At 36.3% G+C, this 59,705-nt stretch overlaps 4 protein-coding genes across 4 annotated transcripts; 2 read left to right on the forward strand and 2 right to left on the reverse strand.

Annotated features, from left to right (window-relative positions):
• Positions 1-382: 382 nt before the first annotated feature.
• LOC106066353 (5-hydroxytryptamine receptor 2A-like) lies at positions 383-3,339 on the reverse strand. The gene has a single exon (XM_013225344.2). It carries the CDS (start codon positions 3,133-3,135, stop codon positions 1,252-1,254), a length of 1,884 nt encoding a protein of 627 aa, XP_013080798.2. The 5' UTR covers positions 3,136-3,339; the 3' UTR covers positions 383-1,251.
• A 5,845-nt stretch (positions 3,340-9,184) lies between these two features.
• LOC106066354 (uncharacterized) lies at positions 9,185-25,521 on the forward strand. Its single transcript, XM_056004280.1, has 9 exons — positions 9,185-9,332; positions 15,622-15,743; positions 16,275-16,334; positions 17,013-17,083; positions 18,350-18,419; positions 19,487-19,553; positions 24,525-24,622; positions 25,260-25,337; positions 25,489-25,521. The coding sequence occupies exons 2-9, from the start codon at positions 15,630-15,632 to the stop codon at positions 25,519-25,521; spliced, it is 591 nt and encodes a 196-aa protein (XP_055860255.1). The 5' UTR covers positions 9,185-9,332; positions 15,622-15,629.
• Positions 25,522-28,815: 3,294 nt separating this feature from the next.
• On the forward strand, positions 28,816-32,848 carry LOC129921768 (1-aminocyclopropane-1-carboxylate synthase-like protein 1). The gene is made up of 3 exons (XM_056004513.1): positions 28,816-28,985; positions 31,032-31,185; positions 31,469-32,848. The coding sequence occupies exons 1-3, from the start codon at positions 28,836-28,838 to the stop codon at positions 31,516-31,518; spliced, it is 354 nt and encodes a 117-aa protein (XP_055860488.1). The 5' UTR covers positions 28,816-28,835; the 3' UTR covers positions 31,519-32,848.
• On the reverse strand, positions 32,239-50,606 carry LOC106066352 (uncharacterized). The gene is made up of 7 exons (XM_056004512.1): positions 50,502-50,606; positions 44,516-44,635; positions 42,434-42,697; positions 38,866-39,023; positions 37,200-37,310; positions 36,777-36,853; positions 32,239-34,259 (listed from the first exon to the last, which is right to left on the reverse strand). Exons 2-7 carry the CDS (start codon positions 44,631-44,633, stop codon positions 34,007-34,009), a joined length of 981 nt encoding a protein of 326 aa, XP_055860487.1. The 5' UTR covers positions 44,634-44,635; positions 50,502-50,606; the 3' UTR covers positions 32,239-34,006.
• Between the last annotated feature and the right edge of the window lie 9,099 nt (positions 50,607-59,705).

Raw genomic sequence — 59,705 nt, forward strand, 5'->3', positions numbered from 1 at the left:
GTAACATGACCATGTACTTGACATTCACGTATAAGGCTGGTTCATATTCCCAATCAACGAACTATTCGCTGCCACATTGTTTATGACTGTGACTACCGCCCACCGAACATACGCCCAAATGTCCGCCCCTGTACTGTATTAAACCTTCTGTACCTAGTTAAATTAATATTAATAATTCTTGTCTATGGAAAGCTGCCACATTCCTGTTGGCTTATCTCTAACTAGACAAAAAACTATATGTTCATGTCGCTAACAGTCGACGTGTCTATCAAATAGGATTGTAATAAATAAAATTCGTTTTATTTTCAAATCCATAATTCAAATTTTAGTTTAAATACATTCCATTTTTAATGTTAATGTAGTTTAATTTTAGAAAGAAGGCCAACAATTAAAACTTTTATTTTAATTTCCTATGTTTGAAGTTTTTCCATGTTCAGCTTTATGTCTGTTCACAGAATGTTATGTGTAAATGACTGACGCTCTATTATAAAAACCATCTACCTTGTGCATTCATAGTAAACGAAGTCTGAACTTGTTGATAAAGATACGGTGATGAATAATGTCTATGTAATAGATCCATTCCGTACAGCTAGATGTAGCCTTCTTGACCTTTACTTTAGTGTTACTAATAGTGCTGTTTGAAGAACTAGGGCAGATAGTCTAAAGGTCATCTGTTTCCGTGTCCTACGTTTAACGAGAGTACCATGTGGCCAGTACAACGTCCAACAGCATTTACTTTTCCCCAACTAATGTCAGGCCCTTATTAGAGCTTAGAACTGCGTGGACTCAAGAGGCGACATAAAGATCCGGAAATTAAAAAATTCTAGTCTTCACCACATTTTGAACTCGGGCCCATTTGGCTAGGAATCCAAGTGCTTAATCTCTCAGCCACACCACCTTCATGGCGTTATGTTCTACTTTCTTAAAAGTCAGATGCAAGTTTGTTTTGCCTGTTTTCACCGTTCCTTCTCATTTGAAGATTATAACATCCTAGCCTAATCCTCCCACAGGATGACTGGTGACGGCGATGGGCAAGGTTCGAACCCGGGAACATCGAGAAGACAGCCAAGAGCTAATACCACACAACCAGGAAGCCATCTCTTGCCAAAGACAGGCGCAGAAGACGAAAACAAAATTTAAAAAACACTTCCGGTGGACAACGCATTTGTCTGTTTCAAATGTGGCAAAATATTTAGGTTGCAAATGCATTTGTAGTTAACCTTCGGAATCGAAAAATCATAGCATTATCCTTTACGAATGTCGACTTGTTAGTCTACCAGGCGTTTTCATCATGCACAAAGATGTCAGGAGTTTTCTGTAAGCTCTTCGAAACGCTACATGGCACAAGGCGTATACCAGAGGGTTGGTGGCAGACTTTGTGAACGCTACAATGATCACAGCGTTCAGGAAGTAGGCCAAATCACAGTCTCCGCAGAAGTTATTCATCAGTACCACAACAAAGAATGGACACCAGGCCACGATAAAAGAAGCACACACCAGCGCCACCATGTTGGCGACGCGTCTGCTGACACTGCTTCCTGTTGATATTTCCCGCCCTAACCCAGAGTCTCTTTTGCGAGATCCTTGGTTAAAACTGGGCATAATATCATCCGATCTACTTTGATAAATCTGTGTGGATTTTACGGCCATGCCTTTATCGTCACGACTATTATTCCCTCTTGGAGTGGAACAGAATTTTCCAAAATTGTTATCAGAATTATTTAATATCTGAGGGTCGAAACTCAGTCTTCGAGATCTACGCCTATCTCTAAAAGTGTCGACTGGTTCACAATTAATGTTGTTATTTGTCACATAATGTGTCATATTGCTTTCAGAATCCGATGAAAGATGTTTTTTCGTTAAAAATCTATTTTTGCGCTTTTTAAGATCAATATTGTCTTTAAGGTTTGTGTCCTTAGGAATTTGGCAAGAAATTTCTTTTTGTGTTGTTGTGAACTCAAGGCCCATGTTGTTTCTGTTTTCATTATCCGTATTATCATCTTTGGCTTCATGTGTTTTATAGGGTCTGTCCCCTTTGTGGGCTGCTGTGACACATATATTCAAATCCACTTTCTCCTGACTTATGTGTACAAGATCTGAACTACTATCCAAGCGCAGCGTCAATGGGGTTGTATTGTCTATGTACGCGTTGGCTCTGGTCTCTACAAAAAATATTTCCTGCCCTCGCCTAAACAGATCACGTGATAAGCGTTGGTCGGAGCTGGACACACAGTACGTATTTTTTCTGCGTTTTATTTTATTGTACTTGAAAAACGATCTCACGAACTGTCGTAACAGAGGGTCTTTATTTTCAAGCTTTTGAGATGAACTGGTATTTCTTGGACCGCGATCTTCAGTTTCGAAGATAGTTGTAGAGCCTATGGAATCGTTCTCTTTCCGGGAATCCAAAGATTCATCCAATTTTGAGCTGATGAAAGAGGAAGTGGAGAACGCTCTTGTTCGGTTAGAAGCGCCACTCAGAAGAGACTGTCTGCGTTTGTCGTGGGCCTTCACCGCGCAAACCACTTTAATGTTGAGGGATATGATCACAACGAACGGGCAGATAACTCCGAAGATGGATGCGATGAAAAGGAACGTCTTGTCAAAAACGCCGTAGTAGCTGCAAGCTACGGCCTTGGTGTTAAACGCCAGGAAGGACAGCGCTGTGGTCAGGAAGCTGACCACCCAGGTAGATGTGACGGCGGCTGTGTGAAGACGATTGTGGTGGATAAGCGTATTGCGGTGGAGGAACGGGTGGCAGACGGCGAAGTACTGCTCCACCGACATAATGAGCAGGCTTATTTGAGACGCGGTGACCACTAGGAGGCAGCTGAGAAGGACCAGGCCACACATGAACATGGACGAGTCGAATATGCCTGGACTGGTCATCCACAGGATGTACAAGGGCACGGTGACCGTGCCGACCAAAAAGTCTGCGAACGCAAGAGATCCTAACATGACGTTGGTGGCGCGTCTTAAAGACCGGAACTTCAGAATGGCAACAAAGACCAGCATATTCCCTGAAACAGCTCCAACGGATACAATGATTAAATAGACTAGACGAATTATTGTCTCCTTGCTATGGAGGAGATCTAAGTAATAGTCATCCTTTGAATAGGATGAGTTTCTATCCATTTTTTTGTTCACAAATACCAATAAAGTAGCCAAACGAAATATAGTTTAATTTATGTGATTGTTGGCTATGAAGTGAAAACAATAATTAAGTCTTCTGTTCTTCTGTTTGTGAATTGTCCAAATATAGTCCACTTAAGAAGTAAAATCTTGTTTGGTATTCATGCAGCGAAAACTTCAACTCGGTAATGCGTCAAAGTCAACAGTCAAAGTAGAAAAAATCTTAAATTCCTAGTCTTCCTACGTACCAATATTTGATGATATTGATATAATCTGAAACAAAAGCAAAATAAACAACAGATTACTAATTAATAATTATTCATTTTCACTACAGTATATATTACAATATTTGCCAATTACATCTGTCATTAGAGTCTATAAACTTTAGACACAATTTAATTTAATGTATCTGAAAAAGAGAGCAATAGTAATATGTCATAAATGTAGCAGTTCAGTGACTTGAAATATCAAAACTAAGTTTCTCCATGCGAGCAAAAGCCATTGGATTAAAGATCGATATCTAATTTAAATAAGGACATTACTTCTCAGTTGGGCATAAACTAGACTTTAGCTTTTACCACCGACTATACCTTTTGACATATTGCCTGAGTTATCAGAGTATACTTTTGACGGGAAATTCCAAGATGTCCCAAATCATTTTTTTTAATTATTATTTCTTTTTTTTTATTGCTTTAATATATAGTAGCTTTCATGCTGTTAGCGTGCTAAGTACGCTTGTTCCTATCTCTTTTGTTGGTGTGCTGTTGGTGCGATCTCATTTGTGGAGTGCGGTTGGTGCGATCTCTTTTGTTGAGTGCTGTTGCTACGATCTCATTTGTGGAGTGCTGTTGGTGCGATCTCATTAGTGGAGTGCTGTTGCTACGATCTCATTTGTGGAGTGCTGTTGGTGCGATCTATTTTGGTGGAATGCTGTTGGTACGACCTTCTTTGTAGAGTGCTGTTGGTGTGATCTCTTTTGGTGGAGTGCTGTTGCTGCGATCTCTTTTGATGGAGTGCTGTTGGTGCGATCTCTTTTGATGGAGTGCTGTTGGTGCGATCTTATTTGTAGAGTGCTGTTGCTACGATCTATTTTGGTGGAGTGCTGTTGGTACGATCTTCTTTGTAGAGTGCTGTTGGTGTGATCTCTTTTGGTGGAGTGCTGTTGCTACGATCTCTTTTGGTGGAGTGCTGTTGGTGCGATCTTATTTGTAGAGTGTTGTTGCTGCGGTCTCTTTTGGTGGAGTGCTGTTGGTGCGATCTTATTTGTAGAGTGCTGTTGCTACGATCTCTTTTGGTGGAGTGCTGTTGGTGCGATCTTCTTTGTAGAGTGCTGTTGCTACGATCTCTTTTGGTGGAGTGCTGTTGGTGCAATCTCTTTTGGTGGAGTGCTGTTGGTTCGATCTCTTTTGGTGGAGTGCTGTTGGTGCGATCTTATTTGTAGAGTGCTGTTGCTGCGGTCTCTTTTGGTGGAGTGCTGTTGGTGCGATCTTATTTGTAGAGTGCTGTTGCTACGATCTCTTTTGGTGGAGTGCTGTTGGTGCGATCTTCTTTGTAGAGTGCTGTTGCTACGATCTCTTTTGGTGGAGTGCTGTTGGTGCAATCTCTTTTGGTGGAGTGCTGTTGGTGCGATCTCTTTTGGTGGAGTGCTGTTGGTGCAATCTCTTTTGTGGAGTGCTGTTGCTGCGATTTCTTTTGGTGGAGTGCTGTTGCTTGCGATCTCTTTTGGTGGAGTGCTGTTGCTACGATCTCTTTTGGTGGAGTGCTGTTGCTACGATCTCTTTTGGTGGAGTGCTGTTGCTACGATCTCTTTTTGTGGAGTGCTGTTGCTACGATCTCTTTTGGTGGAGTGCTGTTGCTACGATCTCTTTTGGTGGAGTGCTGTTGCTACGATCTCTTTTGGTGAAGTGCTGTTGCTACGATCTCATTTGTGGAGTGCTGTTGCTACGATCTCATTTGTAGTGTGCTGTTGGTGCGATCTCCTTTGGTGGAGTGCTGTTGGTGCGATCTCTTTTGGTGGAGTGCTGTTGGTGCGATCTCATTTGTGGAGTGCTGTTGCTGCGATCTCTTTTGGTGGATTGCTGTTGGTGCGATCTCTTTTGGTGGAGTGCTGTTGCTACGATCTCTTTTGGTGGAGTGCTGTTGCTACGATCTCTTTTGGTGGAGTGCTGTTGCTACGATCTCTTTTGGTGGAGTGCTGTTGCTACGATCTCTTTTGGTGGAGTGCTGTTGCTACGATCTCTTTTGGCGGAGTGCTGTTGCTACGATCTCTTTTGTTGAAGTGCTGTTGCTACGATCTCATTTGTGGAGTGCTGTTGCTACGATCTCATTTGTAGAGTGCTGTTGGTGCAATCTCTTTTGTGGAGTGCTATTGCTACGATTTCTTTTGGTGGAGTGCTGTTGCTACGATCTCTTTTGGTGGAGTGCTGTTGCTACGATCTCTTTTGGTGAAGTGCTGTTGCTACGATCTCATTTGTGGAGTGCTGTTGCTACGATCTCATTTGTAGAGTGCTGTTGGTGCGATCTCCTTTGATGGATAGTTGGAGGATGGGGTATTTGATAGAAGATTTTAGCCATCACAGCTTTATTATAGTACTGTGTGTTTTTAAAGTGTCACACTCACCACAGTGCTAGACATTACAGCCGTTATTCGAATTAAAATAAAGGTTAAGTGTCAAAAACCAAATTATATTCATTTTTTAAATAGAAATACATTTTTCTTAACAAAATTTTCACCTTTTAAGACCATGTGCATTGTCAATAGTATCACCCTATTAGTGTAGTACTTGAGTTGTTATATATAAAAAAAAAGTATAAAAAGAATATAAAAAAGACTTGCTACGTTTATATGTAATTCATTCAATTATTTATATTGCCTATACAATGTTTAAATGAAGCGTTAATGTGACTCCTGTTAAATGCAATATGTGGAAACCTACATCTGCTTGTGTTAAAAAAAAGATGCTCAATGATTCCTAAAACTTCATTATTTTACCTTTAAAAAAATTCTATGAAAAATGAAACTTAAATTTAAGTGGTAAAATATGTTTCAGATGTCCTTAGTTTCAAACCTAGCCTGTTTTGCATAGATTTCACACGTACACATTGTAAAACTTAGGATGGTAAAAAAATATTTTCTTTTCTGAAACAACTATTTCTACTTGTTCTGCATATGAGCTTTATATCATCTGCTTTGAAATATAAGATTATATCGCGAAGTCTTAATGAGGTATTTTTACTTTTGATCTTTATAGAGTTATTATGCAATCACAATACTCAAATATAATTTATATTTTTTATCACTAAAATTGTCATCAATAAAAAAAAATAGACACTGTAAAAAACACTCACCATAAATATGAAACTCAGTTAAGTACTAGCGAGATTGTTTTTATAAATAAATCTTCACCAAATTGAAACAAGAAATCAAGTTCTAATTGACTCACAAAGTTACTTTGTCTGGCGATTGTAGCAGACAACATTCGATGACAGGTCAACTCTATGACCAACAAATGAAGTCATCAGTTTCCAGACTTACCCCCCGGAATGCTCGCGACACTGTCAAGTGTCAAAGCTCGGCTTCCGAAAAAAAAAGATGAGCTCGCGCTGAGTAGAGGAAGTGATACGAACGTGCTGACCCCTGGCGGCCGTTTCTCTCTCTTTTATTTTCAACTTACGTAAACCACGAAATCTCAGCTTGTATAACTGTAAGTCTCCAGGGATAGGCAGATGACGAGAGAGGTGAAGGTCGGGAGTGCCAGACGCGAAAACTAATCGATACTAACATAGACGTAAGACTGATTGATAGGCTTATTTCAGTAAAATGGACTACGTCTAATAAAGCGTAACCTATATCATAAACTGTAAATGGGAAGAGATCTTATTATAATTTATGGCTAATTAAACTTAACAGAGTAGAGTAGAATATATATTTAAAGTGATGTCATTGACCATGTCATAAAGATGAAGTGGCCATAAGAATTATTATACTACTGATCAAAAAAGAAAAAAAAATGTATGTTTATTATAATTAATTTATTATGGTTATAAGTTTTTCTAGCGTGTAGATTGTAGAAGAATTCATAGTTAAAGATTTGTCTTTTTGCCAGGCTAGTTTCAGAAACACGTAAAGGCTGAGTTGTAAAGCTCTTTGCCTCTGAACTGAGGGGTCTCTGGAACGAATCCTAGTGAAGATAAGAATTTGGAATTTCAGGATTGCTATGAAAACCCTTGAATTGTATTAGTTAAAGGAACCCTTGAGTCCAGCCTACTTGACATTAGTCTAATATGCAAATGTAATTGGCCTTGTGCTGTCCATATGCCACCTTACTAAACCATCCGCCATAGAAAGAAATAGCGAGGTCTTTAAGGGTACTTTACATACTTTTTCTAAAACCTACAAGAACTAATTAGGGTTCTTAAATCTTAACTTGTTATAATTTCAATGACCACAATCCAAGAATGACAAAACTAATATTTAAAACGAAATTTGATAATTGCCCAGGAGAAGATAATCAGGATGACTACGTCATTTGATGAAAGAATTAAGTTCCTTGAGTTAGATTTTTTTTCTACTAGTAGGTCAAGACACACATTGAGTTTATTTGTGTTTAATGCTTTAATTAAACCCATATTTGCCTAATTCCAGTATCCGTGATGGGAAATAAAAAATTCGCCCGAACTATGATGTAATCAGTGCTAAATTTACCGACAGAGACTAAACCTCCCTCTCTCTTCATCCAAGATTGTTTTGAAGAAAAGGCAAAGAAATAGATTGCCTATGTTTATTACGAGGGGTCCATATCTCAAATATTTTAGGGCTTTATCTAGTCTAATCCGGTCCTGGATGTAATACATTGTGCCATTCGACTTAACCAGCAGACGGCGATCAGCAAAATCTAAAAAAATTATGCAAGTACCAAACAAAAGTTGTTGTTTATAAGACAATCCTTCTATTATAAGGCAGATTACCTTTAATATGAGCAAAATGTTCTCTCTTAATAACAAATAAATGATAGAGAATTTTTTAAAAAAATATAAAACATTTACCCCACCCCACCCAGTAAGTTGATCTTATTGTTGCCTTCTTATTTGTTTTGAGTTGATGTTTTTTTATTGTTGTCTTTTTTCATTGTTACAACTTTCCTCTCTGCCCCACTGCCTAAGACAACAACACTGAAAGGCCCACGCCATGGGAAACTGTTTCTTATCTAAATAGAGCTGGAATACAAACTCATATCAACGCCAAGTTAAATTCTTTCAAATCGCATGATATACCAGTAATAAAGGATAGTTTTTAAAAATTCAACAAATAGCTTTTAGCCAATACTCAAAAGCTATGGTCTCGGGCTTTTTCTGTGCCATTGCTGGCTTGAGGTTAAAAGGTTATCTCTCTACTACTATCATGGCTGCCTGGTCGTGCGGTTTGCGCTCTGAACTGTCGTTTGGATTTATCGATGGTCCCGGGTTCAAACATTTTACAACAAACAACATTATCACCTAACATAAACTTTCTAGTAAGTAAGACTCTATATTCGGAACAATGAAATAATATCTAAAAAAAACAATAAACCAGCAAACAAATGGGACTAAATGAACTAGCCTCAATTAACATTCGAAACCTAATATTTTAATTCCAAAGATATTGTACATACATGTGCAAAGAGAAACGTGAAAATGTGTTTTAATTGTATGTCTTCAAGCTTATTTTTCTTTTTCATTACATGTTTAAATCCCTTCTAGACCCAATACTGGAAACTGAAGCGCTCTCCCGTATCCCCACAGGGCTAAAGGTAGAACAAACGAATTATTTTTTGTTAAGGGGCGCCTCTATAAAAAGTGTAAGAATCACTCTATATGGAGATCGGTGAGGTGGGAACCTCCATGGAGTTTTTATGTTCCGGCCCCTTCGGTACTGATTAGGGCCTTGTTTAGTCTCAGGAATTCAGTTGTCGCTCTGCTTTCTTTGCAATGACGTGTGTTTTATTGTATGATAATGTCTTCATAAACATGATCATCTTTTTTTTTTTACTTCGCGGGTTGAGAAATAACGTCATTGAAGTAGGCCATGTTATAAGGTCAACAACTGTGTTTGAATATTTAGTTCCTAAAGGTCAGGAAGTCAATACATTGTATTGTAAACACAAGACAACACACTCACTTTTGGTTTGTTTTAAAGGATCTGACTTGAATTTCCAGCTAAGGTAAAAACATACAAAATATTAATAATATATATCATTGATAGGCATCTAGATATAAACTTAGACCTAGATCTCTGTACTTATTGTTATATTGCTTGCTTACTAGTTTGTATCATACTTAGCAAGTCTATTTATAAGATTTGGATTTTCTGTAACAAAAAAAGTAAATTAAAACACTAGCCCAGGGGATCAGTGCGCTGTTTACTATTATTAATTACACTAGAGTTCCTTTTTCAGACCTTACGATCTATAGGGAGGAGGATGTAAACGCCAGCTGTTTCTGTGGTGTACGGTTAACGAGGGTGTCATGTGGCCAGCACAACGACATACCTCCTTTACTTTTCCCAACTAATGTCAGGTACCCACTAGAGCTGGCTGGACTGAGGCGCCTTACAGATCACGAATCAACAATTTAAATTTGTCACCATTGAAAATGAAGAGAAAGCGTATCGACAAGCAAAATAATAATTTTAAAAAAATCCTTACATAATCTTACATAAGGGAGAGCACTCCACAAATCAAACTATATTTCTCCATCATGTAGAAGTTATTTCTCTTATTCGATATCAAACATCCTTTATTAAAAATCAATAACTAATTGACTAATTGGTTAATTTTTAAAATATATTCGTGTCTTGTTGACTAATAGTCTAATTTTTAAATTAATTGGTGTGTTGTTAGGTACAGTTTACAGTTTACTAGTTTAGTTTACTTTACAATTTGTTTACAGTTTTAACTTGAACCGAGACTGGGTGCTGGAGATATAACGTGTGGTATTATTGAAATAGACTTACTATATCAAACCATATCTGTAAACACGGAATTAATTCATTCTCCGGTTGGTATCAAATGAAATAATAAATAACCAGCAATTAATTGAATAATAGTTTAATTAATTTTTTTTTTATTATGGATTGTCTACAGTCAACGCCAATGAATGAGTGTGCATATTTTTAACTCGATCTGAGAACGGGTGTGGGAGAAATAACACGTTTTTGTAAGAGAAAGCTGCAGACATATCTTTGATTCGCTATTAACTCTTTCGCTCCTATCTGACAATACCAACGTTAATCTGGCCACATTAAATTAAATACATTCTTTGATTTTATAAACTTTAATTTGTGTTATATAACAAAAAGCATGCATTCTTCTATCAAATATACCTAATACAACATTTTCCAGATTAAATACAAAAAAAAGTTATTGAAGTTTAATCACAACAGGGTAGTGAAACACAGAATGAGTGAAATGAATTATTCCATCGGTAAGTGGAAAATAATGACGGTGATGAAAGAGTTAAATGGTTCACAATATCTTGAAGTATGACCCACGTCCATCTTTTTAAAAATAACTGCTCGACACAATTGAGTTTCCGGTCCTCGCCCGTAACATTAGAACATTGAAAATGAGACACACGAACAAGAGAAAACAAAACAAAAAACTTGAATAAAAATAAAACGCATTAGATTCTCAAAGTGAGAATTAGCCAAGTTTCCATTTCCCCTGGGACCTTCAGCCGCAGGGTTGAGAATGGCTGGCGTAGAGCACAAACCATCAGGACAATTAAAAAGTCAATTATAGTCCCAAAGCAGATGTGGAGCACAAAGGTTTACAACGAACTAGAGAGTGAATTAGAGTCCATCAAGGTGAGGGGAGTATTCCACTCATTTACCTTTTGTATTGATCCCAGCCAGCGATGAAACGAAGTCACGTGATTTCCTGCCACACTCCTACAGCTTTTATTTCTACTAAGCTTATATCAAGTCGCTCTGTCTGTCTGTCCAGTAAAAAGTTTGTACACGTTATTTCTTCTGCAACGTCACAGGTCGTGAAGCCCGACGCGTGACGTAGCAGCGAGCTATTGGTCTAAACCAAGGTCTCGGTCTAGGGTGATGTCTTCCCAATGGTCTTATATACTTTCATAATAATTTAGCTATGTATTTGTCGTGTTATATCAAGTTTTTTTTCTTATTGCCTAATTCTAATAAGTGCTTTAGTAATCAGATTTAAAAATTGAACTGCTAGTATTAACAGTATAATTTAAATGATTTTTATTTGGTACATCCACGAATTAAAAAATATCGATAATCATTTCTGTTTACAAAATGTAAACATGTGCTAGTCTCAGAAATCTAATATTGTCCATACGTAACATGTAAACAGTTGTTTCAAATATCTATAATTAGAACAAAAAATCTAGTTTCTAACAGTTGTAGATTGGAATTGTCTGAAGTAAGTGCTAAAGTCTAGACCACAATATGGCTTGCGCTCTGGGCTGTAGTTTCGATTGTTCCAGTTTTAATACCTGCCTTCCTGTGGGTGGGTGAGTCTGGCTAGAATGTGATAATATTTAATACTGAAGGAACTGTAATTGGTCATAGTTTCTTTTTTTCGCTTACTCATCACATATCAACTCAATGAAGAAATTGTAACCTTTTATTTAGCAACGTACAGCAACTGATTCGCATAGCCTTTAAATAGATATAACCTAACCATTACAAAATCTGCTCTATAGACCACAAGGTCTGAAAGGGGAACTTTACCTTTTTTTTTTAAATATAGATATTAGGTTTACATGTTCCTAAGACATTACTCGAAAATCATTCTGTAATCATTCTTAACCTCTACCACCAAAGCGAAAGCCACCTTGACATGCATTATATGTGGACGGGAGTGTCTCTCCAAAATAGGGCTCCACAGCCATATGAAAGAGTGTTCGAGATTAACCATAGTCATTTCACGATTGAAGGAAGCCAATGAAGACATGACTCATTCAATTATAAACAACCAGACGCTCTAACAAACCATACAATCAACAACGCCAATAAGTCCAGCCAGTCTGTCATGGATGGTCCCACCTACAGGTCACTAGGTCAGACAATGTAAACTAACAAATGTACGCTATCCTTACTTAGCAGAAACTTCCGAAAAAAAAACAGGCCCACAGGGCAGAGTTTAGGCTCAACAATTCTGCCTGCATTCACATTGTCATGAACTCCCATTGGCTAGAGGGCCTGGACGTTATCATTCAAACTAGTTCTTGCGAGTCAGAAGTACATACATTCGATCCTGATTCTTCCAACCACCAGCTCTTAATGCTAATTTGAGTGGAACAAATCTAATTGGTTTACTCGGCAACATTAACTTATCTGCTAATATGCATCGACAATCGACATATAGCCAATTGAAATACACCTTTTGAAATGAACCCGAAACACTTTTTATTAAGCTCCACAAAAGAATCATTTAGGATTCATTTGCAAGGAATACTATTTTCTCGGGTCATGTTAATAATAAATGTTTCTTAATGTTAGCTCCATATTTTAATCCTAGCCTGTAGCTTTGTTCTCTACAATTTATATACCATTTGTATTAAGTAACAGGCATTCAAATTATACAAGTTGAGCTAGAAAAACAACATAGTTTAGATTCGATACAATATTCTAGTAGTCATTACAATCTGTACAGATTAGACTCTCTAAATCAGGGGTTCTCAACCTGTGGGTCGCGACCCCCTTGGGGGTCGATTGACGATTTGCCAGGGGTCGCCTAAGACCGTTGAAAAAATGGATTGTTATTGTCTATTCTTCTATTGCTGTGTGTGTGTGTGCGGGGGGGGGGGGGGTCGCGGCTAAGTGGGGGATTGTAAAAAGGGGTCGCCGAGCATAAAAGGTTGAGAACCGCTGCTCTAAATGTTAATGTAGACAAGGAAAACATAAGAATACTTTCGAAATTAAATGCAATGAAATTTATAATAGATCTGGACTAACAATAATACATCAGTGCGGTTAATAATACTTTTACCATTCGTTTTTCTTCAGTGCTTTCACCGTGCTCGGTACGCTCTGACCCTATCACTTATCTGGACCAGTTGGGAAAATGGCTAAGGGGGGGGGGAGGGTAGGGCTATCTGGGTGCATTTTACCGTAATTGGTTTTTAAAAGCAGGAAAAAAAGGGAAGGACCTGAATTTGAACTTGTTGCTCACGTCTCCTCGGGCCGACGTGCTAACCACTCTGCTAGTGAGGTACTTGTGACTAGAGAATTTGGTATAGTTATATATAGTTTGTTTAAATTTATAGCGGCGAGATATAAAGGGGACTAATTTAGCTTATACCACCATTTCAGTCAAGTATAGGAGGTGGAAGATATTAACTATATATGCTGTTAATGGATGGATCATCTTTCACTGCCATATAGCAGAGTGCTCAAAACAATGCTTCGGTAAACTTGGGTTGCAGTATTAATACTGTTCTTCTAATACCCAGAAGTATTTAAGAAAAAAATGTAAACATACAGGTTGTCCGATCTTTTAAGTAGACATTTCTGACTCGGCGTGCTAGATGTCTTGCCACGCGAATTATGGAGATATGGAGATACAACTGCTGATGACTTGCAGAGCTATTATCCTGTTTTAGCCTGATTGCATTTTCTGGTCTACAAGATCTTATATGTCTTGATTCTATGTTCGATATAAGTATTATATACATTAAATTTCTCCATTTTTACCTTGTAATCGTATAAATTCTTAGACTTAGGTCTTTACGGTTCGTTCGGCTCATGGGGCGGCAAGCTGTCTACACAGAGATTGGTCAAATGCATCTTTTTACATTTTCGAAAAGCATTTTTTTTTAAATACCAAATAAATTATACAAAATCATTTTGACTAAAATCCCAAATAAAACTGCAAAACTTGTTGCCAATTGGAGCTAAGCATAAAGACGCGGCTTGAATCGGAAATGATGAACACACTAAAAATAGATTGAAAACACTGAAACATGTTTTAGATCAGAAATACCTATCACGTGACCGTGAAGACGTATTGTAACGACTCTCTCTCTCCAGGCTCTCTGCAAACTGCATCACACGACACTACCAACTCCAAGAACTTGACAACTCAATCTCCAAAGTAGGGTACAACTTACAAGTCCATTAAATCACAGCCAATACTTTACATCGGGCAACACGTAACGCTGTACCAATGTTCTGTCGTGGATATCTGAATGGCCATATCAACCCTGAACTGTCTTCTCTGCACCTTGTTGACTTCTGCCGTATCGTACTGAATCGCACATCGGGAACTTTTGACTGACTCGATTTTGATGACTCCACTCTTTGATAATAATAATAATAATAATAATAATGCCTGTCAGAGGGCGGTACTGCTGCAGACCTGCCACATCACCAGAAAATTCCTCAGTGGAAACTGTTAAAGGGACTACGATGAATTTTGTTTCTCTTTAGCGAAACTCGACCCTGGCAGCGCCAGAGAATGACTACTCGTTCATTTCTAACATAATAATAATCTTCTTATCTTATCTTATATAATACAGACGTTACTTCAAAAAAGAAGATGATTACGTCCTACGCGTCATGCATTTAGTCATGCATATTAACCAATGACTTAAATTCTGCCAAGTCACTGGTTTTCCTGGCTAGCTCAGGCAACCCATTCCATGCTCATATACATGCAAAGAGATGTGCACATCTTCCGAGATGTTATATAAGATAAGATAAGATGTTAATCTTTATTGTCCGTATAGGAAATTTGTCTTACAATTTGGGCATTATACCAAACAAAACAATATAACTATAAAAAGTCAAAATGTCGCCTTATGGCCTTCTAGGACAGGACAGAATATCGCTCGACTATTCGAGTTGGTCAGCTGACTGTATCTGACGTTCCTTAAAAATTTGCGAGTCATCGCGGTTGACCGCCGCCACTCGGCACAGTTGACCGCTCGTCTTGCTCTGGTCTGGGCGATTAGAGTCAGCAGGCTACACACACACAACTACCCCTATCCGCATCACCACCAAAAGTTAGAACAGAATCTATGATTGACCTCATTTTTGTGCATGACATATTGCAAAGAGATGTGCACATCTTCCGAGATGTTATATAAGATAAGATAAGATGTTAAATGTCACGGAAAGAAATTGAAATACTGACAAACAAAAAGAGTATAAAAATGTGTTTTTAAGCTTAGGTCACCATACTCCTTAGGTACTAAATATCCCACAAGTTTGAAATCATTCATAACTAGACGCCTATGTTGATACCAGGAGTAAAAGAAAAATGAAATGATTTCTAATGATGTCAAAATATAAACTCAGAAGCTAAACGAAACGAATAATAATTCTACATTATTAGAAACACAGTACAGTGCACTGGTTGGTGTTAATGATAAAACATACTAAAACTTGAAAAATTCTGGAGACTAAGCGAAGGATGTGTTGTTTGTTTTTTCTGCCTTTATTTATCTATTATCTTAAAATTTTCCTTTTTGTAGCAGACACCAGCATGGCCCTAAGCTTATCAAGACGAGCAGAGGAGAGTTTGAGTACAGAGATGTTTCTAAGTCCGTACTTCAGTCTTGTAAGAAATAACAGATTTCACCCAACACATAACAGAAAGGTAGGTCCAGAACATGTCATCATAGTTCACTCTGTTGCAGTTATTAAATCTTCTTCGACTACTGTGACTCAGTCTATAACATTTACTCTAAAATGTACCATTATCCTGCGCGATTCATCTTTACTTTAAAATACCTTACGTATCATGAAAGTTTAAGCCTAAAAACAATAGGAATGAACATGAAGCTATCAGACTTTTACTTGTTGAAAAAGTGGGAAAATTTGCTGGACTCACAATACCATCGTAAACCCCATTGTTTTGTTTTGTTTTACTCGTTTGGAATCTTTCTTCAGATTTCAAGAGAATTACATCCTAGCCCGAAACTCTCATAGGACGGTAAGGGATGGCAGGTGGAAAGACTCAAACACAGGACCATAGAGACCATCAAACGACAGCCCTGAGTGCATATTACGTGACCAGGCTGACGACATGTGACTTTCCTGAACTCAAAAAATATTTTACTATTGTTATTATAGTGTCTTGTATTAATACATTTTACTAACTTAAGACCTGGACTTTTAATTTCTTAAGGGAATTGTGGACTTAGGATTAGCAGAGAATAAATTATGCGCAAGAGAGCTGGAAATAAAGGTAGGAATGTTTTGAACACGCTAGAAAAGATATTAATGATAATAATTATATAATATTTTTATATTTGTTTATATGAGATGAATGTTTAAATGTAAACATTCAATACAAAAATTTAACAAAGGAGTTGAGGCGCGGTGGTGGCTGAGTGGTAAAGCGTTTGGCTTTCGAACCTAAAGGTCCAGGGTTTGAATACTGGTGAGAAGTGAGATTTTTTATTTCGGGATCTTAAGGGCGCCTCTGAGTCCACCCAACTCTAATAGGTACTTGACGTAAATAGGAGAAAAGTAAAGGCGGTAGGTCGTTCTGCTGGCCACATGACACCCTCGTTAATCATGGGTCACAGATCAGGATGACCTTTACATCATCTGCCATGTAGATTGCAGGGCCTTAAAGGGGGATTGTTTTATTTCTAAAAAAAGGGGACTAATTAAATATTTGAAAGAATGTCTGACTATCAAAATATTTTTTTTCCTAGACATGTCACGTTATAGAGCTTTAACACTTTAAACGGAAAAATGAATTTTCTGTCAGCTTTGGTTCTTTCCAAGATTGTGTGGGCAAGCGCGAGCGAGCGTGGATGTAGGTGTTGGTGTGGATGTGTGAGTGTGTGTGTGAATCACTGTTACAAAACATGTCTTTTGTAACTGTTTGACCTAATTGTATTCAATCTGTCAACAGCTGAGTTCGATTGCACGTGAGCCGGAAGATCAATCGCTTCAGTTTTATGACAAAAGTACAGGCAATATAGAGTGAGTTTTTTTGTTTTTTTTAACAGGGGTTTTTTAACTACTCGTCATAATGGTACTGTAGTTAGCAAGTAAAATTGTACAACAGAATAGTTTCAGAAATAGTATGACAGTAACGAAATTAGAAACCAAATAATACAAATCGACTATTAGAAAGAATGTTTAAATATTTTAAACCAATCATATTGCTATCAAACTATCAAAAAATCTATCATATAAAACAGTATAAACAACATTCTTTAGTCAAGTAGTATGTCTAAATAACCCATAGTAATGTACATGTTATATTGCCTCGTAATTTTGTGAAATTGTTTTGATTTGGTCACTTTGCTTTATTCAAGTCAATTGTCTTTTTTTTTTACACTGGGAGGCGCGGTGGCTGAGCGGTAAAGCGCTTATCTTCCGAACTGGAGGTCCTGGGTTCGAATCCTGATTTTTTTAAATATCTGGATCTTTTGAAGCCTCTCATTCCACCCAGCTCTACTGACTACCTGACGTTAGTTGGGGAAAAGTAAAGGCTGTTGGTCGTTGTGCTGGCCACATGACATCCTCGTTAACCGTTGGACGCAGAAACAGAAGACCTTTACATCATCTGCCCGTAGATCCTAAGGTCTGAAAGGGGAACTTCACCTTACCTTTTTAATGTTTACCTAAAATTATGATTTTCTAGTTTCGCCACAATCCATATTACATCACTATTCAAGACCTCACCTGGGACCCACAATAAAAGAGGAAGAAGTCGGACCAGAAAAATGTGACTTCGAGATTTAGTTGCACATGCCAAGCAGATGAAAAGACTTGTGGACAGATGGAGTTACCTGCCCTGAACCGAGATTCCCAAGACGGAGCCACGGGCAGAGATAATAATGGTGATGATGATGATGACCAGTTAAGCTACATACACAATGATATCCATTGAATTACATATATAGGTAACCTATAAGAAAAGAACTCAGACCATCCAAGTTATTACAAACAATCAAAACAATTTCCGCATTGCTACCAACATTAAGACCAGGGCTCAGGATGGCCATCAGCATCGGAGACAAAAAAAAAAAAAGACAAGTGTAAAAGGTTTGTTTTAAATACCTCGAATATATTGTCTATGAACTAGACCTGAAGTACAGAACTGAACTGCATCGTCTACAGCACCACTTGCGAAAATTGCCCAAATCTAATCTGTTTGTTTTCTTTAGTACCAGTATTATTATTTTGAGGCTTATTTATACTTGTAGACATTTTCAAATTATTTACTTTTTTTTTATTTAGATTGAAAAAGTCTGTCAAAAAGTTTTTAGAAACAAGATTTCATGCTAGAGAGGAACTGTCTCTCGAGAATGTAAGTCTTAGATACATATTATCATATCGCTATTACTGACAGATATTAATTCTAGTTCCAAACAGAATTTTTCTATTAACTTATTTTATGTTCCCTAAGTACCATCAAATACCAGTTTGTTTTTTTGGGGGGTGGGGGGGACTAGAAATAAGTTTACTTAAAAAACTTCCTTATTATATCTTTCATGCATTGCGGTCCAAAGGGCGAGCACATGATTTTTCCTTAAATTCGTATTTACCATCACAAAAGAGATACAAGACACCGATAGCAAAGACAAACAGACGCAAACACTCTTTTGTTCCCCTGGCAATCAAATCATTAAATAAAAACAATCTGGTATAAACTTTGTCACATGTAAATTATGAGTGAGTCTGGTGTGAATGTACACTTTGGTTTCTTATAATTATAATGTTTTTTGTTTGGTGTAATGCACAAATTGTAAGACAAATTTCCTTACGGATAATAAAGATTATTATTATTATGTTAGAAATGAACGAGTAGTCATTCTCTGGCGCTGCCAGGGTCGAGTTTCGCTAAAGAGAAACAAATTTCATCGTAGTCCCTTTAGCAGTTTCCACTGAGGAATTTTCTGGTGATGTGGCAGGTCTGCAGCAGTACCGCCCTCTGACAGGCAAGGAAGATGTTCCTAGGAATGTTAAGGGCCTTGAAGGTGTCTGTGAGGTCAACCGCCTTTACATTCCCCCAAGTTTTGTGTTTGAAGTTGAATCAGGGCTTAAGATCCCAAAACTCAATATTGGCCAACACTTCCTATTCGAGGCCACCTTGGTTTGAAACCCAAGGGCTCACTAGTTCGCCAACACCCAAATCCACGTGACTAAACTTGTGTATTATTGGGGCCTTTAAAATGCAATCTCTAAAATATAAACAGTTTTTTTTCTTATAAATATAAGGCTTTAAAAAAAAAACTAGAGTGAGATGTATATCTATATAAATATCATCAAATGATTAGGCTTATATTTATTTTCAAAAATGTATACATACCACCAAAGTACTCGACATTTAGTAATTGATTTGTTAATATGTATACCTTTATATTTCAACTCCAGTTATTTATTACTAATGGAGTGACTGTGATATTGGAAGCTTTGTCTTTTGCCCTAGCTGAGCCTGAAGGTAAGCTATAAACAATTTCTATAGTAGATACATGTATAGATTGTTGTAGAATTTTCTTATGAAACTTTTTGTTAATTATATATTGTGTTCGTTACTTTTTACGTTACATTAGTTACCCTTGTTACCTTTAATTTGTTCCTCTTGTTACCTTTAATTTGTTCCCCTTGTTACCATAAATTTGTTCCCCTTGTTACCTTAAATTTGTTCCCCTTGTTACGTTAAATTTGTTTCACTTGTTACCTTTAATTTGTTCCCCTTGTTACCATAAATTTGTTCCTCTTGTTACATTAAATTTGTTCCCCTTGTTACCTTAAATTTGTTCCCCTTGTTACCTTTAATTTGTTACCCTTGTTACCTTTAATTTGTTCCCCTTGTTACCTTTAATTTGTTACCCTTGTTACCTTAAATTTGTTCCCCTTGTTACGTTAAATTTGTTCCCCTTGTTACCTTTAATTTGTTACCCTTGTTACCTTTAATTTGTTACCCTTGTTACCTTTAATTTGTTACCCTTGTTACCTTTAATTTGTTACCCTTGTTACGTTAAATTTGTTCCCCTTGTTACGTTAAATTTGTTCCCCTTGTTACCTTTAATTTGTTACCCTTGTTACCTTTAATTTGTTACCCTTGTTACGTTAAATTTGTTTCACTTGTTACCTTTAATTTGTTACCCTTGTTACCTTAAATTTGTTCCCCTTGTTACCTTTAATTTGTTACCCTTGTTACCTTTAATTTGTTACCCTTGTTACGTTAAATTTGTTTCACTTGTTACCTTTAATTTGTTCCTCTTGTTACATTAAATTTGTTACCCTTGTTACATTAAATTTGTTACCCTTGTTACCTTTAATTTGTTACCCTTGTTACGTTAAATTTGTTCTCCTTGTTACCTTTAATTTGTTCTCCTTGTTACATTAAATTTGTTCCCCTTGTTACCTTTAATTTGTTCCCCTTGTTACCATAAATTTGTTCCTCTTGTTACCTTTAATTTGTTCCCCTTGTTACCATAAATTTGTTCCTCTTGTTACCTTAAATTTGTTCCCCTTGTTACCTTTAATTTGTTACCCTTGTTACCTTTAATTTGTTCCCCTTGTTACCATAAATTTGTTCCTCTTGTTACATTAAATTTGTTCCCCTTGTTACCTTAAATTTGTTACCCTTGTTACCTTAAATTCGTTACCCTTGTTACCTTAAATTTGTTCCCCTTGTGACCTTAAATTTGTTCCTCTTGTTACATTAAATTTGTTCCCCTTGTTACCTTAAATTTGTTCCCCTTGTTACCTTTAATTTGTTACCCATGTTACCTTTAATTTGTTCCCCTTGTTACCTTTAATTTGTTACCCTTGTTACCTTAAATTTGTTCCCCTTGTTACGTTAAATTTGTTCCCCTTGTTACCTTAAATTTGTTACCCTTGTTACCTTAAATTCGTTACCCTTGTTACCTTAAATTTGTTCCCCTTGTGACCTTAAATTTGTTTTTTTTGTTACATTAAATTTGTTCCCCTTGTTACCTTAAATTTGTTCCCCTTGTTACCTTTAATTTGTTACCCTTGTTACCTTTAATTTGTTCCCCTTGTTACCTTTAATTTGTTACCCTTGTTACCTTAAATTTGTTCCCCTTGTTACGTTAAATTTGTTCCCCTTGTTACGTTTAATTTGTTACCCTTGTTACCTTAACTTTGTTCCCCTTGTTACGTTAAATTTGTTCCCCTTGTTACCTTTAATTTGTTCCCCTTGTTACCTTTAATTTGTTCCCCTTGTTACCTTTAATTTGTTCCCCTTGTTACGTTAAATTTGTTCCCCTTGTTACCTTTAATTTGTTCCCCTTGTTACCATAAATTTGTTCCCCTTGTTACCTTAAATTTGTTACCCTTGTTACCTTAAATTCGTTCCCCTTGTTACCTTTAATTTGTTCCCCTTGTTACCTTTAATTTGTTCCCCTTGTTACCTTTAATTTGTTCCCCTTTGTTACGTTAAATTTGTTCCCCTTGTTACCTTTAATTTGTTCCCCTTGTTACCATAAATTTGTTCCCCTTGTTACCTTTAATTTGTTCCCCTTGTTACCATAAATTTGTTCCCCTTGTTACCTTAAATTTGTTCCCCTTGTTACCTTTAAATTGTTCCCCTTGTTACCTTTAATTTGTTCCCCTTGTTACGTTAAATTTGTTCCCCTTGTTACCTTTAATTTGTTCCCCTTGTTACCATAAATTTGTTCCCCTTGTTACCTTTAATTTGTTCCCCTTGTTACCATAAATTTGTTCCCCTTGTTACCATAAATTTGTTCCCCTTGTTACCTTAAATTTGTTCCTCTTGTTACCTTTAATTTGTTCCTCTTGTTACCTTAAATTTGTTCCCCTTGTTACCTTTAATTTGTTACCCTTGTTACCTTAAATTTGTTCCCCTTGTTACCTTTAATTTGTTCCCCTTGTTACGTTAAATTTGTTCCCCTTGTTACGTTAAATTTGTTTCACTTGTTACCTTTAATTTGTTCCCCTTGTTACCTTTAATTTGTTCCCCTTGTTACCTTAAATTTGTTCCCCTTGTTACGTTAAATTTGTTTCACTTGTTACCTTTAATTTGTTCCCCTTGTTACCATAAATTTGTTCCCCTTGTTACCTTAAATTTGTTACCCTTGTTACCTTAAATTCGTTCCTCTTGTTACCTTTAATTTGTTCCTCTTGTTACCTTAAATTTGTTCCCCTTGTTACCTTAAATTTGTTCCCCTTGTTACCTTAAATTTGTTCCTCTTGTTACCTTAAATTTGTTCCTCTTGTTACCTTAAATTTGTTCCCCTTGTTACCTTAAATTTGTTCCTCTTGTTACCTTTAATTTGTTCCTCTTGTTACCTTTAATTTGTTCCTCTTGTTACCTTAAATTTGTTCCCCTTGTTACCTTAAATTTGTTCCTCTTGTTACATTAAATTTGTTCCCCTTGTTACGTTAAATTTGTTCCTCTTGTTACATTAAATTTGTTCCCCTTGTTACATTAAATTTGTTCCTCTTGTTACATTAAATTTGTTCCCCTTGTTACCTTTAATTTGTTCCTCTTGTTACCTTAAATTTGTTCCTCTTGTTACCTTTAATTTGTTCCTCTTGTTACCTTAAATTTGTTCCTCTTGTTACCTTTAATTTGTTCCCCTTGTTACCTTTAATTTGTTCCTCTTGTGACCTTTAATTTGTTCCTCTTGTTACCTTAAATTTGTTACTCTTGTTACCTTTAATTTGTTCCCCTTGTTACCTTAAATTTGTTCCTCTTGTTACCTTAAATTTGTTCCTCTTGTTACCTTAAATTTGTTCCCCTTGTTACCTTTAATTTGTTCCCCTTGTTACCTTAAATTTGTTCCCCTTGTTACCTTAAATTTGTTCCTCTTGTTACCTTAAATTTGTTCCTCTTGTTACCTTAAATTTATTTCCTTTGTTACTTTACATTTAATACACCATTTCCATTATTCTTGTTGCATTGTTGTGTTACATTTGACATTTAACATACCTTGTTACTTTACATTTGTTACCTTGTTGTGTTACATTTGACATTTAACATACCTTGTTACTTTACATTTGTTACCTTGTTGTGTTACATTTGACATTTAACATACCTTGTTACTTTACATTTGTTACCTTGTTGTGTCACATTTGACATTTAACATACCTTGTTACTTTACATTTGTTACATTGTTATGTTACGTCAAACTTTTTGTAGATGAAGTAGATGGTCTTAAGTTTTATTCTTTATCAATACATTTATTTGTTAATAGTTTTAAAGGGACATTTCTCAATATATATTTGAAACTCTTTTCTTATCACATTAATTAGGAGCCTGACAGTGTTCACATTTATCATAAGGTGCAGACTAACTTCACGGTACATACGCTCTATTATGTTACTGATCTTCATCATCTAGGTCAACACTCCGCTGCCCACCATCAGTCACACACCTGAATTTGTTCTGGTTATTAATGTTGGGCTGGCATGATACGCTCATTACGATGATCTACTTTGTGGGCGGACTTATAAATGAGCAATGACTAGGTACTAAAAACCTGAATCAAGTCTGTGAAATGACCTAAAGCCCGCTTGGGTGAAATGACCTAAAGCCCACTTGGGTGAAATGATCGCTTGCAACGTACTTTGTGAAAAAAATGTACTTTGAACTCAAGAGGGGGCCCCAATTTTTTTTTTTTTGGCGTTTAGAGGGGCATTTAAATTAATAACACGTCTGCCGAGCGCCTCAACAACGAAGTAGTTTCTCGATTCTAATAAAACCGAAACTCTGCAGCTTATTTGTGTACCCTCAACAAACGTATAAGTGGACAACATAGCAGAACTTATGAGCCAAATATGACAACTAGGTCCATAGTTTACCCATCCCAATATTAGTGACCTTATTCAACGCAGAAAATGAAATCTAGAAATTATATAATTTATCACCCAGTTTTCTACATTCCATGTTTTCTAGTGTTTTTAAGTGGTATGAACAGCCCCCACTTAAGAGTCTACGAAAATGGACTAAAATAGTTACGGGGTGTTTGGAAACTAGAACAGCATTTAGAACGGGAAAAATTAGTATTCCTGGGGAAGAGGGAAGTTCTTCCGCTCCCAGTATGAAAACAAGTGCTAGATTTACCAATAGGCAACAAAAGCTTTACCTTACGGTCCCCCGCTTACTTAGGAACCTTCCATAATGGTTACAGACATATTTTCAATCATTTAGAAGAAAGAGCAAAGGGGGGGGGGGGAAATACTAGTTATGGGCCAGATATCTGTTAAAGTTTAGGGCCTTATCAAGTTAAATCCACTCCTGATGACAACAGACGAAGGCAATCTGAGACATTCAGCTTCTGTAGCAGTAAGCAGGGGGAATAACTTTAATCTTTATAGTTCGAAATTTAATGAGAGTAACCGAACATTTGTATCAGTTTTAGTAAGTTTTGCTTTTTTTTGTGTTGAATTTTTAGTTATTGTTTGCATACACCCTCAGACTACATTATGGTTCCTTCACCATACTACTATAGGATCAATAGTGACCTGTTTGATAGACCAAGGGTTCACGTTCTGGAGGTCAACCTTCCTTACACGGTGAGTCTTAAATAATATATTGAATTAATGCAAATTTAGATTGAAGTTCCAACATGGCAATAGTTTCTGAGAGCGATGCTCACATTACTTATTTATTTGTGTGAGCCCCGAGGTGAACACAAAGACGCAACCAGACCTCTCCAAAGAACTCGGTTCTGAACAGCTTTCTTCATCTTCTCCTTTGTCATTCCAGTATCCTGCAAGGTGTGTTGGCAATGATGTAATAATCTTCATACTTCATATCCGATGGAATGTTCGTAGCTCATGAATTGAACATCACAAACCTTCACCCTTCAGTAATAGGTTTCGACATTGGAACACGGTTCAACATCCCAACATATTGATCAGATGTCATTTTAAAAGCTGAAACATTTTCTTAGTTTATTGTCAATGTTTCGAGTGTTGATTCAAAATTGAAGATTTTTACTTTATTATAACCGAAAATTCCTACACGACGATAGTGGGATGGCGGGGGGTAGGGTTCGGACTCTTGATGTCCATCACGATGACAGTCCAGAGCGCACACAACACGACCAGGCAAAATTTGTGAACTCACACTCTGAGAACCGACATCTACTTTCAGTAAAGGACTATGTGTAATCATTTTTTAATTATTAAACAAACTCTTTGATTCCAGCAGAACAAAGGCAGTGGATGTACCTATAGACACGACGTACTAGCGTTCGAAGACGCTTTGATTAAAGCAAAACTCGAAGTAAGTTTTCAAAAGATAGTATAATAAAAATCCTATTAATTTTTCCCTCACAAACCTTTATTTTTAATTATAAACTATAAGGTCTTATACTTAAAAATAAATTACTTTATAAATTATATTTGCAACACTTTTTACTGTCTTTGTATTTAAGGATAAATCTGAGTTTCTTAGCAAGTTATATTAGCTACTGTATATTGTATGCAACTTTTAAACCCTTGTGTAATTTACAGGGTAAAAGAGTAAGAGCCCTGTTGTTGGTCAATCCACACAATCCTACTGGTGATGTTGTAACTAGGCAGCAGCTGCTGGACATTTTAGATTTCGCCCAAAGGTTTGTGTGCAATTAGATCCATGTGTATAAATGATGATAACAATGAACTTGGTCACTATTACGCCACAATGTATCTTTCATTAACGTTATAACCGTACTGGTTTGATCTAGTGTCCTGATTATGGACTTTGAAGAGAAAGAGAGTGAGAGTGTAAGATAGAGAAAGAGAGAGAGAAAGAGGGGGAAAGAGAGAAAGAGTGGGAGAATAAAACGTGAAAGAAAAAGATAGAAAGAAAGAAAGAAAGAAAAAGAGAGTGAATGTGTAAGATAGAGAAATAAGAGAGAGAGAGAGAGAGAGCCTGAGATAAAGAGAAAAAAAGAGATTGTGAAGGAATGAGAAAAGAAGGAATAAATAGAGAAAACAAGAGAGAGAGAGAGAGAAAGAAAGAAACTATAGAAAAAAGACACACAAAGGTGTACATTGCGTTCTATATTAATGTAAGTGACTTTTTAATGATCCAATGCTATTTAACAATATCTTGGTTATATTTAAATCTATACGGAAATGTGTATCCATTTTAATAGAATTCATTCTTATCCCAATATTTTCTTTTCAGAAATGATCTTCACATAATAGCCAATGAGATTTATGGACTTAGTGTCTATGAACCAGATGTCAACTTTACCAGTATTTTATCCTTGGAACACCCTGACCCTGACAAAGTTCACTTTACTTGGGGCTTCAGCAAAGTAAATAAATACTTGATGTGTTTACAATGTAAGATTTAAAGAGATATGAAGAGAGTTGGCCTTCTTCGGTCGTCAAACAACTCTGGTTCCCCTCAAAGAAATGAGACGAATGCACGGACATTGGGCTTTGGTTCAAATGGCACAGCAGTTTATCAACATATACTGGCTGCTGATGTATCAGAGTAACAGTTTGGAATTAGCGATGTCACAGAGTATAAGGCCAGAGGCGTAGTGAGCACTACGTGCGCCCGGGGCAAGAAACTTTTTATTGGCGCCACCCCCCCTCCAACTTTCCATGAGCATCACACAGAAGTACAGGCTTATGAATACAAAGTATTAATAATAATATAACACAAATAGCCTTAGAATGTATTACCTAACTGAAATATCTACAATAACTTTTACTTTTCTGGGGGCCTCTCGGCGCGTGGCGTCTTCCTGAGGGTGGCCCCCGGGGCATCGTGCCTCTTTGCCCACCCCTCACTACGCCTCTGTACACGACTGTATGCTCAATGATGTTGACGCAGACGTCCCGATCATTACTCTCAACTGTTTGCCATTCTGTAGTTCTACATCTACAAATTTCATGAAATATGCGTGACAGTCATGTTTAATGCTGTTTAAAAAACAGACTTGAATTGTAAGTTACAAGAATTCGTTTTTCGTTTTTTTAAACTAACCAAGAAATATAATCGATTGCAAACTGCTTGCTCGTTGTTTTTTAATCCATTGAACTAAGAGAAACATACATCTGTACACCCCACACACGCGTATACCCCGCACACGTGTATATCCCGCATACGCGAATACCCCATACATGCGTATACCCCACGCATGCGTATATCCCCCCCCCAATGCGTATACCCCGCACGTGCGTATACCCCGCATACGCGTATACCCCACACATGCGTATACCCCCACACACGCGTATACCGAAATACGGTACTACAAGGAATTGGTATTTATATTTAGATCACATACAAGCATAGCATGCATTTTAAGTACTTGATAGTCTATTTTTGTATATTTCATTGTGTACACACTATCTGTATACATTATCAAGTCTCCTCAAGGGGACTTATTCAACTTCTACCACTATATGTTTAATTAATATCGTCAGCCTGTAGTTGCTAAAGTAAAGTATGTCTCTGTTTCAGGATTTTGGGTTGTCTGGATATCGCTGTGCAGTGTTGTACACCAAGCACCAAATGTTATGTAAATATGTCAGTCTGACGGCCATATACTTTAGAGCGAACGGTTTGATTCAGCTGAGATTGAAATCTATGATAGAGGACGAGGGTAAATTTCATTTACTTCAATTTATTTTGTCACATTTTTATTTCAAAAAGAGAAACAAAACCTAATGAAATACTCAGAAAGACACAAAGACAGAGGCGCTTTTCTTATTCCATACGCTAGAACAAATTCGTACAAATGCTCCTTCTTCCCTAGTGCCATTAAAGAATGGAATGGGTTGCCTGAAGCAACCAGGAAAACCAACGACTTAGCAGAGTTTAGCCTAAGTCATGACTAGATGACACATGAAATGCTTGGGACGTAATTATCTTCTTTTTTTTAAATAACGTCTGTAATATATAAGATAAGAGTAAAGGAGCCCAAAAAGATTGCCTGAATCAGACCGATTAGGTTTTATTTGAGTTTAATATCAAAGTGTTCTTCTAGGCGTTCCACGTTCTCATTGTTTTGTTGGAGGGTTCAAATAAGTTCTATATCTAAGATGAATTATACAGAACGTGTCTTCTATACGGTATTTGCGGGTCCAGTACTTTAAACCTCACGATGACGTATACATCTTTAAAGGAAGTAGTTACAGGGCTAAGGCATAGGCAAACTAGGAAGCCGCCTAGGGCCTCCGATTGGTGGGGGTCTCGCATAGGACTAACAGAGTTTTTTGGAAAAAATTGCTAAACATATGGCTCTACTAACCTAGCTCTAAGTCTCTACTATAACTTAAGGTTAATTCACGAATTTGTATATCTACTTGCTAGACTACATCTGTTAGAAGACTTCTTTCATTTGGGGCCACCCCATTCATTTCGCAATTGGCTACCATATTCGTTTTGTCTAGGGCCTCAAATAACCTAAGGCAGGCTCTGGTGGTCAGCGTTCTCTCGAGACACCCCGGAAGCGCATCTTTTGGTAACGACCAGATTACTGACCATCCGTTGCCTCTCCTTCTGAAGTCTGCTTACATTATATCATTGAAATGTGCATATTTACTTAACTAAAAATCTGCCATCGTATTCTACCAATAACGCAAAGTAAGCCATCAGATATAAATGAAGAATCTCATTATACTAAACATTAACATTTTCTACGTGTCAAACTTATATCAAGATCAATTATCTGTGAGAAAAATTTCCAAAATTTTTAATTTGAGTTCTTCAGAAACTGATTGCTATTTTGTGCAACTGTAAAACATTTAACACTGAAGATTGATTTCATGAAATATTTCTATGTTAGAATGGCTGGATAAAACTTTCTTCCCTACTATGAAACAAAAAATGCTAGAAAGGTACCACCTCTACAAGGAGACTCTAGAAAAATTAGATGTGCATGTGCATCCAAGTAAAGCCACCATTTTTATATGGGCCGATTTTTCAAAGGTACGCTTTAAAGAATATAATACAACATAGAATATTTCTTTTAAAAAGCTGATATTAAGTGTTATTGTATCAATTAGTTTGTATCAGTCACGTAATTAAATGTGTAATAGATCTAGACTAACAATAATACATCTGTGCAATTAGAGATATTTTTAGCAATCGATTTTTACCACTATTACATGTTCTCCCAAGGTGCTATGATCCTATCTCTCGTCTGGACCAGTTGGACAAATAACTAGGACGTGGTGAAGAAGTGTCTGAATAAATAATGTTACCATGATCACTTTTTAAATGCATAAACAAAAACGTGTTCACTAGGGGCGCAATCATCCTCAAGGGGACTAATTCGACTTATATCACAACCTCTGTCAAATAATATTTCTTTCCCTTGTTCTATACCAAACAAAACAATTAATTAGCAGTATCCTCAAGGGGACTATTTCAACTTATATCACATCTGTCAAATAAAATTTCTTTCCCTTGTTTTATACCAAACAAAACAATTAATTAGCAAATTTTTAAAACTATTTTTAAACTATTTTTTTTTTTTAATGGATTCTCGTGTTGTCAGGTAAAAGAAATAATTTAAATTAATTTCAACTTGATCCAAAGGTTTGCTTTGTGAGAAATAACGTACAAATCTGTTACCAGACTGAGTTGATATAAGCGTTGTACAAAAATGTTCTTACCAAATAGAGTCACAAAATATAACATTCAATACTTAATTATTTTAGCTAATTGATAATCTATACTTATGACCTTTGAAATTAACTTTCCCTGTAGCTAGTGGTAATTTGTTTTTATAACATATAACTTTGATATAACTAGAGATAGGGGTGGGCAGTGGAGAGTAGAGATTTAATCATGAAGAAAATAAATCTACACATATTGCCTTTTCTAAACAACAGATGTCTTGTCCGAGACATGTAGGAATAAAAGACAATTGGTCTAGGTTGTATTGAACTGTTGGTTATAAAAACATTTCAATGCAGCATCCATTGTCTTTTAGTCCTGCATGTCTTGGACAAGACGTTCAGCATCCATTGTCTTTTAGTCCTGCATGTCCTGCATGTCTTGGACAAGACGTTCAGCATCCATTGTCTTTTAGTTCTGCATGTCCTGCATGTCTTGGACAAGACATTCAGCATCCATTGTCTTTTAGTCCTGCATGTCTTGGACAAGACATCTGCTGTTTAAGAGATGTCATATATGCATAATGCTATTTACATTTTACTACGAATATCCTTAATAAACTAAAAAATGTCATGGGCACAGACTTCTTGCCAGCTAAGGGTTTTGTTTAACATTACGACAGTTAGAAATGTATTTTTATATTTGGTAGATCTGTGTACCTTAAATATTTCTATTGACTTTCAACTGGACATTTGTTTATTGTAGACTAAATGAGCAAGCAAAGTCAATATTGATATCAGTTTGTAAGTGATAAAATGGGATTGTCTGTTATGATTTGTTTCCCCTCAATTCTACCGTATTGCTGGATTTACTTATTTCAGTGAAGAAACAGAAATTCTCTTGACGAATAAAAACACTTTTCATCTTCAACATGTAATCAGGAAATGATTAAGCACACACTACAATTATACAGATTTAATTTCACTAGTAGATTCCCAAAAGTAGACAATATAAACTGTGTTCTAGACCCGTGTTGTAGATGTCCGTCAACTTAAAGCACCTAACAGGTCTTTACAGTTTGGCATCCTGGAGTGGTCTGACGTATCCAAGACAGCTTACGAGAGTGGCTCTTATCTTGCATCAGTCACATCAATCGCTAATTTCTTCTCACCGTCACCATAGAAACTCACAATCACAAAAGTGCGCTTCTAGATGAACCACTAGTCATTCTACGACGGAAGGAGGCCAACTTTCTAGAGGAGGCCAACTATCTAGAGCCTAAATGAAAATATTATAATTACTAAAGGACCTTGCCATAACGAAGTTTTTTTTTATTACTTATATATTAGTAATAGCTTTGCAATTTGTTTTTCTGTTTGACATTCTTCTTCTTGTTGTTGTTGTTTTTTTCAGCATCTTCGAGAAAAATCATTCGATAATGAGAAAAAGCTATTTGAATCATTTTTAAATGCTGGGGTATTTATCCTGCCAGGCGAGTCTTGTTTCTCAAAAGATCCAGGATGGTTTCGAATAGTCGCCGCCCTTGACGATGACGTCAATAACGAAGGTGAAGATAACTTAATCACGTTAAATCTAACTCGCCTATAACGAACAAATAACTGTCACTATAAAATGTGTGATACTACAGAGTCTACAACTCTTGAAATACTAAAGTAGAGCGAGACATGCTAGATTATTATCATCTAACAATATTTTTGAATGCAATTAACAGTAGTGAAATTTGTGTAAATGCTAATTTACTGGTTTTTCGTAGCTAGAATTTTTTAGGCAGTCAAAAAAAAAACAAACATGAGTAAAGTGTTTTGTTTTTCTTTTTAATTCTTTTCCAGGCTTGGAAAGATTGGTTCAATTACTAAAATCTATAAAGAAAGATCTCTGATTCTCTCCAGTAAGAGATACATAAAAAAATATAGGAAGGATGCCATACTTCAAGTCCATCAAATAAAGGCTTGTTGTAGGAAGACACTAAAGATATATGGGCTAGTGAAATCTAATGCTGAAATTTAGAAAAGCATGTTTGAAAATGTTTTCCATGGTGACGTTAATGTAAATTTGTCCAATTTACGTTTCAAATATCAAATCATACATTAAAAAGATGTATAAAATATGGGCTATGTTTGCTCATGTTTAATTGTTAGTTGTTCTAATAATATTTCTTGTTATAACATTTTTAAACTTTTTTTTTTTTTTTGTGTAATATGTGTATTTTTAATATTTGTTAAGCTTTCGCTGTGTGTCAGTGAAACATTTGTAGGCCTATATGTATCATTGTAACGTATGGTCTATTGGTGGTGTGTCTATGTATGGTCTTTTGGTGGTCTGTCTATGTATGGTCTATTGGTGCTGTGTCTATGCATGGTCTAATGATAGTGTGCTTATGCATGGACTAATGATAGTGTGTCTATGAATGGTCTAATAATAGTGTGTCTATGTAAAGTATCTTGATGGTTTCTCTATGTATGCCCGAAACCTACCGCCGGACGACGTATGATGACGACGGGTAGAGTTCAAATCCGGGGCAGTCCAGAGCGCATACCAAACGACCAGGCAGCCATCCTATTCTCAATTGACTTAGACAACATTAAGTTTAAAAACAAACTTGTTCATGTGTTTGAATGATATATTTAGTTTTGAAATGAACATTTACACGTAGAAAATTAGAGAAGAAAAAAGATAAATTAAAAAATACATAAATGTATACCACAATATCCAATGTTTGTTTAAAAAAAAATCACTAAAAAAAATCACATAATATTGCATTAGAGTACAATGTAATTAGAATTAGAAAAAATCATCAAATCAGTTATCTGGTGTTGGAAGATGTTCAAACATACTATGCACTTGTATGGCATATTTACATCAGACTGAGACGTACGAAGCTTAGGTTAACAAACGCAATAGAAATACACTGAGTTCCCGTTTGTACGTTCATATAAAGAAAAAATAAACAATTACATAATTTTAAATTTCAAATACATCGTCCTACAAATCTGAAAATGCAGAGACGGTCTTGGCAGTACGCGGGGCCCTGGGCGAGTGTCAAAGTGAAGGGGAAATAACCTTAAATATAACCCTAAATATGAGGCAAACAGTTTTCAATGTGGTTGACGCCAAAATGGTTTCATGGATATTGAGTAAGGATTTCCTGTTAAGAAAAGCTTTTGGCGTAAAAATCCACCAGACTGTATGTCTGTCTATCAGGAGTTAGTTACAAAAGAATACGTTTCAGACACCGCGCTTATTTGTATGATGAAATGACAAAAACAATCCCCATAATGCATTGTTCCCGTTGGCACGGGACCCTGGGATATCTCTCTTGTTTGTCAACCTCAAAGCCCGCCTATGTAAGACGATATTGGAACAGATTATTAGGATTTTAGTAATAGCAAGCATATCTTCAGAACCAAATTGTCATTTTAGTTAGTTTTTTCATTCGTATAAATTACAGCTGAAATATTTCTAATATATTAGTATCAAATTGTACAGTTATGCTAAATTCACACGACTTGCAATTATTATAATCATAATTGTGTTTTAGTTGTTTTTAAATGTACTACTCTACTATATGATATAATTAGTATTAGTTAGTCATATTAGTGAATACAATACCGTTCATAAAACCCACCATATTTTGTAGTGATGTTGTAATGTCAATTGGTGAAGTATGATTCTTGAGTTGATGGTAAAGTAAGATTCGTTTTGGCATTTTTAAGTTGCTTCTAAGTGACTCTATAATTTAATACTGTTTTTCTTACAAGCTGACACAATACAACGAATCTCTGCATGCCACATAGGGATCTTCCGAAGTTTAACTGTAACCATAGACCTCCAGAACCAAAGCCTATTTATATTTCAACTACCGATTCTTCTTAACTAATCTACTTTACAGAGGCTTTCTTTATTCACAAGAGACCAGATCTGGAATTCCATATGATTGATTCAAGTGAGTTGCTTTTCCTAGTTGACTCTTGACAAATTATCTTATAACTGTCCTTTTCGTGAACATTTCATATGTACAATTACAGATCAATCAGCTGTGTAGTTGCCCTATGCAAATTATCATTGTGACATGTAAAATTGCTTTGATTTTTCCAGTTTAAATAGGATGAGCACATGTTTATACTATTGAATTTAAAAACTTTTTTTTTCGCTAAAGATAAAAGTGCAGATAGATCTAATATTCTATTTTTCTTTATACTTATAGCATATTTTTTTTATTGAATAGTTTAGTTAGTTTACATGTACGAAATATTTCATACCTTAAATAAATTAGAAAATGCACACAATAGTTAATTTATGCAAAATGGCGAGTTATAAAAAAAATGAGTTCAGGTTTATAAAAAGGGAAGTAACTGTGGTATAATTTTTTACTTCAGTAAGTAGTGTGCTTCTGTAGCTTTAGTGGAATGGTGATATTCCGAGGTGATCTCCCCTCCGCCACTGCTGCCCTTGAGCAGTCGGAAGGCCACGAAGACACACTTGACCATAAGAGAGAGGAAGGCGAAGGCCAGGAGGACGGCTGCCAAAACAAACTTGTTGTCCTGCGTTGACCACAATTCCATCCGGAACAGCACAGCGCTGAGTATGATGATGTTGAGGATGTAGGGCGCCATGGTAGACCTGGGGAGGAGTACAGAAGAAAAGATATTTAAGATTCAAACATGATGGGATGTAGGGCGCCATGGTAGACCTGGGGAGGAGTACAGAAGAAAAGATATTCAAGATTCAAACATGTTGAGGATGTAGGGCGCCATGGTAGACCTATGGAGGAGTACAGAAGAAAAGATATTCAAGATTCAAACATGATGGGATGTAGGGCGCCATGGTAGACCTGGGGAGGAGTACAGAAGAAAAGATATTCAAGATTCAAACATGATGGGATGTAGGGCGCCATGGTAGACCTGGGGAGGAGTACAGAAGAAAAGATATTCAAGATTCAAACATGTTGAGGATGTAGGGCGCCATGGTAGACCTGGGGAGGAGTACAGAAGAAAAGATATTCAAGATTCAAACATGTCGGGCAGTGCTTAAAGTACATTCCTAAGGTCCTCCAACTCTAAGCTTGTGTGTATGTATTTATACTGTGATGGAAAGAAGCAATTTATGCAGTGTGAAGGAACAATCCCAGATTACTAGAGTGTCATACTAACAAGACCCGTTTTTGTAGTGAGTTACATTTCCCCTTTTGAGGACGGCAAAAAAAAAGTAATAAAATTTACACAAAAAAACTCCTCTATACTCCTCTATACTCCTCTATACTCCTCTATAATCCGTTGTTGGTCTGTAATATCTCATTCTCTTTAACTCTTGTAAAGTAAAGTAAAGTTCCCCTTTGACCTTGTGGTCTATAGGGCAGATGATGTATATGTCATCTGTTTCTGTGGCCTACGGTTTAAGAGGGTGTCATGTGGCCAGCACAACGACCAACCGCCTTTACTTGTCCCCAACTAATGTCAGAGCTGGGTGGACTCAAAGGCGCCCTAGTATACCGAAATAAAAAATCCAGTCTTCTCTAGGATTTGAACCTGGGACCCTCGGTTCGGAAGCCAAGCGCTTTACCCCTCAGCCTCCTCTTTAACTCTTTTGATGCTTCATTGTTGCGAGAAGTCTTTCCAGTAAGCTTTGCATTATCAACTTCTAGATACACTCCAGCTAATGATTGTACAAGACAGAGGCGTAGCAAGGGATTTGCGGGCTCGGAGACCGCAGTCTCTTTAGGGACTCTTGCATTTTGACATTGGACATCATCACCTGAGATAATGTGCTTAATAAAAATATAAGCATAATGTGTGGAATACATGCAACACGGTCACTAATTTTGTATAACAACATAAATAGCTAAATAACATGTCATTGAATTAATATTTTGAGGGGCCGCCTTATGTGGGGGGGGGGGGGGGGTCACAAACCGCTGTGAGCCCACACCCGTTTGTGTGTGTGTGTAGCAGAACAACAACAGTCCACTACGGTCATGGTTACGGAATGTTGACCTAACTGACCCTTACCCGCCATCATGGCCTTAGTTAATATGGAAAGTTTTATTTTTGTTTACTGTTATTTCTATTTTAGATCTAATGCAATTATGTATGTTTTTAATATATTTTAATTAGTTGAATTAGATTTATTTTTAGTATTGGAAGGGGAAATAAGTATTTTTTTTTATACTTTTAATATTTATTTTTTTTATTACGTGACCAGGTGACCTCGTCTTCAACGAGGGAGGGTGACCTGGGGACTTTGGGGACAAAGGGGCAGTTGGCGTGGGTTTTGTAGAGCGGACGGTCGCATTTCCCGCTTCTTCTTGTTTTCCTAATATTTTCTACTAGAATACTATATATTGAAATCTAACGTTTACAGTCATTTAGAGATCTTAGTTTAGTCGCCAGTTTTGTTGAAGTACCTGTCTTTAAACGTTTTTGGAAGATTCTATATTGTATGTTAATAAAGTTATACGCTACGTTGAGCGTTATATGTCAGTTAATTACACAAGACACCTAAATCGCGACAGGGCTAAAGCCACAAAGGACCAATACACAGTTCCAGCGTCAACAGTCCGGCCTCCAGAATCGACCTAGACAACGACCAGTTGAAGCAGGCGCCAGCACACTGCTAGCGTCTTGTGACAGGTGGGGGGGGGGTCCTAGGGGACGTAAAATGTTTTACATTTTTCGGATGTTCCTTCAGAGTTGAAGATAATTACTTCCTAGTCCAAACCTCCCGCAGGACGACGGGGGATGGGAGCGGGCAGGGTTTGAACCCGGGACCATCGATAAATCTGAACGACAGTCCAGCGTGCAAACCGCACGACCAGGCAGCCATCCTCGTTCAAATTTTGACTCCCCCTCCCCACCCCCCACAGTAGTTACGTCATTGTTACAAGGGTATCTAGATTGAAACGTCATATCTCCATCAGAAGGTTCTCGAAATCTTCAAAAATTTCTATTTATTTCTTCTACTCTTTGGTGAACACAAAGAAACATTCGAGTCCCTCATTTAGGAGGCAACATTCCTAGGCCGAGGTATAAGCTCAAGTACTACCCCGATAGTGCGCCGACATTTTTATTGCAGGGAACATGATTTAAAAATCATTACTTATAAATCTACGCTAACTATAAGAGAGTTCTATAGAATACCAACCGTGTCTGTCTATCGAAGCAAGTTATGTTCAGGATTAACAGAAGCACTTGATATAATCCTATTATTGACAAGCTTATCTGTAAATAAACATTGATAATAGCATAATAAAAACTAAAATATTGATTCCTAATTACACACTACACTAACAAATCTTTATTTTCAGAGACTTACAAATATCCACAGCTTTCATTTACATTTTAAAGATTAAAAAAAAATGGTATAAATATCATATAACAAAATGATCCAAGATAATCCAGTTGTTTCAGAATATCTTCTATTGATATCACTATACAAAGCATACTTTTTCTCTTCAATTTTTTGCAACAATCCTATTGCTTTCACATGGCACTATAAAGGCACTATTATCCTTAAGGAAATATTTTTTGAAATATGTAATAATTTTGGGGTGTTTGCTCTACTCACAATGCTGGCGATTTCGTCTTTGAGCTGGATGTCTGGATTGTGGACTAGGGCCAGGGCCAGGTTGAAGGCAAAAACAAAGTAGCTCCAAGTCCCCATTGCTGCAATGCCGTTCTGTCATTGAAAGATGCATAGTCAGTTTAAATCTAAAACCAGTGGTCATTTCTTGTTAAACACGTTTTCTAAGTAGGCAAATATTTTTGTTTTATGAGAATCTAATGTTATGAAAGTATAACATTTTTCTGTTGACAACAATCTACGCGGTCAAGAGTCAAGAGTTAGGTATTGTAATGACTTTGATGGTAAGACTCCTAGAAGTTGTGACAAATCGGAAATTTCCATAGTGACGCGACGGTACTTTTAAAAACTTGGAACGGAAATAGATCAGAGTCAGAATACGGGACACGAAGACCCACTTCAGTAGTGCTTAGGAAATGACGTGTTTTTCTAGACCTGGTGACGTGGACTGTGCCCTTCTTGTTTGAATAAATTTCCAATGAGGTCGGATCATATCTAATCTAATCAGCCATGAGTAATTATAGCTATAGGTTTCGAAACTTTGGCAATACTACTAATAGTATTCAATTACGACATAGTGACAGTCAGCATGCATGCCAAGCATAAGTAGTAACTGTTTTAACGAACTGTTTACCTTTTTTAAGGTCAATTCAAAATTATATAATGATTTAATATCCTTCATCCTCTAATACAAATATAACATTTACGAAAAATATTTTATCTGGTCATACATATATTTATATTAATTCTTATTTTAAAATTAAATGTCTTGTTGACTGACACAATTATTAACAAGACATGGGTTTGGCGTAACTTGCAATGGCGGCATGGAAACTTCCTCCTCATATTGCCCCCTCTCCTAAATATCCTTAACACAGAATGAAACGAAGAACCTCAAAGCAGACTACAACATCAAATGTCCCTAATTCGAGATCAAACAAAATAATTTATTTTAATAAACTGGTTATTTGTTTTTAAACAGGTTCATGTTTGGTTAGGCACAAGATATAATTGTTTAAAGTTCCAACTTGATCCAAGAATGGATGTGGGAGAAAAGGCGCGTGTTATTATGAAAGGGGACGAAACCCTACATATTTAGCCATATCTGTGAATACTGAAAGATTAATTTCCTTAGTTTGTATTGAACAAAATATGTAATTATCAGTAATTAAATCCCTAATTTTTTATTGATTCATGTTGTGTCTTTGCCAATGAATAATTGTACAAATCTTTTACATGATCCGACAATGAGTTTACAATGCTAGGACAAATTTGTACAAATACTCCTTCTTCCCTAGTGCTATTAGAGCATGGATTTGGTTGCTTGAGCTAGCCAGGAAAACCAGTGACTTGGCAGAATTTAAGTCATTGGTTAATATGCATGAATAATAATAAATAATATGCATGACGCGTAGGACGTAATCATCTTCTTTTTTGAAGTAACGTCCGTATTATAAGATTAGATAAGATGAGTGTTGGAGCAATAACGTGTATAAACTTTTACAAACAGTCAGGGTAAGCGGATGTAAGCTAATAGATTGCATTGCTCAAATGCTTACAACGAATAAGAATCCTCTGACCCTTAGAATCCTTGTTTAACTGCCAATAATTACAATGTTCATTAATTCATCTTCAATCTGAAAAGACTTACATGAACTAAAAGTCGAGTCCACCAGAGTTCAGATTCTCTCTCTGATTTCTGTAGCCGGTACAGGTTGTAGTTTAAGGCGTAAGCGCAGGCGCCGTAAGCTACCCAGGTGAGTATGCAGGTCATTGCAATAAATAAGCATGACACCGAAGTGTAGAGTCCTGGGAAGGCAGACAGAAAGCATCTCTTAACACATACCAAAAGTTTACATTACGACTATAATATGTGTCTTCTGTATTATCGTTCTTCATTTCAGTGCACATCTCGGAGGACGATTCTATCCATAGTTTAGAGATATTTATATGAAAGGGGAAACAACTGATAGGATCAGAATTATGTGTTTAATTTCTATTCATTTAAAATTTGTATGCTATTATTATTTTTTTTATTTAGTCTATTACATATGTATGTTTTATATATTGTATTATATTTCTTCTATAGTGTCGTTTGATTGACATATTTAGAAACATAAACAATAATATACATGAATATACATTTTATTTTGTCATTCATGTCCTTAAATATTTTCATAATATATTTGAATAAATAGGTAAGAATTATTATTACTTTGATTTGCTGAAACTATTATTGCATTATATCAAATAATCGGAAGAATCTCATAAACTTCGTATGTCTACAACAGGGGTCGGCAACCTTCTGAGTCGTAAGAGCCAAAAAGTACAATTTACAAAATTTCAAAGTTTTGAAAGAGCCACAAACGTTTTTTCTCGCCTGTGTACTATAAATAGTACTCACACTATTTATTCTTCAATAACAAACAATTGAGCAAATAAATGCAATGGGAGTGATGGCTTTGCAAGGTTTTAGATAGTTTGGATCAATTTAGCTCATAACTTGTGTTTAGTTTGAAACTCCGGATTTTCATGTATTAGTTGTTTTCATACTTCTCTTTTAATTATATTCCAGCCAGAGAACGCTTGCTCGCACGAATATGTCAATCCAAAGATAGTCAGCATTCCAAATGCCAACTTCTTCACCAACTTTATAGAAATCTGGAAGATAATACCATGCGCAGAATCAACTCGCGGCATTCCTTTTAAAGCTTTCCATTTTTTTTTTGCGTTACGTACTAGATTTCTAGACCTCCAACACTTCCAACTTGCTTTTTAACTCTAAACTTTCTACCCCACAAAGCTTTACTTTTTAAATCGAGTAATTGCATTTGATCCAGCATCAAATCATATATGTTGATGTAGATTTCGTTACTATTTGTGTTGAGATGGTGCACCAGGAATGCTTGAATGGTTTTGTTGGTTTTGAACTGCTCAAATCTGTCAAGAAATTCATCTTTGATTTTTTTTATAACTGTGCTAAAGTAATTCGTGTCAAATGTTGCACTGATTTTATCGCGATACTGCTTTAGACATTGAAAATGAAGTAACTTACTGCTCTGAATATCTTCTGTAAAAAAAAATATTTTTTTCTTAAAAAAAAAACAACAATTTCTTCTACCAAAACATAGGCTATGTTTCACTTTCCTTGCAGTTTTAGATTCAGCTTATTTAACTTTTCTGTTATATCCACCATAAAGTAAACCTTTTGCAACTATTAGTCGTTCTCTAATTCAGGGTAGTTAACGCCTTTTTCATTTAGAAATGTATTTATTTCATTCAAGCACAAAGGCAAAGCAAAACGTTTCAACCTTTGGAAAGCCCTCGCACTTAATTGGGAAGAAGGAGGTCGGAATACTGAGTCACCATTTCTTTTAAGAAGTCTTGAAACTGACGATGGTAGAAGGCTTTTGACAAGATGCTGTTAACAATCCTGATTACCAAATTTATGACCTTAACTATTTCGGACTGAATTGTTTTGGGCACAAAGCGCTACTTGGTGTATTATGTAGTGAAATGTAAGAATTCCATGGTTTATTTTGTTTCGAAGAATCGTTGTTGTCCCTTTTTTTCCTGTCATATTTCTGGCTCCATAAGTTGCTTTTGAAATGATTTTACTTAAATCGATCTTATTGTCTTCAATGTATTCTTGCACGGCATTCTATCTTCCCCTTTAGTTTGTCTTGGGAGTGGTAGCAATCCTAGAAGTTCTTCTTTTGGAACTTGGGAAGACATATTCCTGACAGAAAGGGCAACTTGTACCCTGTGTATATGTCGCAAGAATCATCCACAGCAAGTGATAAGACAGAAGCTGAATATCTTCCACCCTCGAATATGTTACATTTGAAGACATTTTAGATATTCTCAACCCTTCTGTATGGCTCCGAGACATGGACACTATACAAGAAACATCTAAGACTTCCTGAGCGCTTCCATCAAAGATGCTTGCTCTCCATCATGGACATACGGTGGCAAGAACGCACTACAAACAGCGATGTCCTTGAGAACGCCGCTATGGACAGTATAGAGGGACTTCTTACGGTCCGACAGTTGCACTGGGCAGGGCACATATCCCGTATAGGAGAAGCACGTATGCCAAAAGGCAGTCTTCTTTGGTGAGCTAAAAGGTGGTCAACGTAACAGAGGGACCCCACGGAAACGCTTCAAAGACCAGCTTAGGTGTCAACTTTCCTTGGCTGACATAGAAGTGAGCACCTGGTTGCATGCGGCCTCAGAACGAGACAGTTGGAGGTCACTCGCAAAGGCCGCGGGACACACATTTGAGACCAAAAGAAAATCCGCTGCAGAGAAAAAACGCAGACGGCGAAAAGAAAATCTAAATCGACCACCTGCGGACAATGGTTATGCTTGCACTGGATATGGCAAAATATGTAGGTCACAGCTGGGGCTTGTGGCGCAGCCATGGAAAATACTGCATTCCTCACTAATCTTCAGAATCAAGGAAAAAATTTCAAAAATGTCAATTTAACAAAAAATAATTAATTAGAAATGATCTTTTTTAAAAATATTTTTCAAATATTCTTTTACGGCGGCGATCCTCAAAGCCTAATCTAAATATGTGGGGTATCTTATCTGTTCAAGGAACAAACCGTTTTTTTATGCAATGTATTAAAGGCCTTTAAATTCATATTAGTATATTTTTTCAAGTAAAACAGTATTCAAAAGGTCCTTTTTTAATTGGATGAATAATGAGCTGTAGGTCAGGAGAATGCGTTTCTGCAGTGAAGAATGCAAGAAAACGCTTTTGGCGTCGGGACTTCGCCCAGAACCCCACTGGGGAAACTTAAAGTGCTCCCCCATACCCCCAAGCTTGCAAGAGAAAGGCCTCAACAAAACTGTTTTTTTTAAATTTTTTTTTTATTTTCGCCGAAGGTTGAGAAACACTGCTTTTTTTTTTTAATTTCATATATATATATATATATACCATGTCTGACATATCAAAATAATTAATAACCAGTAATTAATTAACAAATTTTTTTTTCTTCTCAAGTGAATAATTGTGCAAAATTTAAATTTGATCCGAGAATGGGTTGGGAGAAATTACGTGTTCAAACTTTTTGACTGCTAGTTTCGTGAACTCAGCGAAACCCCAAGTGCAAGCAATATAAAATTTAGTTTCATAAAATTACTATCAATACTATTTAACCTTGGAGCTAGTTTCTGCAGGTGAGCTTCTGAATGGCAACATTTGTACTTACTATCGTATAGAATGAACCAGGCAATAGTGAAACCGCATGAAAATATGTAGGTCACCAGCGCAATGTTGTTCAATAACACTGGACTAGTGTACACGGGCACGCCAGCTGTTTTCCTGAACACATTCACCAGCCCGTACAATGCCCACAGCACGTGCCACAGGGTGAGCGCGGCCCATATGTTGTGGGCCCACGGCTGCGGAGAGATGGAGCTGGGCCTTGCGTCGGCCACGTCCTGAAGACTCTGGGTCAGCAAGTTCGGAAGCGCTGAGAAATAGAGAAGCATAATGTAGAAACATGTTCTCGCTACGTTTTACAGGTGTAATAAAAGTATAATGTATAAACATATTCTGGCTTATTAGAGGTGTAGGTCTTGAAATATTGAAACAAACACGTGTTTTCTTTCTAATCTGTTCACATTTCAAAGAGTAATGATATTTCTAGAAAATATTCAGAAAACATAGGATCAGAGGCGTAGTGAGAAGGGGGGCCTGATCCCTACGCAGAAAGGATGAAAAAATACAAATTATTGTAGATATTTTAGTTAGGTAATACGGTCTAAGATTTTTTTTTTGTATTATGTTATTACTAATTTTTTTTACATATAAGACTATATTTCTATGTGTTGTTAATGGAAAATAGAGGATGGAGGGGTGCGCCAATGAAGTTTGTTTCCCCAGGCGCACATTTAACTCACCACGCCTCTGCATAGGAGCTGACGTCTACTATTTATTTGTATTTGGTAGTACTCGCCCCCCCCCCCCATTGATCTCAGACAAGGTAGATTAATTTACTACATGCAAGAAGAACAATGAGATCTACCTGTTGAAACTCTTTTAGTATCGTCTCATTTTAACTTGTATGTTTGTCTCATGTGTTGCCGTAACGTAGTCACTTAACCAACGGCTTAGTTTTCTTCAAGACATCTCTATACACTAATCTAGCAGTACACAGCGTTCCTTGATTTGTTTACAGGCTGTATAATGTTTAGCATGACCGTAAAGCCCCCCCCCTTTTTTTATACTAAACAGTCCACCTTTTAACGACCCCCCCTCCCCCTTAACATTTTGTTTTAAATGGATGCATAATTAAATTAAAACAAACACTTGTTGTTTGTTATTTTGTTTTATTTCATTTTATTTGCAAATTGTCTCTCTCTCTCTCTCTGTATATATATATATATATATATATATATATATATATTAGTACTTGTGGGTTAATTTCTTTTTTATTTTAAGTATAATTTTTTATATTTTTCTTGTTCTCAGTCTAATGGACATTCTTTTCAGATAGTTTTCTGGAATTTTTTAAGTAAAGAAAACCCCAAAACATGGCTGAGTCAGTGGAGAGTCAAGTTACTCAGTCTTCTATCAGTAAAATTGAATTATCCAAAGAAAAATTCACCGATCTTAGGGGGCCAAGAGTAACAAGTTTTAACAAACAACTGTGAACATAAACGAACATTAATATTCATGAGAGGAGCTGTAAGGAAAAAAAAAGGTTCATCTTTCTGTCTGTGTATTCATTTATCATGATATATAAACCATTACGTATGTATTCGTTTATCATGATATTTAAAACATTACGGATGTATTCATTTATCATGATATTTAAAACATTATGTATGTATTCACTTATCATGATATTTAAACCATTACGTATGTATTCACTTATCATGATATTTAAAACATTACGTATGTATTCACTTATCATGATATTTAAACCATTACGGATGTATTCAATTATCATGATATTTAAACCATTACGTATGTATTCACTTATCATGATATTTAAACCATTACGGATGTATTCAATAATCATGATATATAAACCATTACGTATGTATTCACTTATCATGATATTTAAAACATTACGTATGTATTCAATAATCATGATATATAAACCATTACGTATGTATTCAATTATCATGATATTTAAAACATTACGTATGTATTCACTTATCATGATATTTAAAACATTACGTATGTATTCACTTATCATGATATTAAAAAACATTAAGTATGTATTCACTTATCACGATATCTACAACATCATGCCTGTATTCGTGATACAACTTGCTCTCACCTTCTTGAAATCCATACTGCCAAGCGATAGAGGAGAAGACCACCAGTGTTGTCAAGATGGCCACAGCAAAGTTAAAAAATATACAAAGTAGTTGAAAGGGGTTGTGGTAAGTCCCCATTTCTGAAATAGTAATTTAAAAAACAACATTTTGAAATGTAGTTATCTTTTAGTCCTTTTAATACATCATAAAGACTTTGTAACAGGCTATAAAATATTTGTAAAATTCCTCTATTATTAAAGTGACTTTTTGTAAACTCCAATAATTCGCTTCAAATAAGTAATGAATGATTGACAAAAAAATATTTTCTTTTTTATCCTGGCCCTATCGTCCGCCCTACCGTCCCCCCCCCCTGTTAAAAACTGGTTACGCCTATGTATTTAGAATAAAGAAAACTTCGTTTTGGTGACATAGATACAGACTTATAAAAATTAAAAGTCTGTATTCAAGATTGCAATACTTGATCCAGATGCAGACATAAAATTAATATTGTGCATTAATCAATTGTATACGCATCATATACACGTGTGTAAAGAAAATAAATTTTGAGCAGACAAGCTGATGATTTCTCCTTTTAGCTTTACTCCCACACAAGGATGATATTTATGATATAGATATATATAATGATATATATATTAAAATTGATGGAGGTCACTCACAAAAGCCGCGGGATACACATTTGAGACCAGAAGAAAATCCGCTGCAGAGGACAGACTCAGACGGCGAAAAGAATATCTTAATCGACCTCCGGCGGAAAATGGTTATGCTTGCCCTGGATGTGGCAAAATATGTAGGTCGCAGCTGGGGCTGCGTGGCCAAGGGAGATACTGCATTCCTCATTAATCTTCGGACTCGGTGACAAGCCTTATTATTATTATTTAGACAAGAATTTTTAGGAACTTAAGAGACATTAAGTTGTTAACAATATTTTTATATTAATTTCTTCCGATATAAAAAAAAAACAACTCATTTTGATATGAATGATATCTTACATTGTATTGTGCAAATATATCCAGGTATCTAGTATAAATGAACGTGAAATTCCTCCCATTCAAACCTTGCGATCTATAGGCCAGATGATGTAAGGACATCTGTTTCTTTGGCCTAGGGTAAACGAGTGTGTCGTGGGTGTCAATACGACCAACTGTCTTTACTTTACCCAACTAAAATCAGGTACCCTTTAGAGCTGGGTGAACGCAGGGGCGCCCTAAAATTCAAAATACAACCGACATTTTTTAAACCCAGGAACCCAGGTTCGGAAGCCAAGCTCTCAGTCACCTCGCCTCCCATGAATGAACACCATACATGAAAGTTCTAGGATAGGAAAAAAGCAATCGTGTAGCCCTGTAATTTATTATTGTATCCGATAACCTCAACATTGTACTCCGATACATTGTTAATCGATATGATACACATACAAACATTGATATTGAGTCTTTATATAACTCACCATGTGCTTGCTATCGACTAGGGGTGGGAAGAGTGAGTTACATGCACAGTTCATGGCCTGCAGAAGGCGTATCTTTGCGTCTCGCACAGCCATTTTTCTTTTGCTATGAATTATTGTGTTTTAAAGACTTTTTTTTTGTGGCCCACAAAAAGAAGAAAAGACGCTATTAGTTTTGTGTGGAATATTTGTCCGTCTGTATGTCCGTCCGTCCCGTTTAGATCTCGTAAACTAGAAAAGATGGTGAAAATCCGACATCATAATATTTTAGACCATTTGAAGCACCGATGCAACGGCTACTTTTTTCTTTTCTGAAAATCTAATTTTTAAAATCAATTATGCAAGCAGTTTTTTCATAACAATACACCATTTTTACAACTATTCACAACTGATAGTAACAAACACGGGATGTTTCTTAGTGAAGAGGACACCAATACACCATTTTTTAACAGTTACGCAAATGGTTTTAGATTTTTGGTCAAAAAACAAAATTTTTACAATTGTATTGCTAAGTTATGTAAATTCGGTCATACTAACTACTAAATTTACCAATTTACTTTTTTTTTTAAAGGGAAAAATCTATTTACTATGCATATAAGTGGAACATAATTAAAAACAAGAATTAATAAATAGTTTTTTCATATTATCGCGTAATCTGCAAAGGTGCCACATCCTTATGGTACACTAAACTAAAGAATTTTTTTTCTTGAGGCTCTGAATAAGATATTGACCCTTTACAAAACAATTAGATCAATTAGATACTCATTATAAAACATCAGTTAGGTCAGGTTCACCTCTAACTTCACATTCACTTTCAACTATCCCTTGGTCTGCTGGACCGATGGGGCACCACACAGGATCTGTCAACCTTCTTTTTCCATTCTTCTCTGCCATTTGGCTTTGATAGAATTTCATTCTGATATTCTTTCTAAAAATATTGAAACTTGCCTTTTTACCTGCCTGTGTGGACCACTTCTGATTGATTTCAATTCTAATATTCTGGTGAAAATATTGAAACCTGCCTTTTTACCTTTCTAAGTGGACCATTTCGGGGGCCGATTTTGAGTTTGTATTTCCACACAAACTATCTTGGTAACCTTTGTCTTTTGTTGTTATAATGTAAAATTGTATAAATAGAAATCTTTATCGTTAGAAAAACATTTTGAATTTCTTCTCTCCTCAAATATTCTTGACTTTGATGGAGGAAGGTCAGTAAGATATCCTTGGTTTTTCTTTGTTTTTGGGAGGCAAGATTTTTTTGTCCATGTTAATAGTAAATACAAATATATATATTATTGTTAAAACTAATTACATATAAATCAAATGATTACGAAAACAGAAACATATATACATAAAGTGTGCTGTTATATATAGCATCGTCATATATAGTGTTATCATGTTTACAGTGTGCTGTGCTATTATATATGTTTCTGTGTAAAGACTCGTGTATAAATACGTATGTCTGTTGCTGCATATGAGTGCCTTTGTTTTTGTGTCTAGTTTGGTTTTGATTAGATGTATTTTTATTTTTTTGCTAGTGTGTGTAAAACTGACCCACGAATCAAACCTTGTGTCCAACTGTTGCTATTTACACCTTGTTAAATCACTTTCCAATCAGCTACACACTGATTTGATTTTCCCGATTTAACGTGATGTCAGTCTCTCTGCTTTTGTTTTTCTCTCTTTCTACCCCCAACACCTGCTCTGGTGTTACGCAATTGTTTGTTATAAATCAATGTTTGATATCGATGGGAAACAGCGGACTGTCTAATGTTACGACTTATGAGTCATCGATAGACCACAACTAATACGTATTGTTGTTTGTTGTTCAATACAACTTACAAAACACTTTCCTGTAGCGTCTTATAACGTTGGTCTCTGAAGAACTCGCTTCGTGTAAGTCACTTAGTAGAGATCTAGAGAGTTGCTTAAACGTTATAGCCAACACGTGGAAATTACGAGGTTTGGCTTGTCAGGAGAGAGAGAGAAAGAACAAGAGGGAGAGAGAGAGAGACAGGGATAAAGAGGGAAGGGAGAGAGACAGGGAGAAGGAGAGAAAGAGGGAAAGAGAAGGAAAGAGAGGGAGAGAAAGAACAAGAGGGAGAGAGAGACGGGGATAAAGAGGGAGGGGAGAGAGACAGAGAAGGAAAGAGAGAGAGAGAAAGAGAGGGAGAGGGAGAACAAGAGGGAGAGAGAGAGACGAAGAGGGAGGGGAGAGAGACAGAGAGAAAAAAGAGAGAGAGAGAGGGAAAGAGAGGGAGAGGGAGAACAAGAGGGAGAGAGAGAGACGGAGATAAAGAGGGAGGGGAGAGAGAGACAGAGAGAGGGAGAGAGAGACGGAGGAGGAAAGAGAGAGGGACAGAGAGAGGGAAAGAGAGAGGGAGATAGACAATGAGGGGGAGAGAGAGGAAGAGAGACAGAGAGTGGGAGGGAGAGTAAAGGGAGAGAGAGAGGGGAAATAAAGTGGAAGAGCGAGAGAAAGAGGAAGGTAGAGAGAGAGAGAAAGAAGTAGAGAGGGATAATTTTTTAAAGCAGTTAAAACCTTTGACTGTAGCGAAAAGATCTCGGTTACCACTGGGATGTTTAATTTCGGGATTTTAAGTTGGCCCCAGAGTCCACCCAACTCGTTTGGGTACCTGATATAATTTAGAGAAAGTAAAGCGGTTGGTCGTTGTGCTGGCCACATGACTCCCTCGTTAACCGTCGGCAATAGAAACAGATGACCTTTAGATCACAAGGTCTGAAAGGGGTTCTTGTATGCTGGAGCTATATAAATGTGTTTGACTTCTTTGAACTCAAAAAAAAAAAATTAAACAGGCTACATATTATAATCCTCTGGTAGAATACACTTTAGAAAACTTTTAATCTTCCGTTCGAAAGATAAGATAATTTTTATTGGTCCAATCAAATGGAAATTCAGTTGGACTACAATTGACCAATTCATCGAACTACTGTAGAAATAACAATATAGATGCATTTACCAACAACACTCACAACAAGCGCCTTATTAATTACGCTGCTATGTACTTCGATGACGAGAATACTTTGTTATTAATAGTATCAAGTAATTAAAGCACAGAATAATTCGTCATGATAAAAGCGTATTAAAACTTAATCCATTTCTATAACTTATTAACTAACGTAAGTCGAGTCGTGGGTTTATGCATAAAAACAACTCAACGTTTTCAATGAAAAAAAAAAAAAAGTTATCGTTCATAGAAATACTGCAGGGCTACTTAGTGAAACATTGTGTACTGTGTAGCCTTAGAAAACAAAATGTGTACAAATCAATAAGGGAGCACGCGCAGTAAACGTGCTACTGTAACCAGAATGCAATTTGCTGTCTATCTGGATGGCCCAGTTTGTGCATCTATCTAGTTATTTATTGTCAGGCCAACCCGCATCACAAAACAACTATTTCATGAGAATAGAATTTGGTACATCTGGAGCATTGTACTTAATTTATTGTCCTGGGTTATTTATTGTGAAGCTTTAAAAAAAATTGTTGGATTGTTCAATATTCTTCCGATTACTAAATTTTGAAACACAATAGAAATTTCACAATATCATTAAAAGATATTTAAGATATTTCCAAGATATTTAAAAGTATATTCATTTTATGGTTATCCGATGACCAATATCATAAAATTAAAAAAAAAAATCTAAAATTAAATAATAGGGTAGTAATTTTAAAAAACAAAAGTAGTTTCCAAAATCTTAATACAAATACAGGTCACAGCATAATATCGAATATTGCTAAAAGTAATACAGCACGTATTTAGGTCACTGGTTAATATGAATGACTAAATGCATGAAGCGTAGGACGCATTCATCTTCTTTTTAGAAGTAAATGTGTATGATATAAGATATAGAGACTTTGTAAAAGATGATATATTTGATTTAAAATTTGAGTAATTGTATCTACGTTAGTAACAAAAAAACCATTGTTAGCCTATGTATTACTATTATATTAGAAAAATATATACATATATATGTACATCATGAGCCGGATGTGGCCGGCAGGTCGTAGCCGACGTATCACTGTTATACTGTTTCAAACATTACATTTTATTTAACAATTGTTTCATATATTTTCTACATAGATCTATGTTTAGGGTGTTCCTTCGGAAAAGATGGCTGTTGCGTACTAGCCCTGACTTTCTGAATGAAGGCAGGAAATGGAAATTGTTAGGGCTTGAACGCGGGAACAACATGTCGACAATCAAAAGCGATTAATCTAGACCAGGCAGTCATCCACAGCGAGTTCAGGGGTTATCAAATTATAAACACATATTTTGACCCAGTAAGACTTAGTATTCATTGTTTATACTATTTCCTTAAATCCTACAGCAATGTTATACGTTGTGGTGAAAGACATATAACAAAGTTATTAAATTAAAAATCAATAATCAATAACATCATAGTTTTGCGTTTCGTTGTATGTATCTACTTATAGAATGTATCTGTTTAAATTATGATAAGTAGTTTGACAAAAGTCTTAAAACACAACCATACAAAGTGCAGATATATATTTTCCTTACCTAAACGATGGAGCTTAAAATTAGCCCTATTGTGTAGATCTAAATCTAACCTTAGTATGCGAACAAACTTCTGAACGTAGCTCTTCGACAACAGGTGGTGACATACGGGGGGGGGGGGCTGAGCTACAGGCCAGGTGACGGTTTCGATTGCTCACGAGGTATGTCTATATTTAGACTGCACATAGACCTGAATGCCCCTTATATGTGCAGGTCACTATTGGTGACAGTTCAAAGCGCATACACTCCTTCCGTTCATTAAACGACCAGTACGAGGAAATAAAAGAGTTAATCTTAGTTTTCTTCATGTTTTGTCTAAACCAGTGATTCCCAAAGTGGTCTATATAGACCCCCAGGGGTCTACGAAGACTTCCAAGGGGTCTACGAAAGTGAAAAAAAACAAATTGGGGGTCTATGAGATGTCCACGGGGGTCTACGATAATAGATTTCATTTAAGCACGTCGTGACTTTAATTTTTACATCACATTCATGTACATCTTTCATACACTAATATATGAATAGTATCTTAGTTAATCCTTAAAATATTTATACTGCTATTCAAATGAAAAATTATTGTATTTAATTTCAATAATTATTTAAATAACTTAATTTTTTAAGTAATGTTTTTCAAAAATTATTACAGGGGTCATTTATTACACTATTACACCCATAGCAACGGATCATAAATCTGCAAAATGACATTTCCAGTGTGGTTGGTGATTCCAGCAGTGCATATTAATTTTTATTTTCATTGGTTTCAATTTGAATTTTATCAATAAAAAAAAAGATAGATCTATAGAACTTAGTATGTAGTTTTAAATTACTTTTTCACTTTTCAACTCACTACGGATAGAAATTAGTTTTAAAAAAATATTGATGAATTTGAAAAAATGTGCAAGTTAAACGTGGGGTCTACCCAAAACCAGAAAACATGGTAAGGGGTCTACGAGACAAAAAAGTTTGGGAACCACTGGTCTAAACCATCAATACTCTGGATACCTTCTTTTACAAAACTTTCATTTGGTATTTTTGTTATAAATCTCTAGAGTTTGATATCTAGGTTATGTTTTTACTTTCAGCGGTTTAAAATGCCATGAAGTAAATTGTTTTGAAATAATATTTTATGGTAAAATCCACCCAGATATCTCTTTCTTTCCCCTCCCGCCTCCTGAACTGGTCCAGATAACTAACAAACTAATTGATACAATTATTCTTAGTATTAGCTTTTTTTGGGGGGGAGGGGGTTTAAACTATTTTGAATGTTTTTCTTGTGTATTTATTGTTGTATATAAATTGGGTCTTTTAATACACAAACATGTACAAGTCAAAATGTTTAAGGAAATAATGTAAAACACAAACACGCTAATATATGCAATAAATGATAAGTCGCATTGATGAATGGACATAAACAATGTGATCGAAACATTTCACGCCAAAACGTCCACTGCGCCAAAACTACCAAAATGAAACCTAATAAAATAATTAGAAAAGACACAAAGATAAAGGCACTTTACATGTCACACTCTCTAGGACGAGTTTATACCAATTCTCCTTCTTCCATACTGCTATTAGAGGATGGTATGTGTTGCCTGAGTCAACCAGGAAAACCAATGACTTGGCTGAATTCAAGTAATTGATTCACATGGATAACTAGATTGACCTAGGAACACGCGTAGGACGTTATCCTTTTTTGTTTAGTGACGTCTGTATTTTATAAGATAAGTTTAAGAGCCACTGCTCTACTGTGACGTGAAAAAAGTACTCTACGCCGAGTCTAGGAGATGAACCAGAGACGATCTACAGCTGAGGTCAACAATATGTTAAATCTATGAATGTTGATTTATCTTTTGACTTCCAAAAATATAGATGTAAATTCATTAACAGTGTTGTATACATACTAACATTTTATTTCTAACAAGTATAAATTTAAGATAATAATCATCACACACTGTGTAATGTCCACAATTCTACAGAGACATCCATTACAAGTAAAATTTCAGACCAGCGACAGGCCAAGAAAATTTTAATGTATGTAATTATAGTCTAAATAAACTACATAATTTATAGAAAATTAAAAAAAAAATACACGTAATGCTTCTATAGTCACTCTAGCAAGATAAATAGATAAACAATCCTTTTAGTAACAGTTCTATGTTCATTTAGCATTTCTATATTAATCTACATTTCTATGTCCATTTAACATTTCTATGTTTATTTAACATTTGTATGTTCATCTAACATTTCTATTTGTATTCAATATTTCTATCTTTATTTAACATTTCTATCTTTATTTAACATTTCTATGTTTATTTAACATTTCTATCTGTATTCAACATTTCTATGTTTATTTAACATTTCTATCTGTATTCAACATTTCTATGTTTATTTCACATTAAGAAAACATTCCAATGAACTGCCACAAGAAAATCAGGTTGGAATTTAAGAGTTGTTTCTCATACACTATATCCAGTTTTACAAGCGCTCCTTCTGCCCTAGTGCCAATAGAGGATGAAATGGGTTGCCTGATTCAGTCACAAAAAGCAACGATTTAGCAGAGTTTTACTCATTGACTAGATTGACACATCAAATGCGTACGACGTAATTATATTCATAATGTTTGAAATATATTATATAGATAAGATAAGATAATTTTACCCCCCCCCCGCCATTTAAAAAAAACGAAAGGTTCTAGGTAGAAGTCAAGAAATATAACACCTGGGGCGCTGGGAAACGCTACTCATCTTCAACCCGGCACTCCGTTGGAAAAGATTGTTAAAGAGGACATTTGGCCAATAGGGAAACCGAACAGAACCTCCGTTGGGATGCTTAAGGACCAAATTCATTGCTCTTGGCGGGTATGGAAGAAAGCCACTACAAGCATGTCACTACCCACACACTCTCAACTGCGTGGCTGATGTGGTTCAGAAAATGGAAGATGGGGAATATTTACCCGCGTTCTTAGACTTCGGCCTCGCCTTTAACCCAAATGTCTTGGGATATGAGCCATTGACACCAAGGACAGGCAGGTTCAGGTAGGCCTATAGAGGCAAGCTTTCGTGGGCCTAGAGTTCAACGAATCTTTGACTTAACTCTTAGGACACTGGTGTAGCTAGGGTGGTGGGACGTCGGAGGGGTTTCAAAATTCGAAAGTCCTCTTGAGAGGGGTCCCCCTAATGAATGTCCTAATTTTATTTACATTAAATATTAAATATTACGCCACTGCCATGTAATCTTGCTATTCACGTGGAGTCAAAAATACAACAGCATTGATCTAGAAAATGCTATATAGATGTCTCATGTCATGACGTCGAATGTCAAAATGCAGGGGCCCTTAAAAAGGTCAAGCTCCACCCCCCCCGGGCCCACAAATACATACGTCGCTGTCTTCAGGACATTTACAAAGAAACAAAACAACAAACATTCTCTTTATAGGTACTAACTTAAAGTGTTGGTCATGTGAAACACTACACTCATATTTAATCTTGGGAATCGAAGACATTTGCCGTTAACTAATTTATTTAAAGTACTGGTCACTTCACGTCATTGCTGTGCTTGATACGTCGACATCATCATCATTAACCTCCTTCAGTCGTAGAACGACTATGGTTCATCTCGAACTAAGCGAGATGAAAGCCTGGGCATTGTTTATGGTCGGAACGATGTCGCAGCAGTTCCCCCCTCTCCGAGCAGCTGATGAGATCAATGGAACGGAATATCCGATACAGTTTGGGATCGGTAGCGCCGCAGGCTCAGCCAGGTGTAGCACAGTGTGCGGCAATCTGCCTAAGGGTCACCAGCTCATGATTTTTTCTCTGGGTTGTCTCCCGAAGCCTCAATAAAAGAATTGCAACCAGTCTCCAACATACCGTACTCCGTAAGTGGTGGATGGATGCTCTATAAAAGTTATGATGTAGGAATCTTGTTCAAACCTTCACAACTGTCCATTACTATATCATTTGAAAAGCCACTTAATGAAACAGTAGTACGCCAAATATGTACAGGGATGAAGCATCACCGTGCAGTGCCGGTTTTTAGTAAGTGGAAGCCCAGGCTAGAATTTCTGTGTTGGTCACTTCCCCCTTCCGCCTTCAATGTTAATGAACTCAATAACATTCATACACAAAAAAAAAAATGATATTTTTGCGGTATGCATACTGGACTATCAGTTGCTCCTCTCGATAGTCCCGGGTTCATACCATGCCCGCTGCTATCCCCCGTCGTCCTGCGGGAAGTTCAGGCCAGGATGTAGAACCTAGATTATCTTCAACTCTGAAGGAACATCCGAAACATGTAAAACATTTTACAAACAAAACCTTGTCACTTGTGAAGAGGGGAACTAGTTCTTATACACCTTCCTTTTTTATTTCAGTTCTTTAGTTCAAATATCTATTTTTGTTTAACATTGAATGTTTTTGAAAAGCTGAAGCCTCATTTAACGATGTGGCCCTTGGTGGCTGCACTATCACTCACGATGGTAAGTCCGGCCCTTTTAAGATACGTCGACGTTTATAAAAAAAACAACAACAACATAAAAGCATTAAATTGTGTGAATTTTAAACTTTCCTTTTTTGTTTTTCTTTCTCTTGTAATTTGTGTTAATTTATTATTTAATTAGAAGTCCGTCATAGGCATTATTTATGACAATACTTCAAAACGAACATTAACCAGGAAATAGAATGTAAGTCAGTAATTGTGTTTATTATTTCCCCTGACTAGCGCAGTGTTTAGAACTTTAGACTATTGCAGCCTAATTACCTTACGCCCGATCAGTTAGCTTGAGATATAATGTTACTTTATTTCTGATTTATTTTAAACAGGAATAATTGCTTTAACACATTGATAATATGCAGATTGTCTACGAGCTAGTATGATATAGATGTTCATTAGTTCATATGTCGACAGAGTATAGTACTTTAGAGGGGCGTGTCGCAATACATTATATTAGATATGTTTTAAATGATATGTCTGAATGAAATAAAATTTTGATACTAGGTCACCGGGGTCGGCAACCTGCGGCTCGCGAGCCACATGCGGCTCTATGGATGGAAAGCTGCGGCTCTTGAGTTCCAGAAGAAAGTATTATTTATTTTATCGAAGATATTTTTTTCAAATAGTTCTAAATTATTTAACTAAGATTGTGCACCAATTCTATCTCTTAGCCACTATCCACTAAAACAGTACAAAATAGAATAACTCAAATGTTTTGAAATTTAACATATTTGCAGGGGGGAAGATATTTAACTTTCTTTTGTCTTATCACTTGCTATAGATGGGACATAAAGACACGATACAAGTTGCCCATTTTGTCAGATATATGTCTTCCCAAGGTCCAAAAGAAGAAGTTGTCTCTTGACAAACTAGAAGGGAAGGTGGAGCATGCCAGAAATATCACGGGGAAAAATAAAGGAGCAACAACGATTCTTCGGAGCAAAATAAACCACGAAATTTTTACGTTTCATTACAAAAAAAAGCTCTGTGTGCCCAAAACGATTCCGGTCGAAATAGTTGAGGTCATAAATTTATTTGGTAATCAAGATTGTTAATAGCATCTTGTGAGAAGCACCATACCATCGTCAGTTTAAAGAATTGTTACACGAAATGGAGACTCTGTATTACGAGCTCCTTCTTTACATAAAAAGTGCGTAACGCAAGAAAAGTGGACAGCTTTCAAAGAAATGCCGCGAGCTGATTCGGCGCATGGAATAATCTACATTGAGGTACATTGAGGTGAAGAGGGTGGTATTTGGAGTGCTGACTATCGTTGGATCAACATATTCGTGCGAGCAAGCGTTTTCTTGCATAAATATAATCAACAGTAAAATAAGAAACCAACTAGCAAGTGAAAATTTAGAGTCGTGTTTGAAACTATAAACAAGTTATCAGCTAAATGTATCCAAACTTTCTAAAACCATACAAAGCCAACGCTCCTACCCGGTTCACCAGCTTAATTGTTAGTTATTGAAGTACTTTTAATTTTGTAAGTAAATGTTTAATAATAGCTTTAGTTTTTGTCAATATTTTCAAACAAATCTAATAATGCCACATATATATTATCTTTGTTTTGAAAAATACTATATAGGAATTAATAGATATAATAATAAGGCTAGTCTTCAAGTCCGAAGATCAGTGAGAATATAATTTCTTATGAATAAATATTTTTTTTTTTTTTTTTGCATAAAAAAATCAATTACTAGAGTACTATTTATTGTTGGCAAGAAAAAAAAATTGTTGTGGCGAAACTTTAAAATTTCGTCAATTTTAATTTTTGGCTCTTCCGACTCAAAAGGTTGCCGATCCCTGTACTAGGATGCAAATTGCGAAACATTATTGATGTCTCAATTTCATAACATGTCAATGAAGTAAAAAAGTGAATATTCATTTAAATACTCTAATAGTTTGACATTGTTATCTCCTCCTCTTATCTGAGAATTAAAATAGACTTCCGGTTCCAGCTTAATTGGTGTTGATAAAAGGAAAAAAATGATTTTTTCACATGTAGTGCCAAATCATATGCCAGATATGCATCCGGTTAAAGCAGCGGTTCTAAACCCTTTGGTTGCTGCACCCCTCCCTCCTCAATACAATTCCTCAATAGACACCGACCCCCAACCGCAATCTTTTTTCGTTCATTGGTAAATGGAAGTTTGATAATGTTCTAAAAATCGTTATAGTTGTCTCTATATCTGATTTATAATGTTTATAAATTCATTGCTAGAAGTGGAACGGTACAAAAAACAAGGTTACAAAGACAGTTTGTGTGGAAACACAAACTCAAAATCGGCCCCCAAAGTGGTCCACCCATGCAGGTAAAGAGGCGGGTTTCAATATTTTTATTATGTGAATAATAGAATCATGTCACGATTAATCCTGTGCCACTGTAGTACACTTGATGATTTTTAAATGATGTTCAACTTATATGCATACTAAATATTTTTTTTCTCTATTATGAAAAGTAAACTTTTTTTTTGTATATCTACTAGTTAGTAATGACAGAACTTACATAACTTTGCACTTTGACAAAAATGTAATACCATTTGCAAAAATTTGTTAAAAATGGTAATTGATCATTTCCCTTACTAAATAGTCCCCCTGTTTGTTACTATTAATAGTGAATAGTTTTAAAAATAGTATATTTTTATTTTTAAAAAAACTTCTAGCATAATTGATTTTAAAAATTAGATTTTTCGCTTTCAGAAACTAGTTTACGAGATCTAAACTGGACGGATGGACAGACATTCCTCACAAAACTGATAGCGTCTTTTCCCCTTTCGGGGGCTGCTAAAAAGCTTTATGTAATTGTAATTAGTGTAAAATGGATATTTGATAATTAAATAGCTAACAAAAAGTGTATCTTTAAGAATAGCATTCATGTGCATACTTGTGTGACAATATGAAAGGTCTGGTGAAGCATGGGGGATGATATTAAATAATGTAAACTACATTGCTGCATTCTCCTATATGGGTAGCCAGCCAAAGAGCTTATCCTTGATCTGCGGTCACAGGTTGGACATATGTAATCACCAGGCTCCGTTGCACTTTCACCTTTTTAAAATACATAGCTAATGAGTACGTCATTTATGGTTTCAACCGGATACACCTAAAAAGCAGCAAATTAAAATCTGTATAAAAAAAAAGAGAGTAAAAAAAACCTTCCTACATAATGTATACTTAAGGAGCATATAGTTATATTTCGGACCTTTAAGGTCTAATAGAAAATATAATTATCTAGGGTTACCAGAAGTCCTGAAAAGGGGAGTGCATCTTTCGTCCGGCAGGCCTAGACGTAAAGAATGAAAATGCCCCACTATAACTTTGTTATTTCACTGTTATTGTAGTTTCTCTCAACAATTGAATTCAACCATCGTATCTTCTGGTGTAAGTTTGTCAGAGAGTTTTTTGTTGATCAGGCCACAGTGGACAAAGCGATGGAAAAGGATTCTCAATTCATTTATTAATATTTTTATGAATAGCAATCTGAAGAAAAAGCAAGAATGTGCACAGTGATGTTTGCACGAAGGACAAATGTAGATGTTTGCATGAAAGCCCTAGAAGATGTTTGCATGAAGGTCAAAGAAGATGTTTGCACGAAGGACAAATGTAGATGTTTGCATGAAAGCCCTAGAAGATGTTTGCATGAAGGTCAAAGAAGATGTTTGCATGAAAGCCCTAGAAGATGTTTGCATGAAGGTCAAAGAAGATGTTTGCATGAAAGCCCAAGAAGATGTTTGCATGAAGGTCCAAGAAGATGTTTGCATGAAGGTCCAAGAAGATGTTTGCATGAAGGTCCAAGTAGATGTTTGCACGAAGGTCCTAGTAGATGTTTACACGATTGAAGAATTGCTCTAAAAAATTCAGTTCCTCTGAGAATTAAGTAACACACTAATAATGTTGTATAGGTTATGATTGACTGACATGTTTCATTGATGTCTTGTTTTGTGAGCTAGTTTGTAAGGCTCTGTTCTCCTATCTGTGCTTCTTATAACGCGCAGGTGTCTGGAAGCCCTTCAGTTAAATATGGAAAATGTTTTCTCACTTTTTCTTGCTACATCCGCGCCCTATCACACAGACTCCTAGCGACATGCAACATCCGCGCCCTATCACACAGACTCCTAGCGACATGCTACATCCGCGCCCTATCACACAGACCCCTAGCGACATGCTACAACTGCGCCCTATCACACAGACCCCTAGTGACATGCTACATCAGCGCCCTATCACACAGACCCCTAGCGACATGTTACATCATCGCCCTATCACACAGACCCCTAGCGACATGCTACATCATCGCCCTATCACACAGACCCCTAGCGACATGTTACATCATCGCCCTATCACACAGACCCCTAGCGACATGCTACATCCGCGCCCTATCACACAGACCCCTAGCGACATGCTACATCCGCGCCCTATCACACAGACCCCTAGCGACATGCAACATCCGCGCCCTATCACACAGACCCCTAGCGACATGTTACATCATCGCCCTATCACACAGACCCCTAGCGACATGCTACATCCGCGCCCTATCACACAGACCCCTAGTGACATGCTACATCAGCGCCCTATCACACAGACCCCTAGCGACATGCTACAACCGCGCCCTATCACACAGATCCCTAGTGACATGTTAATTTGAGCCCTCCTCGACAATTAGGTTTCTAGGAGTTCTACGCTCTGAGCCTATAATTATAGTTAACAGCACAGTAC

Source organism: Biomphalaria glabrata, chromosome 11 (genome assembly GCF_947242115.1).
Source record: "Biomphalaria glabrata chromosome 11, xgBioGlab47.1, whole genome shotgun sequence".
NCBI classification, from domain to species: domain Eukaryota; kingdom Metazoa; phylum Mollusca; class Gastropoda; family Planorbidae; genus Biomphalaria; species Biomphalaria glabrata.

Excerpts from the sequence above, each read along its gene's own strand:
- LOC106066353 (XM_013225344.2), bottom strand. The coding sequence starts at position 3,135 with ATGGATAGAAACTCATCCTATTCAAAGGATGACTATTACTTAGATCTC.
- LOC129921768 (XM_056004513.1), top strand. The coding sequence starts at position 28,836 with ATGTTAGAATGGCTGGATAAAACTTTCTTCCCTACTATGAAACAAAAA. Across the intron at positions 28,986-31,031 it reads TATGGGCCGATTTTTCAAAG|CATCTTCGAGAAAAATCATT; the intron begins GTACGCTTTAAA and ends TGTTTTTTTCAG. Across the intron at positions 31,186-31,468 it reads CGATGACGTCAATAACGAAG|GCTTGGAAAGATTGGTTCAA; the intron begins GTGAAGATAACT and ends ATTCTTTTCCAG.
- LOC106066354 (XM_056004280.1), top strand. The coding sequence starts at position 15,630 with ATGGCCCTAAGCTTATCAAGACGAGCAGAGGAGAGTTTGAGTACAGAG. Across the intron at positions 16,335-17,012 it reads CAAGAGAGCTGGAAATAAAG|CTGAGTTCGATTGCACGTGA; the intron begins GTAGGAATGTTT and ends ATCTGTCAACAG. Across the intron at positions 18,420-19,486 it reads AGGAACTGTCTCTCGAGAAT|TTATTTATTACTAATGGAGT; the intron begins GTAAGTCTTAGA and ends TTTCAACTCCAG.
- LOC106066352 (XM_056004512.1), bottom strand. The coding sequence starts at position 44,633 with ATGGGGACTTACCACAACCCCTTTCAACTACTTTGTATATTTTTTAAC. Across the intron at positions 36,854-37,199 it reads AAGACGAAATCGCCAGCATT|ATAAGCTTGTCAATAATAGG; the intron begins GTGAGTAGAGCA and ends GTTTATTTACAG. Across the intron at positions 34,260-36,776 it reads TGCTTCGATAGACAGACACG|GTCTACCATGGCGCCCTACA; the intron begins GTTGGTATTCTA and ends ACTCCTCCCCAG.